This window comes from Muntiacus reevesi, chromosome 6 (genome assembly GCF_963930625.1).
Source record: "Muntiacus reevesi chromosome 6, mMunRee1.1, whole genome shotgun sequence".
In the NCBI taxonomy this organism is placed as follows: domain Eukaryota; kingdom Metazoa; phylum Chordata; class Mammalia; order Artiodactyla; family Cervidae; genus Muntiacus; species Muntiacus reevesi.
The window spans coordinates 87850609-87916134 of NC_089254.1; the positions used below are offsets into that span (position 1 = coordinate 87850609).

At 58.3% G+C, this 65526-nt stretch overlaps 5 protein-coding genes and 1 pseudogene across 7 annotated transcripts in view; 4 read left to right on the forward strand and 2 right to left on the reverse strand.

Moving 5' to 3' along the window:
- Positions 1–489: 489 nt before the first annotated feature.
- On the forward strand, positions 490–28516 carry FLNC (filamin C). 3 transcript variants are annotated; one of them, XM_065938722.1, is made up of 49 exons: positions 490–1141; positions 5691–5939; positions 7464–7561; positions 7677–7827; positions 7919–8037; positions 8212–8289; positions 8501–8663; positions 8808–9008; positions 9399–9464; positions 10404–10541; positions 10896–11022; positions 11173–11309; positions 11544–11737; positions 11831–11944; positions 12600–12743; positions 12957–13080; positions 13233–13393; positions 13611–13701; positions 13798–13967; positions 14194–14311; positions 14406–14668; positions 15274–15871; positions 16490–16663; positions 16775–16937; positions 17178–17338; positions 18109–18276; positions 18354–18477; positions 19021–19177; positions 19253–19442; positions 19539–19562; positions 19672–19919; positions 20365–20445; positions 20758–20857; positions 21154–21294; positions 21552–21680; positions 21767–21940; positions 22494–22655; positions 22751–22954; positions 23402–23554; positions 23643–23765; positions 23892–24134; positions 24307–24576; positions 24676–24813; positions 25078–25193; positions 25896–26028; positions 26117–26293; positions 26438–26656; positions 27288–27497; positions 27612–28516. In XM_065938722.1, the coding sequence occupies exons 1-49, from the start codon at positions 787–789 to the stop codon at positions 27797–27799; spliced, it is 8229 nt and encodes a 2742-aa protein (XP_065794794.1). In that variant the 5' UTR covers positions 490–786; the 3' UTR covers positions 27800–28516. The 3 variants fall into 3 exon arrangements, with proteins under 3 accessions (XP_065794794.1, XP_065794795.1, XP_065794796.1); XM_065938723.1 differs by lacking the exon at positions 9399–9464 and having other exon boundaries at positions 491–1141; XM_065938724.1 differs by lacking the exons at positions 9399–9464; positions 20365–20445 and having other exon boundaries at positions 492–1141.
- A 2934-nt stretch (positions 28517–31450) lies between these two features.
- ATP6V1F (ATPase H+ transporting V1 subunit F) lies at positions 31451–34243 on the forward strand. The gene is made up of 2 exons (XM_065939217.1): positions 31451–31716; positions 33773–34243. Exons 1-2 carry the CDS (start codon positions 31559–31561, stop codon positions 33972–33974), a joined length of 360 nt encoding a protein of 119 aa, XP_065795289.1. The 5' UTR covers positions 31451–31558; the 3' UTR covers positions 33975–34243.
- Positions 34244–34410: 167 nt separating this feature from the next.
- SPMIP1 (sperm microtubule inner protein 1) lies at positions 34411–36866 on the forward strand. The gene is made up of 2 exons (XM_065939216.1): positions 34411–35196; positions 36742–36866. The coding sequence occupies exons 1-2, from the start codon at positions 34776–34778 to the stop codon at positions 36849–36851; spliced, it is 531 nt and encodes a 176-aa protein (XP_065795288.1). The 5' UTR covers positions 34411–34775; the 3' UTR covers positions 36852–36866.
- Positions 36867–37042: 176 nt separating this feature from the next.
- Positions 37043–38538, reverse strand: LOC136170747 (collagen alpha-1(I) chain-like). Its single transcript, XM_065939214.1, has 3 exons — positions 37550–38538; positions 37238–37329; positions 37043–37152 (listed from the first exon to the last, which is right to left on the reverse strand). The coding sequence occupies exons 1-3, from the start codon at positions 38536–38538 to the stop codon at positions 37058–37060; spliced, it is 1176 nt and encodes a 391-aa protein (XP_065795286.1). The 3' UTR covers positions 37043–37057.
- Positions 38539–43714: 5176 nt separating this feature from the next.
- On the forward strand, positions 43715–44117 carry LOC136170338 (2-iminobutanoate/2-iminopropanoate deaminase pseudogene; annotated as a pseudogene).
- A 2820-nt stretch (positions 44118–46937) lies between these two features.
- The window catches only part of KCP (kielin cysteine rich BMP regulator), a 28944-nt gene continuing 10355 nt past the window's right edge, over positions 46938–65526 (reverse strand). Inside the window, exons 11-40 of the mRNA XM_065939218.1 lie at positions 63729–63822; positions 63534–63613; positions 63364–63457; positions 62979–63064; positions 62823–62904; positions 62416–62568; positions 62222–62325; positions 62051–62144; positions 60888–61061; positions 60686–60768; positions 60434–60527; positions 60157–60345; positions 59645–59815; positions 58747–58923; positions 58016–58101; positions 57324–57417; positions 55139–55312; positions 54787–54869; positions 54086–54206; positions 51643–51722; positions 51347–51446; positions 50774–50862; positions 50367–50469; positions 50129–50271; positions 49701–49873; positions 49505–49616; positions 49310–49411; positions 48201–48365; positions 47492–47798; positions 46938–47347 (exon numbers count right to left, since the gene is read on the reverse strand). Coding sequence (XP_065795290.1) covers positions 47079–47347; positions 47492–47798; positions 48201–48365; positions 49310–49411; positions 49505–49616; positions 49701–49873; positions 50129–50271; positions 50367–50469; positions 50774–50862; positions 51347–51446; positions 51643–51722; positions 54086–54206; positions 54787–54869; positions 55139–55312; positions 57324–57417; positions 58016–58101; positions 58747–58923; positions 59645–59815; positions 60157–60345; positions 60434–60527; positions 60686–60768; positions 60888–61061; positions 62051–62144; positions 62222–62325; positions 62416–62568; positions 62823–62904; positions 62979–63064; positions 63364–63457; positions 63534–63613; positions 63729–63822 — 3876 coding nt within the window. The 3' untranslated portion in view covers positions 46938–47078. The remainder of the gene's footprint in view (positions 47348–47491; positions 47799–48200; positions 48366–49309; positions 49412–49504; positions 49617–49700; positions 49874–50128; positions 50272–50366; positions 50470–50773; positions 50863–51346; positions 51447–51642; positions 51723–54085; positions 54207–54786; positions 54870–55138; positions 55313–57323; positions 57418–58015; positions 58102–58746; positions 58924–59644; positions 59816–60156; positions 60346–60433; positions 60528–60685; positions 60769–60887; positions 61062–62050; positions 62145–62221; positions 62326–62415; positions 62569–62822; positions 62905–62978; positions 63065–63363; positions 63458–63533; positions 63614–63728; positions 63823–65526) is intronic.

Genomic DNA, 65526 nt, shown 5'->3' on the forward strand with positions numbered 1-65526 from the left:
TCTCAGTCTATCTACACACAAGCACACACACTTCCCCTGCCGGTCCGCAGGTGGACAATACCCTGGGCTAGCAGCCAGGTCTCCCCGGCCCTGTCAACAGCCCTGCCACCAGCCAGTCCAGAAAATTCTGTCAACACCCGATCAGAGTATTTTGCCGAACCATTGGCCTCAGTTTCCCTTTGCATCTCTTTAGTCCTGCAGGGTGTGGGGGGGCATATATTTCATCTCTGACTAGCGATGCTTAATTTGGGGGTGTTGGGAGCCGTCACTCCCCCTAATTTTCCAGCTCCACTATTCATCTGTCCAGCTTGGCGGCCTCGGGCCAGAGCCTCCTTCCCCCGGGGTGAGGGCAGCAGACCCGGGACCCCAGTCAGGATGGAGGGCCGCGTGGGGGAGGGGAGGGAGGGAGGGAGGGAGAGAGGCGGGGCCGGCGGGCTCGGCGCGGCCCCCACCCGCGGGCCGGGCGGCATTCCTGGGAGGCCGGCGCTCTGACGTGGACCCGGGGGCCGCGGGCTCGGCGGGGGGGACGCGGCCCGGGGGCTTCTTAAACCCCCCGCCTCAGCCCGGCCCGCACTTTCCAGAGCACCGCTCCGCCCCCGGAGGGAGAGAGAGACACACAGACAGAGCGCGGCCGAGGAGCCGAGGAGGCCCGCCCGAGTCCCGCCAGCCAGGGGCGCGAGAGAAGTTCAGAGCCGCGGAGCGCACAGCCGCGGGTCCCGTCCCGGACAGCGCCCCCCCTAGCCCGAGCCCCGCCGGCCCCCAACCCCCGCCCCAGCCCGCGCCACCATGATGAACAACAGCGGCTACTCCGAGGCCCCGGGCTTCGGCCTGGGCGACGAGGTGGACGACATGCCGTCCACGGAGAAGGACCTGGCCGAGGACGCGCCGTGGAAGAAGATCCAGCAGAACACGTTCACGCGCTGGTGCAACGAGCACCTCAAGTGCGTGGGCAAGCGCCTCACCGACCTGCAGCGCGACCTCAGCGACGGGCTGCGCCTCATCGCGCTGCTCGAGGTGCTCAGCCAGAAGCGCATGTACCGCAAGTTCCACCCGCGCCCCAACTTCCGCCAGATGAAGCTGGAGAACGTGTCCGTGGCCCTCGAGTTCCTCGAGCGCGAGCACATCAAGCTGGTGTCCATCGGTCAGTGCGGGCGGCGAGGGGGCAGTGCCCCGACGAGGGGCTGGCCCACGGGGACAGGGCGCTCGGGGCTGGGTGGGCGCGCGGGGAGCCGAGGCAGGGCCGAGGGTGGGGTGCCCGGCACCGGGAAAGGATCCTGACCCGGTTCTCCAGGAGCCCACCCACGCCGCCCCGAGGGGGCCCTGCCTTCACTCCCGGCTCTGGTCTGCCGGCATCCCGAGGGGGCCTCCCGGGGAGGCATCCAGCCCCGGCCGTTTCTGAGCCCTCCAGCTTCAGGTCCCTTCGCACGCTCTTGGCCAACCTGCTTCTACCCCCTCGTCTCCTTTCTTGCCACCCGCACCCCCAGCCCAGGCTTGAGAAGACGGGGCCAATGCTCATTGCCGATTCCTGGGGGCGCCCCCCCTCCCCGCCCCCAGAGAAAGCAAATGGTTTCCCAGCCTCCCAGCACGTCCACCGGGGAGGAGAGGCTGAAGGCAGGTCCCCATCGCTGCCCGGTCCCAGGGATCCCAAGGAGAGCGGGAGAGCGAGTGGCCGGGCGGGCACGGGGCCCGGGCCCCCCGCCGGCATGTGCTCGGCAGCTGGGTTCAGGCCCAGGAGCCAGAGCCGGCAGGGCCCGGCCTCGGAAACCTAAAAAGGCTCTGAGCGAGCGCAGGCAGCCTTAACCCCTGCCTGTCCTACATCGACTTCAGCAGGCCAGGGAGGGGGCTCCCTCCCATCTACTCCCGGCCCCAGCCCACCCCCTAAGCCCCGATTGGCTACAGCTAATGATCTGGGCTGAGGGGAGGGAGGCAAGGCCTGGAAAAGGGAGGAAGTCATTGAGTGTAACCAGATTTGGAAGGTGTGTCAGTGCTGGGTGGGGGTGGGGAGGCACTCCAGGCTGGGGAGCTGGGGGAGCCAAGGATGGGTTCTGAGAGCCTGGGAGTTGGCTGTTCCCTCTCAGCTCTGCAGTCACACCTTCAGGCTGGGGGTCTGGGCAAGACCCCTACCCCCATGGTGAGCTCTTAAATGTCCTGCTGTGATTTTCAGGAAAGAGCCCCTTAATGGAGTGCACCCCAGGGCCCCAGAAGGGGACTTTCACAGGGGGCCCAATACCCACCCCCAGGCTGCCCCAGAGATTTCTTCAGATAATTGAAGGTCTGTCTATCCTCAGCCTCCCTCAGGGCATCTCTGGGCCTCCTGAATTAGTAGCTGAGGTCAGTCTGGGGCCCTTTGGCCCTGTCCAGTCCCCTCTATGCCTTACCCCCTCCTGCCCAATACTGTCCCCCCCCACCCCACCCGCTCTGGCCTGGAAATAGCCCTGCCTCCGTGACACAGCAGATGTCTCTGAGCTTTCCAGAGGACAAGGCTGAGGACAGGGGGTGGGGGAGGGGGCCACCCTGGTGTGTGTCGTGGGACTAAGGGCTGCCCGAGAGTGTGTGGCTGGTGGGGGTGGCAGGGGTCAGCGAGGTGTCAGCCCTGGGCCCTTCCACCCCCCTGGCAGCTGTGATCAGACCGCCTGGACTGACTGTCCCAGGTGGGATCCCGAGGGGAGAGCCTGGGGCCTCACCAAGACTTCATAGGAAATGGCTCGACCTCCTCCTCCCCTCCCCACTGCGGGGGCGCTCGGCCCCTCTGCTGGCCTCATCCTTCCTGAGCGCACACCTCTCCCCTCCCCCACGGTGATGCCTCTGGCTCCAGCCCCCTTGGCTCAACTGTGTTTGGAGAGGCCGGCTCAGAATAGAGGGGGAAGGAGGGAAAGCTGGCTTGGGGGCGGGAAGGAACCCTTCTTTCCCGTTCCTGTGGGGAACTGTTCCCCATTTGGGCCAAGTGGCTGACTCCCGAGGCCGATGAGATAAGCTGTCAGCAATTCAGCTGCTGGGCCCGAGGCGGAGGCTGGAGGGGAGGGGGCACAGACAGCAGCGGCTACCCATCCATCGGGAAGGAGGTGTCAGGGGTTCCCCTTTCTGCTTCCTCTGGTTCCCTGGGTCCCACTTAGTGGTGGGAAGGGGCTGGGATGGGGGCTTCTCTGGGTACCATCTCAGGACTGAATGTGAGCCTCTAGGCACCCCATGTCCCTTTCCAGGAGTGGAGTGGGAGCTGGGCGTTGAGCAGTCCCTCTGAAGGAGGGCAGGGTACACAGCCTGGGTTGAAGGGGCGATGTGCCCTCCTTACCCGTACACCGCCCCCTCCACCCCTCCGAACAAAGAGGCCTAGAGGCCGCTCTGTCCCGCAGCTGTTCCCCAGTTGCTATTCCTTCTCCTGGAGCCAACCGCCAAGGGAGGGGCTGCAGGGGGCAGCAGCTGTCCCAGCCCCTCCCTCACTGGTCCTCTCCTCTCCCCCCACTCCACGCAAGGCCTGGGGTGTCCTCAGGGGCTGGCTCTGGAGCTCCTCCCACCTCTTTGGTGGTATCCCCAGTGGGGTGCAACGAAGGAAGAGGCCTGGCTTGAGCAGAGCTCCCCTCCTCTGCCTGGCCTCCAAGGGGGAGGAGGGTGAGGAAGGTCATTGCTCCCAGAGTGGGACTCCGGACCCACCCCTCTCCTGCCACTTGCTGTCTGGCCCAGGGCCAGTTGCTGGGGAGGAACCTCTCCCTGCAGCAAATATGAATGACCCCCCTCATTCCCCCCACCCCTTCCCAATCCTGGCGATCCTGGCGGCCTCAGGGCCTCCCTTCCTAGGATCTGGCTTCAGTTTGCAAGAAGCACTTCTGGGTGTGTGAGCACCAGCTTGGAGGCTGTCAGGGTTGTGAGAGGCCGTGAGGCCCTGGTGTCAAGGCTGTGTGAAAATGTCCTGGGCCTGTGTGTGTTTGAGAGAGACTGCACCAAAGCACCGGGAGGCTGGGAGTGAGTGTGTCATGGAATCTGCAAGCTGCCAAACCATTGTGCTGCAGCAGAGCCAGGGGGAGAGGGGGCGGGCCTGGGGAGCTGCTGGGGAAGGAAGGATGAATCAGTGAAAGGGTGGGGGAGCCAAGGGGACCAGAGCCCAAGACCAGAGGGACAGAGAGACTGAGATTCCCCTCCAGGGGGCAGGTTGGAGAAGTGCTGGGGACAGGGTGTGTGTGGGGGGCATTCTGGAAAAGATATGTAAGGATCTTTACTCTCTAAAGGCTGTCTCCCAAGATCTGGGGGGGGCGGGCAGGAAAAGATATGTAAGGGGGCACCTCCAACCCCACCCTTTCCCATCTCTCGGGTAACACCAGTAAACAAGGCTGAGTCTTTCACCTCCTCCCAACCTCCTGAAAGCAGTGCTCAGGGAAGCTGGTGGATTTCAGGCCTGCCTGTCCTTCACAAGTAAGCTGGTTTCCAATGACCTATACTCTAGGCCACCTCCGGCTCCTGGATCTTTCTCTCTGGCTGTTACAGGGGAACTAGGCCTACCCCCTCCCCCCCAAATCTTGGAGTTCTGGTCCATAATATTTATCAAGGGAGAGGATGGGTCTAGAGTCTCAGCTCCTGAGACTTGAGTCCACATGGGTAACACTTCCCCAGCTCTTGTGAAATCTCACTGTCCCTACCATTAAGAGAACGTGTACTGTCCCCAACCCCTCCTCCCAGAACTTTGTTCCAAAAGCCTTTTATAGTATTCAAAGCAGAATTTGGCTGGAACCAGGTTGGTCCCACTCCTCTCCAACTTCACTTTTTAAAATGTTCATTCCACCAGTATTTATTGAGATTTTACTAAGTTCTAGGCTCTGAATATATGGAGAGAAAAATATAGTATGTAGAGTGAAAGAAGGCAGACAAAAAGATACATACTCTATGATTCTATTCGTATAAAATTCTGGAAAATGCGAACTAATGTATAGTGACCAAGAGCAGATTGGTTGTTGTCTCGAAGGATAGACTAGAAGGGGCAGGAGTGATGGTTCCCAAAAGAAAGGAAACTTTGAGGAAGGGTGGATGTGTTTACTCTCTTGATTCATGGTTATGCACATATCATCAAAGGTAGGGCTTCCATAGTGGCTCAGATGGTAAAGAATCTGCCTGCAGTTCAGGAGAACCAGGTTCAATCCCTGAGTTGGGAAGATATCCTGGAAAAGGGAATGGCAACCCACTCCAGTATTCTTGCCTGGAGAATCCAGGGACAAGGAGCCTGGTGGGCTACAGTCCATGGGGTCGCAAAGAGTTGGACAAGGCTGAGCGACTAACGCTTTCACTTTTCACATATTGTCAAAACGTATCCAGTTGTACTTTCTAATATGTACAGTTTGTTGTACATCAAGCAAACAAGAAAGGAAACAAAACAAAACAGTGTCTACCCCTAGAGATTTACAATCTTGCATAACTGTATAGATGCTTGTAGCCTGATAGGAGGCCCACGCAAGTGCTGTTAAAGAGTTGAAAGTACCTGCCCAAGTGACATATTGGGATGCAGCCTTGTTCTGAGGGGGGTGGGCCCATCAAGGGCTGGGCCTCATGGGATGCAGAATGTGGTAGGCAGAGAAGTGGTAGGTTCCAGGAGGAATCGTCCAGACCCAACACTCAAGCAGCAGCCTCAGAAGCTGGGCCAGGAGAGGGAGGGCGCTGCATCAGAAGTGGGGCTCTCATGAGCCCTGCTTGTCCCCTCCTCCTTGCAGACAGCAAGGCCATCGTGGATGGGAACCTGAAGCTGATCCTGGGGCTCATCTGGACCCTGATCCTGCACTACTCCATCTCCATGCCCATGTGGGAGGACGAGGACGACGAGGATGCCCGCAAGCAGACACCCAAGCAGCGTCTACTCGGCTGGATCCAGAACAAGGTGCCCCAGCTGCCCATCACCAACTTCAACCGCGACTGGCAGGATGGCAAAGCTCTGGGCGCCCTGGTGGACAACTGTGCCCCTGGTGAGTGGACCCGTGGAACACCATGGCTCCCCAAGCCAGGAAGGGGTGCTGGGTGAGCTGGTGATGCCGAGGCTTGTGTTTGTCAGAATGTGTGTCCCAGGGCTGGGGGAATCAGGGCCTCCTGCTGCAGCTGAGAATCACTGCTGGAGTTAGACCCTTTCCGATGAGTTGCCAGATCCTGCAGTGGCAAGGACATTGAGGTCCAGAGAAGGCCAGTGACTTTTCTGAGGCCACACAGCTTATTTGTGGCAGAACTGAATCAGAGGTCATTCAGGACCTGGAACTCTCTGCTCCATGAACTTTCTATTTTGCTACATAGGAGTCATTTCTACTCAGCCAGCAGAAAGAAAACGTGGTGGGACTTGTAGAGAGAAGGCAAGGACTTTAGGCCTGGAGAAGGCTGTTCTTTGCAAGCCCCTGGGATAGCTTTGAGAAGGGGTTGAGGCCCAGGATGATGTGGTCTGAGGCTGGTGTGATGCTGCCCCAGCGTCAGGAGACCCAGGCCTGGTCTGGGCAGGTGGGGGCCACCAAGGGCCCGTAAGACTTAGATGTCACAGACGAGAATGGTACCCCACGTACAGCTCCCTTTCTGACCCTCATCTCCTGAGACAATCTGTCGTCTCCCCACCTCTTGGAGCCCTGTCCCCCTGGGGGAATCCTCCCTCAGCCTGGGGTCAGCTGGGGAGCAAGGGGTGGGAGGCGGGGGCACCAGCCGCCTGGGAAGCATTCCCAGCTGCTGAGCCATTGCCCATGGCTGGCTCGGCTGCCAGCAGTGAGCTCAGCTGTTCTGGCCAGTCATGGATTCCAGCCTTTGAGCTGGTCCCCTCCCCGCCAGGGAGCATCACCCTCCTCCTCCAGCTCTGGGTTGGACCAATCACCCCCTAACCCCTGCACCCCTTCCCAGGAGTGACCTGCGGCTACCTCAGCAGTCCTCCCATCAGAAGGGCTGGGTTCTGGGTGGCCAGAGAGAACTCGGCCTCTCAAATAAGCCCTTCAGTGCCTCCATTTCCCCGAGGCGGAAGTTAGGAAGCAGAGAGAGTCTTATGCTCCGAGGCTGATATGGGAAAAGTACATGGACACCTAGGGCTTCAGGGCAGCTGTGAGGAGACCTCCCAGGAGATGGGTCATAGGCACTCGTGGGACAGGGACTGCCCACCCCTGAGGCAGCTGGGATGAGGTGGGAGGTCCGCGAGGGGTGCGCTCCCCTGGGGTTTGGTGTTCAGGGTTGGCGCTGGGGCCTGGGCAGGCCAGAGGCCGCCTGGCAGGACTGGTGCCAGGCTGCGTCAGCTGGGGCAGAAAGGCCTCATTGTTGGTGCTCGGGAGGGCTGTGGTGCGTCTAAACAGTGATGGGCATCCCAGCTGACAGGCTGTAAGGTCAGCAGGAACCTGGCTGGTCAGGGGCCTGGGTCTGTGTGGGAAGGGAGTGTAAACCCATGGCCTTGGGAGGGTGTTGGTGGAGCAGGTGCTCTGTGTCCTGGCTGACCGCTTCCCCCTCATCATCACTTCCCTCCACCATCTCTCCAGGCCTTTGCCCTGACTGGGAGGCCTGGGACCCCAACCAGCCTGTGGAGAACGCCCGGGAGGCCATGCAGCAGGCGGACGACTGGCTCGGGGTGCCCCAGGTAGGCGGAGAGCAAAGGGACCCGGAGAGGGCCAGCCGTGGGGTTGGGTCTGTGAAGCTCCCTGGGCAAGATGCTGGGGATGGAGGACACTTTCTGACTCCTTCCTCCCTGGCAGGTGATTGCCCCCGAGGAGATCGTGGACCCCAACGTGGATGAACATTCGGTCATGACCTACCTGTCCCAGTTCCCCAAGGCCAAACTCAAACCTGGCGCCCCTGTTCGCTCCAAGCAACTGAACCCCAAGAAGGCCATCGCCTACGGGCCTGGTATGTGTTGAGCCCTGACGGTCTTTGCTGGGCAGCTGGACGCGGGCTGGGATGGTTCTCCCTAAACTCTGGCTCTGCCTTCCGCCCTCAGGGATCGAGCCCCAGGGTAACACTGTGCTGCAGCCTGCCCATTTCACCGTGCAGACAGTGGATGCTGGCGTGGGCGAGGTTCTGGTGTACATCGAGGATCCTGAGGGCCACACCGAGGAGGTATGGGGGGACCACTGGGGATCAGACAAGAGCACAGACCAACAGCGGAATGGGCTGGAGGTGGCTGCTGGGGCCACTTTCCAATGCTGGAGAAGGGGGAGGCCTCACCATGGGGGTTGCAGGAAGTGTGGGGTCAGGAGGAGCTCTGACGGCCAATCATTTCCCTTCCCATAGGCCAAGGTGGTTCCCAACAATGACAAGAACCGCACCTATGCTGTCTCCTACGTGCCCAAGGTTGCCGGCTTGCACAAGGTATCCATCCCTGTAGACCCTCCCATGTCTTCCCCACTCCATTCACATCCTTGCATCTGGCTGAATGGACCCCTCTCTCAGCTCGCACCCTGCCCCACCCCCATGCGCCGGCCCCACCTGCCTCCCACCCCGCTTGGCTCTGCCCCGCCCCTCAACCGCCCTCCCAGAGCTGCTCTCCTCTAGACGTTCACCTTTGGCCTTTGACCTCCAGGTGACCGTGCTCTTTGCTGGTCAGAACATCGAACGCAGCCCCTTTGAGGTGAACGTGGGCATGGCCCTGGGAGATGCTAACAAGGTGTCAGCCCGTGGTCCTGGCCTGGAACCCGTGGGCAATGTGGCCAACAAACCCACGTACTTTGACATCTACACTGCAGGTGGGGATGGGCCCTTCCACCAGACACCCCATGACTGTTCATGGTGGGGGAACCTGGGGGCCGGGGGCAGGTCCTGGCCAGAGGGCCATGGTCTCAGGGTGAGGGAGGCCGAGCAGGAGGGACTGACAGCCGTTGTCATGACAGGGGCCGGCACTGGGGACGTTGCCGTGGTAATCGTGGACCCGCAGGGCCGGCGGGACACCGTGGAGGTGGCCCTGGAGGACAAGGGCGACAGCACGTTCCGCTGCACATACAGGCCTGTGATGGAGGGACCCCACACCGTTCACGTGGCCTTTGCTGGAGCCCCCATCACCCGCAGTCCTTTCCCCGTCCACGTGGCAGAAGGTAAAGGCCCTTCACCCACCCCCACGAGCCCCCTCGCCAAAGACCAGGATGCAGAGTGTTGCTACCAAGTCTGAGGACTTACGGGAAATGAAGCACTACAACCAGGGCGGTGAGGGTGGGTGGGGATGGGGTCAGGGGGAGCCTTCTGAAGGCTTAAAGTGGGCAGAAGGAAGAGCCCAGGGGTGGGGCTCCCAAGAGCTCCTCTGTCCAGCCCCTGCCCCCGAGGACGGTCAGGAGGCCACCGTGAAGGATACCAGACAGGCGCCACAGTGGAAGGGTTGAGGGGGAAGCGAGCGGACCTTGTGGGTGGAAGGGTATGTTTACGGGCGCACCTGCACACCAGGGTCTCAGGCAGTGACTCCCCCACCCGGTTCTCTCTCCGCCACTCAGAGCCCCGGCCGCCGCCGCCCGCCCCCTCCGTGCCCATCGTCCACCAGGCCAAGAGAGTGGTGCCACGTTAGTACACGCCAGCAGAGGCGGGCCGGGCATGGCCACGGCTGACTGGCCTCACCTGTGCTGTGTGGCATGGCCCAAGCGGGGTGGACTCGCCGCCCCCTTCCGTGGCATTCTGTGACAGGCCCCAGGTTCCACGCCTTTGCCTCTGTTCTGTGGCAGCTCTAGTCTCTCGGGACTTGCCTGGTGATTTCTGTGAGAAGGGTCTGGGTTCCGTGCCGTCGCCTGTTCTGTGGCAGTCCCCGGACGCTGTGCTGTCTGTCTGTGTTCCGGGGCAGGCCTGGGTGGATGATACACCGCCGCCTGTTTGGCACCCCGTGGGTTCCGTGCCATTTTATGTGTCCCGTGGCGGGCTGAGATCTCTGTCCTATGGTCTGTGTTCAGCAGTAAAGTTGTTGCCACCGGCAGCGTCTTGCAGCAGGCTGACCTTCATGCATTGCCTGTGACCTGTGGCAGGCTTCTCGTCACACGACCGTCCCTCGTTCCATGGTGTGGCTGAGTGTTTTGTGGCATGACTCGGTTCCTGAAGCTGCTGTGGTGGCTCCAAGCAGGCTCAGAGGGCTCTAGGTGGATGGCTGTGGGGTGGAGGAAAGGACCCTCCGGTCTGTCTGAGCTCTGGGCTCCGCCCGGCCTTTGTCCCACCCGACCCTGACTCGAAGGAGCCCCGAGGGAAGGGTTTCTTGTAACTAGCCTGGGGACAGGGTCTGGGGGCGCTGTGGTCGCTCCCTGCCCAGCATGGCTCTCAGTTGTGTCTGGGGCGCCAGGGAGCACAGGGGAGGGCTGCATGAGGCCACGGCCTGTGTCTGGGGGAAGGGGACGGGGGTGGGGGCGGTCGTCGGTCAGGAGGACTGCGCACAGTGAGGTGGGGATGAGTGGTAAGGGCTGAGGCTCTGTCTAGGGCCCCTCAGCCCCCCCCAACCTCATCTCTCCTCTTCCTCCCAGCCTGTAACCCCAATGCCTGCCGCGCCTCTGGGCGGGGTCTGCAGCCCAAGGGTGTGCGTGTCAAAGAAGTGGCTGACTTCAAGGTGTTCACCAAGGGTGCTGGCAGTGGGGAGCTCAAGGTCACAGTCAAGGGACCTAGTGAGTACCAGGGCCCAGGGCTGTGGTGGGGGGTCGGGGAGCTGGGAGGAAAGGCAACCAGTGCTTCTGACCCCCTGAGGGCAAGGACAGCACCATGCACTCCCCTGGGGGGAGGGCCTCCAAAAAGACACTGACCAGAAACATTGAGGGACCTCAGGTGAACCGCCCCGCCTGGCTCAGTCTCCCAGGCTGCAAGCTGGGAAGGCTGCACGAGGCTGTTTGCTCCACGGTGCCTGCTCGCAGCGCTGTCCTCAGCCAGGGAATGTCCCACAGCCCAGTCCCCACGGTCCTTGAGGGGACTGAGGTGCGGAGACACACAGATCATTGATCCCTCCACTTCCCACATCTCCTCAGAAGGCACAGAGGAACCAGTGAAGGTGCGGGAGGCCGGGGATGGCGTGTTCGAGTGTGAATACTACCCCGTGGTGCCTGGGAAGTACGTGGTGACCATCACATGGGGCGGCTACGCCATTCCCCGCAGGTGAGCAGCACGCAGGCCTGAGCCTTCCAGCCTGGGCCCTCACAGGGTGGGCGGAGGGAGGCAGGCTGCCTGGGGCTCCGAGTGAAGGGCAGAGGGGTACCTCTGATGGGGGTACCTCGGGGCGCTGACACCAGCTCCCTCTTTGCCCAGCCCCTTTGAGGTGCAGGTGAGCCCAGAGGCAGGCATGCAGAAGGTCCGGGCCTGGGGTCCCGGTTTGGAAACTGGCCAGGTGGGCAAGTCAGCCGACTTTGTGGTGGAGGCCATTGGCACAGAGGTGGGGACACTGGGTAAGTGGCCGAGGTGGTAGCTGGTGGGAATTCTGGGGAGTGGTGTGATGGAGGGACACTGGGGAGTGACGGGGTGGGGGGGCGGCAGGAGGCAGGAATTTGGGCCAGTGTTGAGATGAGACAGGCACTGGAACGGCGGTGGCTGGGGTGGTGATGCTGAGAGAGTGATGGGGGACCTGCCTGGTTGTCCAAGTCGCTTCTGGTACCCCCTGACCCTCCCCACCTCTCACCCAGGCTTCTCCATTGAGGGGCCTTCACAGGCCAAGATTGAGTGTGATGACAAGGGAGACGGCTCCTGCGATGTGCGGTACTGGCCCACAGAGCCCGGGGAGTATGCAGTGCACGTGATCTGTGACGACGAGGACATTCGGGACTCGCCCTTCATCGCCCACATCCAACCAGCTCCACCCGACTGCTTCCCGGACAAGGTGTGTCCCCAGCTCCCACACCCCGGCCTGCAACAGGGTGAACAGACCCTCCTCCGGTCCCCAACCCAGCCCTCCACTCTTGCCCCTGCACAGGTGAAGGCCTTTGGGCCCGGCCTGGAGCCCACTGGCTGCATCGTGGACAAGCCAGCGGAGTTCACCATCGATGCCCGGGCTGCTGGCAAGGGAGACCTGAAGCTCTATGCCCAGGTAGGGTGTTGCCCCATCTTTCTGCCCCTTACTGCCACAGGGGGGACCCTGGTAGGGTAGGGTAGGTTAGAGAAAAGGGCCTCAAGGCATCACAGGACTGATTCTCATGAATCTATTTGAACTATGGGAAATCTAAAGTTTTGTGTTTTCTTATTAATGATAATCTTAAAAAACATTTTACCAAACATATATTTTTATGCTAATTGTTTGCAATTTAAAGATGGTTGGGTTAAGATACTGGTTTCCAGGTGACTTTCTCAAAATGGTGAGACCATTTGACCCCTAGAGGTTAATGAATATGTCCTTTGGTCCAGGAGGCTGTTTCTTTCTTGAAAGTTTGTTTATTCAGTTTTAAGAACATTGGTTTAGCTGAGCCTTTTCCACTAACAACACACTTCAGAGACCTAGGCTCAGAGACCAGGCAACACAGATGACCTCAAACCTGGTTCCTCAGCTCTTCAGGGTGTGGCCTGGCCTCCAGAACTCGTGGCACTAGGCTCACGTGGTTGGAGGTCTGTGATCTGTTTGTGGGGAGGGGCTTTGATGGTGGGCAAGCAGCCCAGCAGCGGGCGCGGGCGCGGGCGCTCTGAGACGGCCGGGACGCTCTGAGATGGCCGGGGTGCTCTAAGAACCTTGCTTTGGGTGATGCCCACAGGATGCCGACGGCTGCCCCATCGACATCAAGGTCATCCCCAACGGCGACGGCACCTTCCGCTGCTCCTACGTGCCCACCAAGCCCATTAAGCACACCATCATCGTTTCCTGGGGAGGCGTCAACGTCCCCAAGAGCCCCTTCCGGGTGTGTCCTCCAAGCCCTGCCCCGTGCCCCCTGTCAGCAACCCCAGAGGGAGGGTGGAGCCCCAAGCGGGGAATGTTGGCTGTCCCTGGGCCCTGTCCCTGCTCCCCACCTCATGGCCCCTGTGAAGAGGCTAAGACCGGGCCTAGACATGCTGGGGAAGGGACAGACCCTGAGGGAGGGGGCCCCACGCTGACCGTTGACTCCTCCCCACAGGTAAACGTGGGAGAAGGCAGCCACCCTGAGCGGGTGAAGGTGTATGGCCCCGGCGTGGAGAAGACAGGCCTCAAGGCTAATGAGCCCACCTACTTCACAGTGGACTGCAGCGAGGCGGGGCAAGGTGCGTCCAGGAGCAGGGAGTGGGGGCGGGGCCGGAGGGAGTCCGGGCAGGAGGCGCTGCTGCCCTCCACCTGTTCCCCGGAGTGGGACCGGTCACATGCAGGAGGTTGTGGAGCCCCCTCAACTCGTGGCCTCGTGCCTGCCTCCCTTCAGGTGACGTGAGCATTGGCATCAAGTGCGCCCCCGGCGTGGTGGGCCCCGCAGAGGCTGACATCGACTTTGACATCATCAAGAATGACAACGACACCTTCACAGTCAAGTACACACCTCCGGGGGCAGGCCGCTACACCATCATGGTGCTGTTTGCCAACCAGGTACCCTGTGCTTGGGTTCTGGTTATCAACCCTAACCTCACCCCCTTACCCCATCCCAACCAGCAGCTTGAGAGGCTGTCATATGGGGACAATTCTGCTGCCCCTGACTGAGCACTTCCTGTGTGTGGACAACGTGCCTCAGAGGAAGCAAAAGGGACAAGGGACTCTTTTCAGACACTGCCAGTGTCCACCCTGACCAAGCCTTCTCTCCCTCCAGGAGATCCCCGCCAGTCCCTTCCATATCAAAGTGGACCCATCCCACGATGCCAGCAAGGTCAAGGCAGAGGGCCCTGGGCTGAACCGCACAGGTAGCTGGCTGGGCTGGGCTGGGCTGGGCTGGGCTGGGCTGGGCTGGGCTGGGTGGCTGCCAGTCCCTCACCACCATCTCGGGATGGGCACTCCAGGTGTGGAAGTTGGGAAGCCCACTCACTTCACGGTGCTGACCAAGGGAGCCGGCAAGGCCAAGCTGGACGTGCACTTTGCCGGAGCCGCCAAGGGAGAAGCCGTGCGAGACTTTGAGATCATCGACAACCATGACTACTCCTACACTGTCAAGTACACGGCCGTGCAGCAGGTGTGTCCGCCCCCTGCCCTGGCCCTCCTGTCCTGGCTGACTGGGGGCGTGGGGCTCCTTCTTCCAGTCTCACAGGGCCCGTTGGGGGTCTGGGCCCCTTTCCTGCCTCCCCATCCTCTCTTACCGTGGGTCTCTGAGCCTCTGGTCCATGTCGGCCGAGGGCCGATGGCGGGCTGGGTCTGACCTCCTCAGCCCCTCAGTTCTGACCTCCTGCTGTATCCGTTAGGGCAACATGGCGGTGACAGTGACCTATGGTGGAGACCCTGTCCCCAAGAGCCCCTTCGTGGTGAACGTGGCACCGCCGCTGGACCTCAGCAAAGTCAAGGTTCAAGGCCTCAACAGCAGTAAGTGGGGCGGGAGCTGCCCCTGCAGTGAGGAGGGTTGAGGGGGGTGGTGGGTTGGAATCTCTGCTCACCGCATCCTTCCCTCTCCACACAGAGGTGGCTGTGGGGCAGGAGCAGGCATTTTCTGTGAACACACGAGGGGCTGGTGGTCAGGGCCACCTGGACGTGCGGATGACCTCGCCCTCCCGAAGACCCATCCCCTGCAAGCTGGAGCCCGGCGGTGGAGCTGAGACCCAGGCAGTGCGCTACATGCCCCCTGAGGAGGGGCCCTACAAGGTGGACATCACCTATGATGGTCACCCGGTGCCTGGCAGCCCCTTCACCGTGGAGGGCGTCCTGCCCCCTGACCCCTCCAAGGTGAGGAAGTAGGGGCGGGTGGGAGCTGGGGGCTTGTAGGGAAGGTGGGTAGTTCACAGGGGCCGAGGCCAGAGGCCTCATGTCCTGGGGTGAGCACAGCCAAGGACCCAGCCCCGAGGCAGTGCCCCACTGCAGGACTTGCCTTTAGACAGCTTAGTTTTTGTTTTTTTGTATTTTTATTGAAGTATAGTTGATTTACAATGTTGTACTAATTACTGCTGTAGCAATGTGATTCAGTTATACATGCATACAAATATATACATTTAAAAAAATACTCTTTTCCATTATAGTTTATCACAGGATATTGAATATAGTTCTCTGTGCCATACGGTTGGACCTTGTTGTTTATCCATTCCATATATAAAAACTCATATCAAGACAGCTTAGTCATTAAGAGCCTGGCCTTGGACCTGACCTGGGCTTCAACCCCAGGTCCGTCAGCTGGGACACATTTTTTAATCTCCCTGCGTTTCCTCACGTGGAATTGTGATGAGGACTCAGCCTGTGGGAGCTGCTACGGTTGAAAGTGCTTAGCTGATTTGGGAGCCATGAAGGTTGGGCGTGGGACCATTCGAGGTAACCCACACACCTGCTCCTTCTTTCAGGTCTGTGCTTACGGCCCTGGTCTCAAGGGCGGGCTGGTAGGTACGCCAGCGCCCTTCTCCATCGACACCAAGGGAGCGGGCACCGGTGGCCTGGGGCTGACCGTGGAGGGCCCCTGCGAGGCCAAGATCGAGTGCCAGGACAATGGGGATGGCTCCTGTGCCGTCAGCTACCTGCCCACAGAGCCGGGCGAGTACACCATCAACATCCTGTTTGCCGAAGCGCACATCCCCGGCTCGCCCTTCAAGGCTACCATCCGGCCCGTGTTCGACCCGAGCAAGGTGCGGGCCAGCGGGCCAGGCCTGGAGCGTGGCAAGGTTGGGGAGGCGGCCACCTTCACTGTGGACTGCTCGGAGGCGGGCGAGGCCGAGCTGACCATTGAGATCCTGTCGGACGCCGGCGTCAAGGCCGAGGTGCTGATCCACAACAACGCGGACGGCACCTACCATATCACCTACAGCCCCGCCTTCCCCGGCACCTACACCATTACCATCAAGTATGGCGGGCACCCCGTACCCAAGTTCCCCACCCGCGTCCACGTGCAGCCCGCGGTCGACACCAGTGGGGTCAAGGTCTCAGGGCCCGGCGTGGAGCCGCACGGTGAGTGAGAGAAACCTGGATCTGGTCACGTCACCAGTCAGGGGGAGAGGGAAGTGGGGCTGAGGGCTTGGGGGGCAGCACTGGCATCTCAGGGGCTCAGATTACCTCTGAGAAAGTGTCAAAGCCAAGGGCAGGGCGTGGAGCTTTGCCTTGGTCTGCGTGGCAAGATCGCTTCTGCCTGTGGCCATTTTCCTTGGGAGATCCTCAACTTTCATCAGCTGATCTGAAAATCAAAGAATCTTGCGCTCGATGGTACAGAGGGAAGGCTTTGGAGTAGAGGGTGACGCGAGTCAGAGATGGTTCAGCTCAGTTCAGTGACTGAGTTACCATCTGCTGGGGGCCAGACCGTGGACCAGGCAGGGTGGGGCATGCAGAGGGTTGGAAGAGCCAGTCCCGCGCTCCAGGGGCCCACAGCCGGGTGGGGAGACTCGGGTGAGCAGAATGTCACTATCTGCTGAAGGGAGGGAAGGCAAGGGCTGTGGCAGGCAGGGCCTGGGCTGGGGGGTTGGTCCAGGCTGAGGAGTAGCAGGTGGAGAGGAGGAGCCGCCTCGGAGCTGGGGAGGGAGGGCAGGGGTGGGCAGCTGTGTGAGGGCTGAGCGCTTGTCTCCTGGGACCTAGGTGTCCTGCGTGAAGTGACCACCGAGTTCACTGTGGACGCGAGATCCCTGACAGCCACGGGTGGGAACCACGTGACGGCTCGCGTGCTCAACCCCTCGGGCGCTAAGACAGACACCTACGTGACCGACAATGGAGACGGCACCTACCGCGTGCAGTACACGGCCTACGAAGAGGGTAAGGGGCTGGGCTGGGCCAGGACGGCGGGTCTGGCCCCAGCGCTTTCAGAGGGGGGCAGGTGGTAGGGGCCATGCGCGCCCTGACCTGCGCCGTGTGGCTGACTTCCAGGAGTGCACTTGGTGGAGGTACTGTACGACGACGTGGCCGTGCCCAAGAGCCCCTTCCGCGTGGGCGTGACTGAGGGCTGTGACCCCACCCGTGTCCGGGCCTTTGGGCCGGGGCTGGAGGGGGGCTTGGTCAACAAGGCTAACCGCTTCACTGTGGAGACCAGGTACGCCCACCCCTTTCCTAACCTTGGCCCTGATGCTGTGGCCTCCCTGAGCCCAGCCACCTGCCCTCCCCTTTCATCCTCCTGCGTGGGCCTCATCCCCACCCATCCCCTGTCAAGGTTGCAAACCTCCCTGCTATAGCCGCTGGTCCCTTCTCAACTGGCCCCGCACCCCCCTTCATCTGCTCCTCCATCCCCACTCACTGGTCATTGCGGTGCTGATACAGGGGTGTCATCTTGTAGGGGAGCCGGCACTGGGGGCCTAGGCCTAGCCATCGAGGGCCCGTCAGAAGCCAAGATGTCGTGCAAGGACAACAAGGACGGGAGCTGCACCGTGGAGTACATCCCCTTCACCCCCGGAGACTACGACGTCAACATCACCTTCGGGGGCCGGCCCATCCCAGGTGTGCACTGGTGGGGAGCAGGGGGCCTGCTCAGCGGGAGGGAAACTGGAAGGAAGTAGGATGAGGAGGAAAGCCCCAAACCAGCAGCAGGGACAAGGAGCAGGCAGGCACGGATGCCAAGGTTAGGGCAGGGGCAGGGCGGTGGGTACAGTTCATTCCCAGAGGCCCAGCACTGGTGCCTCGGCCCTTTTGCCTGGAGCACCAGATCTCGTGGGTCCCATCACTCACAGTCCAAGCCAGTGTCGCTGCCTCAGCCAGGACAACCTCTCACACCCTTTCTCTCTGTCTGCAAAGCCAGGAACTGCCCCCTGCCCTCCAGCAGGGGTTGAGGGTGGTTGGTGTCTTCAATTATCACATTACCTGGGCTTGCTGAAATGGGACTCTCCCCGCCCCACTTATCTAGTTTCATGCTGGAAAAAATTCATTTTCTTTTACAAATACTTCTTTTAGCAATTTATTAATTTAGGAAGGCCTGTTTTTAGGCGTGTGGCCTAAATAAGTGAATTCACCCAGGCTCAGCCTGTAGCCAAGTTTTTGTTTTGTTTTTAACTTTTACTTTTATTAATTTTTATTGGAGTATAGGTGCTTTCTGCAGCCGATTTTATTTCTCCTTGTTACATTTTCTTAGCAAGTTTCTAAGTGTTTGCACATTTGGTCTGGTCTCTCAGGGGCATCTCAAAAGCAGGGGAGGCCTCATCTTCTTGGGTCCTCGGAGTCGGGGGGACCCTTTGGGGCAGGTGGGCCGGGGCTGACGTCCCTCTTCCTCGCAGGGAGTCCATTCCGGGTGCCAGTGAAGGACGTGGTGGACCCCGGAAAGGTGAAGTGCTCGGGCCCAGGGCTGGGAGCTGGCGTCAGGGCCCGGGTACCCCAGACCTTCACAGTGGACTGCAGCCAAGCTGGCCGGGCGCCCCTGCAGGTGGCCGTGCTGGGCCCCACAGGTACGGAGTGTCTGGGGCCGGGTGGAAGGAGACGGAAAGGGTGCCAGGAGGCTTTGCTGACTGTTCCCTTTGCCCAGGTGTGGCCGAGCCTGTGGAGGTGCGTGACAATGGGGATGGCACCCACACCGTCCACTACACCCCAGCCACGGACGGGCCCTACACAGTAGCCGTCAAGTACGCCGACCAGGAGGTGCCACGCAGGTGAGGCCCAGCCTGGGGCTTCTGTGCTCTGCTGGGCTCTGGGGAGCTCCCACGAGGGCCACAGCTGCAGGGCCACTCCAGGGCCCTGGAAACACTCCCCTACTTGTCTACGCCTCATCTGTTCTCTTGCCCCGTTCCACTCTTCCTCGGGGCCCCCTGCCCATCTTCTTCTCCACCCTGGAGGTGGCGCAGCCCCAGGAGCTCTCCTCTGGCTGGGCTGTCCCGCCAGTTAGCTACAAAATCAGCACCTTGGGAAAAGGCACCGTGTCGCTACAAACAGGTGCGACAGGGCAGCCTCCCGCAGCCTCCTCTTTAAACCATCTGCAGCATCTTCCCAGAGAATGGAGAAGAAATGCCCAGGCTTTGTCAGGGGCATACCTGTGTGACCCTCCCCTAAGACCCAAGCTCTGACCTGGTCCCTGCTTCCTGCCAGGACTCCTCTCCCCTGCTCGTGAATGTAGGGAGGACTCCAGGCCCAAAATGAGATGGGATTCCTTCTCCCCCTGAATCTCAGCCAACTGTCTATCCTTTCTGCCTCTCAAGCCCCTTCAAGATCAAGGTGCTTCCAGCCCACGATGCCAGCAAGGTGCGGGCCAGTGGCCCTGGCCTCAACGCCTCTGGCATCCCGGCCAGCCTGCCCGTGGAGTTCACCATCGATGCCCGGGACGCTGGGGAGGGCTTGCTCACTGTCCAAATCCTGGTGAGTCCACGTGCCGCCCACCTCTCAGGTCAGGGTCTAGACACAGGCAGGCCTTGACCGCTGCTTCTCCCCCAGGATCCTGAGGGTAAGCCCAAGAAGGCCAACATCCGAGACAACGGGGATGGCACGTACACCGTGTCCTACCTCCCGGACATGAGTGGCCGGTACACCATCACCATCAAGTATGGCGGCGATGAGATCCCCTACTCGCCCTTCCGCATCCATGCCCTGCCCACTGGGGATGCCAGCAAGTGCCTGGTCACAGGTGGGCACCCACCCCTGCCCGTCCCCTCCCTACACACCCCATCCATCACCCCTGCTCATCCTTAACACTGCGGCTTACGCTTTTCTCTATTTCCAGTGTCCATTGGAGGCCACGGCCTGGGTGAGTGTCCTTTTTCCTGTGGGCTGAGGTGATGGGGGCAGCTGGGAACTGAGTGGGGGTACTGGGCACAGGTCCCACGGACCCCTGACCAGGCACTCCTGTGTGGCAGGTGCCTGCCTGGGCCCCCGCATCCAGATTGGGGAGGAGACGGTGATCACAGTGGACGCCAAGGCAGCAGGCAAGGGGAAGGTGACATGCACAGTGTCCACCCCGGACGGGGCAGAGCTCGACGTGGACGTGGTCGAGAACCACGACGGTACCTTCGACATCTACTACACGGCACCCGAGCCTGGCAAGTACGTCATCACCATTCGCTTCGGAGGCGAGCACATCCCCAACAGCCCCTTCCACGTGCTGGTAAGTTCAGCGGCTGCAGTAGAGCTGAGGGTGGCAGGGGAGGGGGGGCCAGGCCTTCTCAGTGGGAGCAAGGAACCCCAGAACCTGTCCCCACATCTGATGGATCCTGGGCCCAGAGTGCTCCAGGGTGGAGCCTGTGCTTTCCCGGCAGCCTCCCAACCCAGGAGGCACTCACAGCCCTGCCCCTGGCCCCTCTGGGCATCAGTCGGCTCTCTCTGGTAGAACCTGCCGTGTTCCTTCTGGCCCACGATCCCCGTCCATCTCCTCAGGTGGCCCTGCAGGACAGGGAAGCCCTCGGGAGAGTAAAGCACCCGAGATAGCCATCCTGCCCTAGGGGCGGCCCGGGATATCAGGTCCCCGGGCCATTCTGAGTCAGCTTGTGGTCACCCGAGCTGGCGGGGACTGGCCTGTCACAGCCCGTGCTCTCCCGTGCCTTGCCTCCCAGGCGTGTGAGGCCATGCCCCGCGTGGAGGAGCCCCCTGACGTGCCGCAGCTGCACCGGCCCAGCGCCTACCCCACACACTGGGTACTGCCCCTCCCACCCGGGCCACACTCGCCCCCGCCTCCTCTTCCTTCATCTCTTCTCTTCTTCAGCGGCCAGGGCCGGGGCATGGTTTGGGGGCCATCTTGGGGAGCAGGCGGGAAGTCAGGCGGGGCAGACGGATCCCGGAGCTGGGCACAGCACCTCTTCTCTTGCAGCTGACGCGCCTCTCCTGCCCTCTGGTTTCACCATTAACCATCTCGCTCTTTCCTCACCTTCTCTGTCTTCAGTCACGGCTCAGGCTGAGCTCCCCAGACCTTTCCCAGCCATGTGACTATTCCCTCTCCCCCGCCACAGGCCACAGAGGAGCCGGTGGTGCCTGCGGAACCCATGGAGTCCATGCTGAGACCCTTCAACCTGGTCATCCCCTTCACTGTGCAGAAAGGGGAACTCACAGGTACTGCCCCAGGGCCCTGTGGCAGGAGGGCCCCAAGGGAGGCCATGTGTCCAGGCCCAGCTCCTCCTTAAGAGATGAAAGCTGGGACCCAGAGTGGGGAAGTAAGCTCCCCAGGGTCACACAGTGAGCTGAGCAGAGCTGGGACTCGAGACTCCAGCCTCCTGTCTCCCAGGTCAGGATTCACCCTGAGGCCCCCTGGCTGTCTCCTGGTACCTGGGGGGAGGGAAAGCCCGGGACAGCAGGGGGTGGAGCTGGGAGAAACTGGGGTCCCACACGTACCCATGTCTGCCTGGCAGGGGAGGTGCGGATGCCCTCTGGGAAGACCGCCCGGCCCAACATTACTGACAACAAGGACGGCACCATCACGGTGAGGTACGCGCCCACCGAGAAGGGCCTGCACCAGATGGGGATCAAGTATGACGGCAATCACATTCCCGGTGAGTTGGGGGCTGGGCTGAGGGGAGCCCACAGTGACTTCCTCCTCATTGGCCTTCTGTCACTCATAATTATTGAGCACGTGCTGGGTGCAGACACGTGTGAAGCCCCGGGAAGGCTGGTGTCCTGGTGGGAGACCCCGTCGGCACAGATGCAGGGCCTGGCAGGGAGGCTGTGGGAAGGTGTGGCGGTTCGAGGTGGGCTCAGGCAGCCGCTGTCCTCACTGCTGACCCAGCCCGCTTTCCCCCACCACCCCCAGGGAGCCCCCTGCAGTTCTACGTGGACGCCATCAACAGCCGCCACGTCAGTGCCTACGGACCAGGCCTGAGCCATGGCATGGTCAACAAGCCGGCCACCTTCACCATTGTCACCAAGGATGCCGGGGAAGGTGAGGGGAGCTGCCGGCAGGGGCTGCGGGTGGGCAGCCGGTGCAGGGGTGAGGACCTCTGACCGCGGCCCCTCCTCCCCCCACAGGGGGCCTGTCCCTGGCCGTGGAGGGCCCGTCCAAGGCGGAGATCACCTGCAAGGACAACAAGGATGGCACCTGCACCGTGTCCTACCTCCCCACGGCGCCCGGAGACTACAGCATCATCGTGCGCTTCGACGACAAGCACATCCCAGGGAGCCCCTTCACGGCCAAGATCACAGGTGGGTGGACGCGTGGGCACACACCCCAGCACACGAGGGCTGCGCAAGCCCAGCACATTCAGGTCTCTGGGGTGTTTAGGGTAGGGTGCCCTCGAGGTGGAAGAGGTCATGTTTGGATACGTGTAAGGGGTGCGCTGTTCTCTACAGAAAGTGAGAAACACTCAGCCACCCTTTGAAAACACACTTTCGCAGTCTTTTAAGTCAGGATGTTGATGATGGGTGAGGAAACCAGTAGGCCTGGAGGGGCGACACACAGCAGGTAAGGGTTCTGGGCTGTGTGGTCTAGACTCAGTTTTCTTTTCTGGTTCCACAAAATTACCTGACTTAGAATTTAAATTTATGTAAATTAGGGGTTTAACCCATTCAGGACTGGAGCCCTAATCTTGGGCCCCTAACATGTGCATGGAGACTGTGCTCTCCCCGTCTCTGTGCGCGTGTTTGGGGGGTGAGGGAGGGCGGGCAAAGGATCTGTTGACTCCAGGGGGTCTTCTGATCCCCACGAGGGCAGGGCCTGCCTGGAGTCACCCCGCCTGACACGCCAACTCTCCCCTAGGCGATGACTCGATGAGGACGTCACAGTTGAACGTGGGCACCTCCACGGATGTGTCCCTGAAGATCACCGAGAGTGACCTAAGCCAGCTGACCGCCAGCATCCGTGCCCCCTCGGGCAACGAGGAGCCCTGCCTGCTGAAGCGTCTGCCCAACCGGCACATCGGTGAGCGTGGTGCCATGGGAAGGGCCCCGGGGAGCTGGGAAAGGACCACTGCCAGGCCCAGAGCTCCATTCATGCCTGACCTCCCCCCGCAACAGGCATCTCATTCACCCCCAAAGAAGTTGGGGAGCACGTGGTGAGCGTGCGCAAGAGCGGCAAGCATGTCACCAACAGCCCCTTCAAGATCCTGGTGGGACCGTCTGAGATCGGGGACGCTAGCAAGGTGCGGGTCTGGGGCAAGGGCCTGTCCGAGGGACACACGTTCCAGGTGGCGGAGTTCATCGTGGACACTCGTAATGCAGGTGCTTCTTGCCCCGGAGACCCCTCACTGCAGCTGGTGCCTCCGGTGGGGACCAGTCCTTTCTTTCCCAGCGCCCCTGGGCCATTCCCTCCCCTCCTGAACTTCCTGGCCCAGTCTCTGCTGAGATTCCCATTCTGGGGCCTGTCTGGGAAGAGTAAATGCCCCCCTGTCACTTCTCCTGTGTCTAAGAGAAAGCTCAGCCATCCTGGGTTTGTCTCTCCCTCACTCACCAAAACCCAAGAGGCCTGCCTTAGAGAACTTTCCAGACTACCTATCCCTAACCCTCTGGGTCAGTGCCTGGCTCACCCCTCCTTCTTCTGCTGAGCCACCTTTCTTTAGTGGTTACGATGCCCCTTGGGTGTCTGTTCTGGGTGGAGCGTGCGGTTTGGGGAGGGGAGAGCAGATGGCAGTAGGGACTGAAGGAGACGTGTCCCTTGCCTCCCACTAGGTTATGGGGGCCTGGGGCTGAGTATTGAAGGCCCTAGCAAGGTGGACATCAACTGTGAGGACATGGAGGATGGCACGTGCAAAGTTACCTACTGCCCTACCGAACCCGGCACCTATATCATCAACATCAAGTTCGCCGACAAGCACGTGCCTGGTGAGGCTCTGGGCTGTGGTCGGGATGGGCCAGGAGGCTGGAGACAAGTGGCCTGAGGTGGCTGACCTGCTCTTTCTCGCTCCTATAGGAAGCCCCTTCACGGTGAAGGTCACCGGCGAGGGCCGCATGAAGGAAAGCATCACCCGGCGCAGGCAGGCACCGTCCATCGCCACCATCGGCAGCACCTGCGACCTCAACCTCAAGATCCCAGGTGGGCGCCGGGAAGAGTCTGGTGGGGCAGGGCTGCGGGGAGGGCCCAGAGTCCGTCCCCGGGGCCTCTGTCCTTCTGGCTTACTTCTCACCTCCCTCCCCTCCGCCGGCTCCACGTATCCCACAGGGAACTGGTTTCAGATGGTGTCCGCCCAGGAGCGCCTGACACGCACCTTCACCCGCAGCAGCCACACCTACACCCGCACAGAGCGCACAGAGATCAGCAAGACGCGGGGCGGGGAGACCAAGCGCGAGGTGCGGGTGGAGGAGTCCACCCAGGTTGGCGGAGACCCCTTCCCCGCCGTCTTCGGGGACTTCCTGGGCCGGGAGCGCCTGGGCTCTTTTGGCAGCATCACCCGGCAGCAGGAGGGTGAGCAGGACTGGGCGGGGGGTCTTCACAGGGAGGTGGGCCTTCTGTCCCTCGGGACAGGCCTGGGAGGCTGCTGGTCTGAGCAGAGGAGGGGGTGTTTACTGAGGGAGGGAGGGAAGGCGAGGGCCTGGAGCAGCCCCAGTGTGGCCCTGACACTCCCCACCCCCTGCAGGTGAGGCCAGCTCTCAGGACATGACCGCACAGGTGACCAGCCCATCGGGCAAGACGGAAGCCGCCGAGATTGTGGAGGGGGAGGACAGCGCGTACAGCGTCCGCTTCGTGCCCCAGGAGATGGGGCCCCACACGGTCACGGTCAAGTACCGCGGCCAGCATGTGCCAGGCAGCCCCTTTCAGTTCACCGTGGGGCCACTGGGTGAAGGCGGTGCGCACAAGGTGCGAGCTGGAGGCACAGGGCTGGAGCGAGGGGTGGCTGGCGTGCCAGGTAAGCGGGCAGGCGGCCGGGACGGGGGGTGGGGGCAGGACAGCCAGCAGGGTGGGCGATGGTGCTGAAGACCTGCCCCTGTGCCGTTTCCGTCTCCAGCCGAGTTCAGCATCTGGACTCGAGAAGCAGGTGCCGGGGGCCTATCGATCGCTGTGGAGGGTCCCAGCAAGGCAGAGATCGCATTTGAGGACCGCAAGGACGGCTCGTGTGGGGTCTCCTATGTCGTCCAGGAGCCAGGTGGGCATCTTGTTTGGCCTGCCCGACTTTCCAGGCCAGGCTTCTGCTTGCCCCAGCAAGAGATGGGGCTCCCAAACCAACCCCTCACCTGGCCACTGCAGTTTCTCTGCCCCATTTCCCTCCACCCTACACTCCCAGGAATATGTGTCTCCAGAGCTGACCCCGACCTTGGAGCTCATCCTGGGCTGAGATCAGGGTGGGGACGTTTCCCCCCTATGCTGTCCCCTGTCCTGGAGCTTGCGCTGACTGGTCTTCTCTCCCCAGGTGACTATGAGGTCTCCATCAAGTTCAACGACGAGCACATCCCAGACAGCCCTTTCGTGGTACCCGTGGCCTCCCTCTCAGATGATGCTCGCCGTCTCACTGTCACCAGCCTCCAGGTGTGTGCCCGGGGGTGGGGTGGGGCCCTCCTGCCACCCTGAGAGATGGGCAGGAGTAAAGGATGGCAGGCCCGTGTGACCAGGGACTTAGCAGTGACCTTGGAAGGTCCAAACAGATGGCCCCACTCTCCCAGTGTTTGGACAACAGGGGGCGCTAGCTGTACTAGGTGCCCCTTGGGCTAGTCTTAGCAGCCTCAGGTGCCATCGTATCCCTCCTCCCCCTCCCCCATTCCAGAACTGGGCTCATCTTCAGGACCTGCCCCCACCCCCAGCCTCCCCATCGGCCCCACCTTCTCCATCAAGTGCCCCCAGGGCAGTCCAGCCCACACGCTTCTTTTCCCATCCCAGCTACTGAGTTCTCACAGTCCACACAGTGCTGTCCCAGCACTGGTTTCTCTGCTATCAGGCCCGCTTTATGGTATCTGGGTCTTACCTCCCCACCCAGGACACGGCACATTATCTCTGGTCCCCCACCATGCCCGGCACAGCCAGGAGTCCCCACCGCTTAGCAGGTGGTTGCCAAGGCCAGAGACCCAGCCTCAGCCTCCCACTGCAGCCTTGTTGAGAACCTCCCTGAGCTGGGCCAGGCGGCAGGGGGCAGCTGGGGGTGGGAGGAGGGAGCCTCCAGGCTGGGCAGGAAGGGAGATTGGTGCCAGGCTGCAGACATGAGCCCTCCAGCAGCACCCTCTGTGGTCTCTGCAGGAGACCGGGCTCAAGGTGAACCAGCCGGCGTCCTTTGCGGTGCAGCTGAATGGCGCACGGGGCGTGATCGATGCTAGGGTGCACACGCCCTCAGGTGCCGTGGAGGAGTGCTACGTCTCCGAACTGGACAGTGGTGAGCTGGCCTGTCCCTGCCAGGCTAGGACCTTCTGGAAAGGGGAGGGAAAAGACTAAGGCTTACCCACCAACCTCTGCCCCCACAGACAAGCACACCATCCGTTTCATCCCCCATGAGAATGGTGTCCACTCCATCGACGTCAAGTTCAACGGCGCCCACATCCCTGGCAGTCCCTTCAAGATCCGCGTTGGGGAGCAGAGCCAGGCTGGGGACCCCGGCTTGGTGTCGGCCTATGGTCCTGGGCTCGAGGGGGGCACTACAGGTGAGTGGCTGGGGCCGGGGAGGGGGTGGGACAGTGTGGGTGAGCCACAGGTCCTGGCCGAGGTCTGCTCCGGGAGCCTGGGCCCATCCCAGCTCTGGGCCCCAAGCCCTTCTTGTCCACATCCTTGCTGCCTCTGGTCCCCAGGTGTGTCGTCAGAGTTCATCGTCAACACCCTGAATGCGGGCTCAGGGGCCTTGTCTGTCACCATTGACGGCCCCTCCAAGGTGCAGCTGGACTGTCGGGAGTGTCCTGAGGGTCACGTGGTCACTTACACTCCCATGGCTCCTGGCAACTACCTCATCGCCATCAAGTATGGTGGCCCCCAGCACATCGTGGGCAGCCCCTTCAAGGCTAAAGTCACAGGTGAGTGTCCTGGGTGGGGCGAGGTCCCTCCAGTCCAGCCCATCCTGGGCTGGCTCCAGTGGCCATTCACATCTGGGTCAGCGTTGGCCCCAGACATCAGGGTTTCAGGTTACCAAGAATAAAGTGGGCCTGGCTTTACACAACGTGCCATTCTCTACCTTCTATGTGTGGACTCGTGTACATCATTTTTAAAAAATCAAATCCCTCTCTACTGTCCATCCCTTCCCTGCAGTGGCTCCCCAAGTTTTCACTTAACTCTGCCCTCCTAGCATCCCCCGTTTCTGACTTCCAAGAAGACAGAGCTCAGCAGACATTTACCCGATTTTCCTTTTGGAAGCTGTGTGAAGGATTGGTTGGATACTTGTTCCTTTTTAAAGCAGGGCTCTACCTACCGTGTGACTTCAGGTCCCAGACAAAGCCCAGAAGGGTGGGGGTGGGGTGGACAGAGCCACAGAGGCCCCAGACCTGGAGATAAGCCTGCCCGAGAGCCCTGTGTGAAATGGGCTACTGCTCCTAGGATGCTGCTGCTGAGGAAGGGAACGTGGGCTGTCAGGGCTGCCACACGGGGCCGACCGCCTCGGGAAGAGCAGGCCTCTGACCCAGCTTGTGGCAACCCCACCCTGCCCCTCAGGTCCCCGGCTGTCTGGAGGCCACAGCCTTCACGAAACATCCACGGTTCTGGTGGAGACTGTGACCAAGTCGTCCTCAAGCCGGGGTTCCAGCTACAGCTCCATCCCCAAGTTCTCCTCAGATGCCAGCAAGGTGGTGACACGGGGCCCCGGACTGTCCCAGGCCTTTGTGGGCCAGAAGAACTCCTTCACCGTGGACTGCAGCAAAGCAGGCAGGCAGCGGGCGGAGCGGGGGAGAGGGGGCCATCTCCCAGGGTGGGCAAGTGTGCGCGAACATGGGGCCAAGGGCCGGGGGTGAGCCTGTCCCTCGCTGCCTCTCTCTCCAGGCACCAATATGATGATGGTGGGCGTGCACGGGCCCAAGACCCCCTGTGAGGAGGTGTATGTGAAGCACATGGGGAACCGGGTGTACAACGTCACCTACACCGTCAAGGAGAAAGGGGACTACATCCTCATCGTCAAGTGGGGCGACGAAAGTGTCCCCGGAAGCCCCTTCAAAGTCAATGTGCCCTGAATCCCAGAAGTGCCTCCCCCAGCCTCGGCCCCCACCTCTGGCCAAACACACTCACAGACACACACACACACACACACACATAAATGGGCCACACCCAGATGCACGCTCGCAGAATCAGACACCACAAACACCTGCCCTAGGGTGTGGACAGAGCGGCACTGCCCCCTCCCCGCCAGGCCCTCTGGCTGGAGGGCCTTGTCTGTTTCAGGGCAGTGTCCCTCACCTCAAATGTGACATGAGAGTGAACTGGGGGTTGGGGGGCCAGGGAAGCCCTGTGTTTTCTGGTGGGGCTGAGGCCAGTGGGGGAGCACGTGTTTGGGGGTGTCTGCATGTGTGAGAGAGGTCACCCTCAAATCGCACTGCCAGCCGGGCCTCCTAGCCACTGAGGACTGCATCCAGCCCCTCTGGTGGCCACAATCCCAGAGTGTTACGACTTGGAAAACGAAGCACAGTCTGAGGAGAAAGTGTACCTAGCGGCAGCTGCACACATGTCCTGGCTCCGGGCGATTGAGACCCCAGTCAGGCTTCCTGGGGGACGATTTCTCTCTCTTTCTTTTTTAATAATTGCACAGCTCTGCCCCATGGGGGGGCCTTTTTTACACACTGCGAGGCCCAGCTTTCTGGGGGGCTTTTGCACATGTCATGCGGCTCAGCTGGGAGCTGTGTAGGCAGAAAACTCCAAATAAAGTGCGGCCTGTCGCAGGGGCGTGGTTGTTCCTTGTGTGTGTGCTCTCCTTGGTTGGCCAGCTCTGGCTGTTGACCCTGAACCAGGCCTTGGGAGGCAGAGGCTGGCTGCGTGTCCCCTGGAGGACCGAGTCAGGTCCAGGGGAAGGGCCTGGGGCAGAGAGGCACCCTTCTGGGCCACCTATTTGGGGAGGTCTGGAATGTTGACAGAATGCTCCAAAGAAAGGGGGGCATGTCAGGGATGTGGGCTTGGTCCTCAGATTCCTGGAGAGCTGGGGATGGGAGAGGGAGGCAGACACTGTGTTATAGAAGATTGCCCCGGGGACCACCAGGAGGCCAGTTTCTGTTCAGCTGGATCTCAAGGATGTTCTCAAAATCAGGACCTTAAAAAACAGTCACCCTTGGCTCATGCAGGAATACTCCTCAACCAGCAGGCAGGCAGAACCATAAACGAATCCAGGGACCTGTCACTCCAGCTAGGTCCTGGGTCAAAGCGGGGTCTCCTCCGTCCCTCCAGCCCGACCTTGCTTAGGGCCTCCCTCCTGAACTGGTCCCTCCTTCCTGATCCACCAGCAGCTCCCTCCCAGCTCACCACACTGCAGCCAGAGAAGGGTGGTCACATTACAGGAACTGTGTCCCTCTCTGGTCCAAGGCCCTTCTGTGACTCCCTTCTCTCCAGACTGGTCTACGTGTCCTAACAAGGCCCCCAAAGCCCATAGGTTCAGACACCAGCCTCCCTACCCATTCATTGAAACCTCTTGCCAAGCTGGCGGTGTGCCCTTTCTCACCACACCCTCCACCTCCTACCCTCTTCACAACTTCTAGATTCCCAGACCCACGTGCTGCAGTTTGGGCCTCTGCCCTGGAACATCCTTGCCTCTCCACCCTCCTCACCTTCCTGGCCAACAGGAAGCTTTCCTGAACCCCTCCCTATCCTTCCAGACCTGCCCCCCAGCCCTCGTGCTGCCCTGGGGCACATCTCTGACTGCATTTATTACCACTACCCTCATCTGTAACAGTGAATCTGAGGGTGGGCCTGCCCCACCAGTCTGCACTCCCTGACCTAGGAGGTCCAATACAGACAGGTGTGACCAATGAGTAAATGAGCAACTGAGTGGCCAGAGCAGGGCAAGGCAGCTTCACTCAACTGATCCCCCTGCTCTAGACTCATTCCAGACATTCGGCATGTAGTGGTGGGTTAACCAAAGAAAACCCAACACACGTGGCCTGGCTCCAAATATGCCCGTCCCCCACCTCTTCACTCAAAGGATGTCTGCCTCCTGGCTCCTCTCGTCTTTCTCTTCCCCCTCAAGACCCCTCCAGGGCCTCTCTTTCTGTAAGTCCATCCCTCTCCCTGTGATATTTTTACTCTCCCCTCAGTCCCGAGAGAGTTCCTTGAGGACAGACACTGTATTTTATAAATCTCGTGTCCTCAGCCTCTCCATGGCCACAGTTGATAAAGGTTGGTTGAATGGTGTGTGTGATGAATGGGGTGCTCTCACAGCTCCCTCACCTGTGGCGAGATCCCTTCTCAAGTTCCCAGCCATTCATGGCCATTAAGGGCCAGCTCTGTGCCAGGCACCGAGTCAGGTGCTTCTACACACATCCTTCCTCACTCTCTGCCTCCCCTCCCACCTTGCCCCAAGATGGGAGCGTTTTTCCTGCCAGGTTGCCGGCCTCCTCCTCAACTTCTGCTGCCCTTTACCTGTGAGGTGATGTGTTTATGAATATCCAGTGCTGCTCACCTCAGGGGTAGCATGGTCCCAGGTGCTGAGCATGTAGAGACTCTGCCTCACTCAATCCTAACAGCTCTGTGAGATGGGCACATAATTACCTAAAGAGATCAAGGTCCTGGGAATTTTGGTGATGAGTCCCAAATCATACCTCTAAGTGGCAGAGCTGAGATTCATACCACTTATGTTCAAATCATGAGCCTATCACACACGTAACCACCAGATCAGACCATCCGGACAGCTCAAGTGCTCTCAATCCGCAGATCAAATGCCAGATACCAGGACATCTGTTTGTTAGAAGGGAGGGAGAGCGAGGGGACCTTTCTCCTTCAACATGTTCATCTCAGAGTTCACTCTCTCAGGAATGTGACTCCCGTCCATCTAGCTGCACAGGCCAGAAACCTGGAAGTCATCTTGTCTATCTCCCCAAACATGTCTCATACCAGTTCTGTCCACTTTGTCTCTAAATATCTCTTGGCTCCACCAGACTCTCACATTCCCCATTCCCACTCCCTGGGATCTGCCCACCATCATTCTCTTCCCACAATGGTTTCTTCTCCTTCAGTCCTGCCTCCTCACACAGCACAGGTCTCAACCTATCGCTAGTACATAAATTTTGCCATATCATTCTCTTGCTTAAAATCCTTCAGTGGCTTCAGAATAACTGTCCTCAGGATAACTTCCAAATTCTTTTTCTTTCCTTGAAGGCACTAGGTTGTCTCTAGTCCCTAAGTCTTCACACGTGCTGTTTCTCTCCCCAACAACACCCTCTTGTCCTCATCTCTACCAGCCTCATCCAGCTAGCGACCTTCTTCGCGCGCCCCCTCTCTGGCTTGGGTTAGTTACACTGATGGGCGCTTCCACGTACGTTTCACATTTTATCAATTGACACACTACTCACTAAAGAGTATCACCATTAACTTATCTATCCTTTTATTAATTGAGCAAATATGCACTAGTTGTTAACTATATGCATACATACATACACAACAGAGATTCGGACCTTACCCCGGAGAACAGAAACCGTCTCTCCTTAGGCGTCCAGACGTCTAACAGCAGTTGCCTCACCTCAGTCCAAGGAAGCAGCGAACTTACCTGCGAGTCGACTGTGCCGCGCGGACTTCTGGGAATCGTAGTCCCCTATTCTGGCCTCCCATTATGGCGCAGGCGTATTCTGAGTCAGGCGCTTCTGCTCTTAATGCGCATGTCCCAGGAGGCGGAGTGGTACAACTGCGCATGTCCAAAGCGTTGGGGGGTTGAGGTGCGGGCCAAAGGGTGCGCCGCGAAGGCAGGGCTTCGGTGACACCCGGCGGTCGCTGAGGATCTCGGCTTGTCTGTGAGGATGGCGGGGAGGGGTAAGCTAATTGCCGTGATCGGAGACGAGGACACTGTGACTGGCTTCCTGCTGGGCGGCATAGGGGAGCTTAACAAGAACCGCCACCCTAATTTTCTGGTGGTGGAGAAGGACACTACCATCAATGAGATCGAAGACACTTTCCGGTAAGGTAGCCCGCGAGGCCTGAACGGGACCCTCTGCTGCCTGGTGGGAGCGCGGGGAGGGGAGGAGGCTGGGGGCGGGGGTCGGCACTGGGCGTCCAAACTTTGGCTGAAGCGTCAGACCCCGTCCTCGAGGGTGGGGGGCGGGGGTCGGTCCACCGACTGAGAGGAGGCCACTGCGGCCCAAGTTCCCTTTTGGGGCTCGGTGGGACCAGGGCTAGATCGGGTCCACAAAGGCCCCTCTCACATGACCGTGTGTCAGGAAAGAAGGGGAACAGCTCATGACCGCCGGCACCGCCCTTTGGTTCAACCTGGCCGGCCAGAGCTGTTTCCAGAGTGCCCAGGCCTGGAGACGGCCACTCTCAGCTCCCAGTTCACCGGTAGAGCAGGACCCGTTCATTGCAAGCTCTCGACTCCTGTGAGTTGACCCCTAAAGGAACCACTCACTCAGTGAACACCTGGGCAGTAGGCTCGGACTTTCATGTGTTTTCATCTCCCTTAGAAGCTCACAGTCATCATGTAAGGTAGGGGTTATTCCCATTTACAGGTAAAAAAGCTAAAGTTCAGAGAGGTTAAAGGCACACACTAAAGTCCTACACTTCGGAAAAAGATGGAGCAAAGATTTGAACCCAGTCTCACCTTTTCTGCCTTTCTTAAGCCAGGGCCACACTCTACTCCTTCAGTTCTTGGTCTGCTTTGGAATTTCCTATTGTCCTGAGCTCAGCGGACAGAATATCAGGACTATCCTACCTTCTACTGATACCTTGCGCTTCAAATCTTCATTTCCTGTCCCGGGTTAGAAGCAGGAGCTTCAAGCTGTGGGTGCAGCCATGTCCTTTAATCCAGGAGGTGACTTGGTGACTAGAGTTGAGAGCGCCAACCCCCCCTGTCCTTTCCCACACCCCTTCTCTGGAGCCCCTATGCCAAGTGCTAGGAACAAACCTCTCCCGCCTGTTTTCCCCTAAACAGCCTAGCCCTGAGCTGCCGGCTAAGACTGGTTCCTATTGCCTGGGATATGATTGGCCCTGACCCAGGAGGCTGATCTCTAAGCAGTCTGGTAAAGTGACTCAAGTTGTCATGAGAGAAGGACAGATTTTACTTCAAGATCTTTTCAAGTTTACAACCAAAAGGGACCTCTGAAATTATCAAATCTAACCTGCCTTAGTGTCTGGTAAAGAGTAGCTACTCTGTAAATAGTTTTTATTTTTTAATAGTAAATAGTTTTTAATGAGTAAATAATGAATGTGTGGGTGATCACAAGAAAGTAAGAGCCCAATGCCAGGTTCCTTCTGTGTGGAAAGTATGATTCCTTCGTTACTGATTTTCCTCTTCCTATGCTGTGTTCCTGGCTCAGACCAAACTTCCCCTCTGACCCACCCCCTGCCCTCATCAGCATAGACCATGAGTGGTCTGAACAGTGCCTTTCCCCCTGAAAAATTTTTATGGGGACTTCCCTGGCGGTCCAGTGGTTAAGACTCTATGCTTCCACAGCAGGGGGCACGGATTCCATCCCTGGTTGGGATACTAAGATCCCACGTGCCACGTGGTGTGGTCTTGTGTGTGTGTGTGTTTAGAAATTTAACCTGTTTCCTTTTGAAAAGTTAACATGTTCATGTGGTTTACAAATTAATATTTAAAAGATCTACACATTGAGAAGTCACAGTCTCAACCCCTGACCTCTTCTACTTCATTACTTCCTTCCTTCATCACGTATTTTTTTCCTTATCTTTCTGCTTTTTTCTTTATGCAGATACAAAGAGACTGGCACATATAGTCTCGTCCTCTCTCATTCTTACCTGAGGGCAGCATAAGGAACGCACCAGCACACACCCTCATCTTCATTAGCAGATCCTTTGGGAGTCTTCTAGGTGGTGGGGGTGGGGTAGAAGCCATGCCCTTATCTTTTGAATGAAATTGACTCTAAACAGAGTGGAGAGTTTAGAGTAGCACCCTTTTCTCTTGTCCACTGCGCTCTCTGGATTAAGCCCATTCCATCTGTGGCCCAGTCCACCAACTCAGAGTGGGCCGCCCTGGACTCCCTTCTCATCTCTCCTTCCAGGCAGTTTCTAAATCGGGATGACATCGGCATCATCCTTATTAACCAGTACATCGCAGAGATGGTGCGGCATGCCCTTGACGCCCACCAGCGCTCCATTCCGGCCGTACTGGAGATCCCGTCCAAGGAGCACCCGTATGATGCTGCCAAGGACTCCATCCTGCGCAGGGCCAGGGGCATGTTCACGGCCGAAGACCTGCGCTAGAGGACTCCCCTCCGCCTTGCGGCCTCTCCCCAGGCTTGCCATCAGCCCTTCTTTAAGGTCTTAGCCTCTGATTTCCAATTCCCTGCCCCTTCCCATTCCACTGAGAGGCACCAGAGGTGGAGTGCTTCCAAGGTTGCTGGGGCTCTGCCATTAAAATTAAGGCTGGTTGGGGTACAGGAAACCTGAGTGTCTTCTCTCCACTACCTCTTCCCTGTGCTGTTACACAGTGTCATTGTTGATGTTAAATTAAAATAATGTTCTTGCTTCTCTCCAGTCTGAGACTGGGTGCTAGGAAGGACATGTGTGGAAGGAGGCTCTTGTGGGGGTGATTTGATTGGCAGGGCTGGAAAAGGTTTTGCCAAAGACCCAGGCCTAGAAGGGTTGAACCCGGAAGATTGTGCCAGCCTGGTCTTCTGAATTAAAGGTAACCAGCTCTGGCAGGGAGGAATGGAAGCAGGCTTGTGTCCAGACCCCTGATGCCCCTGCTTGAGTCTGTATTGGCTGGGAGGGGTCAGGACCTCAAGGGATGGAAGCAGGAACCACAGCAGACCTGGAAGCCAGAGATACTCAGCTTGAGTCTGGCAGAGGTTTGGGGCTCAAGGCTCTCAGCCAGCGGGCCCTGGCCTGAGGCCGCCTCAGCACGCAAGGCGGGTGAAGTATGCTGAGGGCATGGCCTGTGTGAGGTGGGGCGCGGTTGCCGAGTGACTGTCCCTGGGCAGCCACCTGCTGTCAGAGGGACTCTGCTTGCCGTGCTCACCCCTTGGCGGCAGGCACCCCGCTCCTGCTCCTTCCTGTGCCTCCATGTCTCGGCAACTCAACATGGACACGGTGCGGCAGAACTTCTGGAAGGAGGAATACCTGAGGGAGAAGATGTTGCGCTGCGAGTGGCACCACAAGTACGGGTCCCTGGTGAAGGCCAAGCAGAAGGCCAAGGCTGCAGCCCGCCTGCCCCTCAAGCTGCCCACCCTGCCCCCCAAAGCCCCACTCTCACCCCCACCCGCCCCCAAAGCAGTTCCTTCCAGGGCCTCCAGCCCCGCCCTGGAGGCTCCTATTCAGTCAGAAATGTACCCAGTCCCGCCTGCCACCCGCGCCCTGCTGTACGAAGGCATCTCCCACGACTTCCAGGGCCGCTACCACTACCTCAGCACCCGAAAACTGGACGTGCCAGAGAAACGCTACCTCTTTCCCATCACCACCAACTTCACATATGGCTGGCAGCTGGGTGAGCCCCAACCTCCCGGAAATTATCCACCTCACAGACACAGAGAACTTGCCACGAGCCAGGCAGCGCTCTTGGCACTAGACACACGAGACACATGGACACTCCTTTTGGGGGCATCCATCCTAGTGGAGAAACAAAGAACAAGAGAGGGCCAAGTTCCAGAGTGAAATGGCGTGATGGGCGAGGAGGCAGGGGCGTGCGTGGCTTTAGGATGTCAGGAAAGGCCTCTCTCAGGACCTAAAGGCCGAGTGAGCTCACTGACAAGGGAGAGGAGTTTGGGTTTTATTCTAAGTTTGAGGGGAAGCCACAGTGAGTTTTAAGCAGGTGAATGATACTGATTTACTTTAAAAAAATCACCCTGACTGTTCTGTAGGTAGTGGCCTTTTCAGGAGTAAGGACAAACTCTGACAGATGGTTGAGTTATCCTGGCAAGAAAGACGGTGGCTTGGGCTAGAGTGATTAGCAGTTGAGCTGAGATCTATTCCGGATGTGTTTTGGAGGAAGACACAATGGAACTTACTGGTGGTTTGAATGACAGAGGAGAGAATGCAGTGGCAACACGCAGGGGTTTGACTGAAGCAGCTATAGCAGGGGAGGCTGGGGGTAGGGAGAGTGCTGGGGGGTGTGAAGTTCAGCGTTGGCTATGTTGTGCTGGAGCTGTCAGTGATTTGGCCCTTTGGAGCTTGGTCCGAGCTGAAGACACAGTTTTGGGAGTCATCAGAATATCGGTGCTCTTTAAAGCCTTGAGAGTGGGTGGGCTCACCCAGGTTGCTCCAGAGGCTGGATCACGCAGGGAGAAGGTGCAGGGGTGGGGGGGACACAGTAATATGTAGGGACATGGTATTGGCAAGAAGGCTCTCCATCTAGATTGACTCGTGGTCGTCAACTGGGTGGGAGAGGAGCGAAGGCAATGGTGTAGTTTGAGCTTAAGAGTCAAGGTGTGGACAGAGAATATGCCAGGGAGTGTCATGGGTTTGCTGCCTTATGAGAGTTCCTTTGCTGTCTGTGGTCATGAATTTCAAGTGAGACTACTCAGTCAGGTGTTTTCTCCAGTTCCTGCACGGAAAAGGTGGATGATTGAGGATAAACACAGTTGAAATTTGGCCTTAACAAAAAAATCCCCCCAGGGCCCAAGGGGGATTTACCCCAGAGCCCTAAAGGGAGAGGAAAGGGAACAATTTCCTAATGAAAGCAGGAGGTAGAAAGAAGCTCTGTCTGCCCCCAGAGAAGTCCAGCTCTGTCTGTCCCTGTAGCAAGCACGGATGGGAGTCCCACAACCCACCTCTGTGGAGGATTCTGAGGCTGGGGGAGGTGTTGGCACACAGCTGACTGGCACTTGGCCATCACTGCTAATCCGGGTGGGCAGCCAGCCAGCTCACTGTTTCCCTGTAACTCCCGCTTCTCAGAAGCATTTCATTTTATTTCTGCACACTTACAAAGTGAATACAACACAGGCAGACTCCTAGGGCTATACAGGCAGAGCTCCTGTGCTCCGTGGGTTCTTTTCCCAGGAACCCACTCCTGGCCTCTGACATCTTTTCCCAGGCCCGCCAGTGAAGCAAGAACTGGTCTTCTGCAAGATGTGCCGCATTGAATCTTTCTTCCGCAAGAATGGGGCCTTCGCGCTCCTAGATCCCCGGGATTTGGCCCTCTGACCTTGAGCAGAGCCGAGAGCTTAGGGGAGGGAAGAAGAAATAACACACCTCCTGGTGGGGCGAAGTTGCATGTGTGTCTGTGTCTGTGGCTCTCCCAGGCGCGGAGGCTGCGTTCTGGGCCTTTCTGAAACTCCCTCCGAACTGCCGGTTGCCCTCCTCCCTTTCCCTTAAACCCCCATCTCTTTAAACATCTCCTTGAGGATTCATCAGGGACTTAGAGGGGCCTCGGAAGGGTGGGCGATGCTCGTCAGGTTCCACAGCGCTGGGGGCCCACAGTAGCTGCTGGAAGTTCTGGGTGTTCCTGGGGAAAAGAGTGGCCTTTCATCCCAGATGTCAGGAAAAAGTGACCGGCACCACCCCACAAGACTCCCCTTCCGTCCCCTCACCTGGCCCCGAGGGCTCGCAGCCGCCCGGCCCTTTCCCGATGCGTTTGCTCCAGCTGTTCCCGCAGGGCGCGTCGACGCCCTGCCGCGTCCTCCTGGGGAGGGATGGAACCCTGAGCGCCCGCCCGTGCCTCCCGGCCTCCGGGCTCGAAGCGGCCAGCAGAGGGCAGCAGCCGGGTCGGCCCGCTCCGCAGGTGTTACGCCAAGTGCGGGATACAATCCAGTCAAAGCGATCCAGGTCGCTCCCAGCTCGGCCACCGGCCCCCGCCCCGGCAGGGTCGTTGTGGCTCCACCGCATTCTCCTGGGGGTCTTACCTGTGGTGGGAGCTGAGCTGGGCTCGGTGGGGGTCCCAGGGGGTACACCCGGCAGTGGCGGTTCCTGGCGATGCGGAGGCGCTCCAGGACCTGCGGGAGGCGACTGTCAGCGGCCCTGTGGCCGCCCCTCGGGGCCCCGCCCGCCCAGCCCGGCCGCGCACCCGGAGCCGCTGCTGCTCGCGGTCCCGCTGCCGGCGGCGTCTGGCCTCGCGGTTCAGCTCCAACAGCCGCTGCAGAGCCGACGCCTGCTGCGCGGCGTTCATGCCCGCCGACGCCCGGTCTCTGCTCGGGGGCTCGGACCACGCGGTCTTCGAGGTTCTGGGGGCCTCCGCAGCACCCCTCGGTCTCCCGGGGGCGCCCGGAAGCCCCGTGGAGCCGCCCAGCTCCTGCTCCGCGGGTCCAGGGCTTCCTCCTGGGCCCTGAAGCGAGGGCGGATCGCGCAGCGGGCCCAGGTGCCCTGGGAGAGCAGCGGGGCGCTCCCGCTGCCCGGAGCCCCCAGTGCATGGGGCCTCCAGCATCACCGCTCCTGGGCCTGGGAGCAGTGGCCGGGTCAGGGGCCCAGCGAGCTGAAGGGGAGCCCGCCACGCTTCCCGGAGGGGCCCCTGCCCTCCCAGGGCCGGTGCGCTGTCTCCTCTCAGGCCAGGGGTCTTAACCTGCATCAGCTGGGTGGTCCTGCCCCGGGGCCCCGGGCCCGTCCTTCCCCCAGGCTGCCGCATCCGTTCCCCCAGGGACCTGCAGATGTCCACCGGGGAGCCGCCTTTCTCCCGGGGCCCCTCTCCCTGAGCCGCCTCCCAGGCTGGTGGGATACAGGCTCTGCCCTCGGAAGATCGGAGGATCTTCTCTCCCGAACCCCGAGGGGAGTCTACACTCGGCTCCGGGAGGGCCTCCTTTCTCCCGCACTTGAGGCGACTCTCGCTTTGACCTTGAGGTGCCCCTTTGTGCTCAGCCTGGAGGCCCTCCCATCTTTGACCTTGAGAGACCTCTTCCATCAGAGCCTGAGTGGCCTCCCCACTCGGACTCTGGTTTGTCTCTCTCTTACTCTGACCCTGAGGGTCCCCCTCTCTCTGACTGTGAGGAATCTCAGTCCTTAGCAGTTTCTTCTGTTCTGCTCTCTCCTGGCCCAGCCCCTCCAGGGGATCTTGGGGTTCTGGCAGGCCCGGGGAGGGGAGGCCTGGGGGCCCTGGGGCTCCCTGAGCCAGCTTCTTCTCCTGTAGGCTCCCGGGTGTTAGTTGATGGGGCCTCTGGGGTGTGGGCTCTGCGTGGCCCCCCTCTTGCCTCTGGGCCAGGTCCTAGGAAGGAAGAACACTTTGTCCCAGGTTTGTGAGGGAATCCTCCCTCCAGGGCCACTTCCCCCAGGGGAACCTGGAGCCCCTGGCCCCGGTCGGCCTTACTCCCATTAGGCCCCGGCCTGACTCCTGCATTTGTAAAGCCCATGTTGTGCTGCGCTGGGCTTAGTCACTCAGTCATGCCTGACTCTGCAGCCTCGTGGACGATAGCCTGGGAAGCCCCAGACCCAGGTATGTAGTTTAAAAGGTGCTTCAGCGATGGCCCCTTCTTCCACCTGGCTGCGGGCTTCTCACCCCAGCAGTCTCCTCCCAGGCAGACCCCACCTCTGCTATCCCCAATCTGAGAGGGGTCTTGCCCAGGAAACTTCCACCCTTTCACCTCGAACTCTGAGATTCCTGGTTCTCCAGGGCTATTGCTGGTGGTGAGGTTCAGCTCTTGGAAGCAACCTGAGGGAGAAAGACAGATGTCTGCTCATGTCCCAGCCCCTCACACACACACCCCTGAACTGGAACCAGGAAGCCCAGGGAGTCCCCAGCAGGTGAGGGGACTGAATTGAGTGGTGGTGGTAGGGTACCCTGAGGACTGGTGTTGGAACTTCAAGGCCTTCCCAGCTCACCAATCCACCTTTATTTACACAGCCTGCTATGTGTCTGCTTGTCAGGTTGGCCTGCCAACAGCTGACCCCATCTTCCTCATCCTCCCAGCCAAGGACCACCTCGGAGGAACCTATACACCGTCTTCCTCAAAACTGCCAGAGGCAGCCCAGGAGCAGGAAGGGACTGTCTGCCAGGGTCACCAGTCCCTCTTAAGGACACCCCTACTTTGTTCTTGTGTGCCTATCCAGCCCCACAATAGGCGCCTGACTTTTCTATTGTTAAGGAGAATCCTCTTTAGCTGTTTCTTGGTTTCTGGACAGCAAAATCAAATGAAATTCAAGAAGTGGAATTTTAGGCCAGAGACTAGTCTAAAAACTGCAAGTCTTTATAATTAACAAAAGGAATCTAAAAAAAGAGATGAAATGTCGCTGCTCCTTTGCAGCTGTGGAGGAAGGAGCATCGTTTTGCATTCATAAAACCACTTAAAAGAACCTGATTTCATAAGGTCTTAAATTGAGAACTCTCATAAGAAATGCCATCTTTATGCAACATGGATGTGTGAATATTCATAACAGTAACCAAATGGGAATGTTCTCTGTGAAAACAAATCTGTCTTTGGAAGAGTTTTGAACAAAGACATCTGGTAAGAGTCCCAAGCCTTCAGAAATTATTGCCATGAACTGTGAAAATAACCTCCAACCCCGTCCCTCTGTAATTCTGATCTGTTGTCTTACTGGATCATTTATTTTACTGGTTATAATACTGTAATAGATATCTTCTGCCGATGTAGTCCCAAGAGATAATATACTTGTAAAGTTTCTGTCGATCAGAAAATAATCATTTGTACTTTCCTCCTCTCGCCTGTACACGATGTCACAATTGAAAAGCCTGTGACTTTGCCAGGCTTATTATTTAACCAATCATTTGAGAGCCTGTTTCATTTAAATGAACAGACCCAGGGTTCATAGCATTCATCCTGATGAATTCTAATCACCTGTTTATTGTCACACTCTCTCACTAGGCTGTGATCTCCTCGGAGATGAGAACAAGTGACTGGCCAAGTCACTTTTGTGCCCTGTATCTCCCCAGTGCCTGGCATGAGGGTGGCAGCTCGGAGCTGCCATTCCATTCCGTCCCTGCTGGAGGCAGGGAGGACAGACAGCCATTCCCAGCACTCTCTCCTCTGAGCCCCAGCTTAGCTTCAGAATCCTCCTGGACACAGTGCCTGAGATGGCTGGCACCAATCAGGTGTAGTTGACATAGAAAAGAAAACCTGGGGCTTCCCAGGTGGCTCAGTGGTAAAGAATCCGCCTGCCAAGGCAGGAGACGCGGGTTCGATCCCTGATCCGGGAAGATCCCACAGGCGGTGGAGCGACTAAGCCTGTGCTCTAGAGCCTGGGAGCAGCAAGTATGGAGCCCAAGTGCCACAACCACTGAAGCCTGTACTCTGAACCGAGAAGCCTCTGCGATGAGAAGCCTGAACCACAGCTAGAGAGTAACCTCTGCTTGCTACAACTAGAGAAAAGCCTGTGCAGCAATGAAGACCCAGCACAGCCAAACATACACACATAAATAAAATTATTTTTTATAAAAGAAAACCTACTTTTTGTCCCTGGTTGCCCTGGCACCCCCACAAAAAGGTATGAGAGGAAGATAGGTGAGGATGAACCAGAATCCCAGGACTTGTGGTGATGGCTTCCCGGCTTGTCCCAACCTAAGCTCACAGCATCTGTTTCACTGAATTCAACAGGGGCTTCTGTTCTCCTGGCTGCCAACCCCTCCTGTCAAAGTACCAGATGTGGGCCCCGCCGCAGGCAAGCCAGGGCTCTCCTGCCTTGGGTCTGCATCCAGGCTGGCTTCCCTCAGATCCAGGGCTGATGGCGGGTCCACTGCCCGATCCCTGCAGGAATGCAAGGACTGCCTCAGGCATACCTCTTGCTTCTGGTTCTGCTGCCAGGGGGTTAGGGGGTGTAGGACTCCCCACCCACAGCAGGCTGCAGGAGTCTTCCCACCCCATCACCCAAACTCAGTCCATAGCAGCCTCCTCTCACCCACCACTGGATGCTAGGAGCTGGAACTTGAGGTTGTCCTTTTCAGGGACTGTGGGGCAACCATGTGGGTTCAACTGAGTAAAAGCCCCAGGAGGAGTTAGGGGCATGAGGAGGGGTCGCTGGGCAGGGCTCTGGAGAGCCACAGGGCAAAGGGTTCTGGGTTTGGTCACATGTGGCAGCATGGAGTGGACGGAATTCCATGGAGACTTACCCCTCCAGGAGCTGATGGTTCTGGCTTAGGGAGTCCTCAGTCTGGGGCGGTGGGCACAGCCTGGAATTCTGGAAGGATTGAGGGGTGCCCCAGCCCACACGGCATCATCCCCCAGTGTGGTAGGCAACCTCTAAAACAGCTCCCAGGGATCCATCTCCTGACTTCTGTGCCCTTGTGTGACCCCTCTCCTTTCCCTCCAAGTCAAGGAGCTTAGAGACAGATCCCTCCTATCCACTCCAGTCTTCAGATGAGACTGCAGCCCTGGCCAAAAATGTTGGCTGGACACTTCCTCAGTAGTTATGACTAACACCCACTCCTGCTACAGCTACTAACCTGCCCAAAGGGCCTCAGGCAGCAGGGTGCTGAGCCAGAACTGGGAGGCACATCTCAGTTCCAGTCACCACAGCACCATCCTTCCCAGGGTGGCAGGCCAGGGGGAGAGCCACCAGCTCTGGAGGGAGGGACCTGGGGCTGGGGCTACTCAGGGTCCCATCTCAGGGGCACCCTGAGCGTCAGCGCCTCTGTCTTCTGGGCCCCATCAGACCTGCTTTCCTCTCTCACTGTAGCCATGGCTAAAGGCATGGTGTTACCATGCAGTTGATTGGACTAGAACAGTTCATTACGGGACAGTAACAGGTCGCAATGGTCCTGTATGTCCAGCAGGGTGCTAAACCCTCTACACAGATGAGTTCATGGGCCTCCCAGCAGCCCTCTGAAAAGAGTTCTTACCTTCCCCGTCCTGTAGCCGAGGAAGGAAACAGGCTTCCAGTCCACAGGGAGCATCAGAGCGGAGATGTTAACTGAGATCTGTCTCCAAAGCCCATGTTCCTCCCACTTCTAGGCCACTGCGAGTGCCCCACTGTCTCACTGACCCCCCAGCTCTCAGCCGAGCCCAAGCTCACCCCACTCGACAGCCGCTCAGAGTTGTCATCTGTCCTGCTCCGGGGCTTGCTGCGCTGGTTCTGTGTGTGCTGGACCTGGGCCCTCAGGTCACAGAACTGGGCCCAGGGAGGCCAGAAGAGGCCCAGGCCCGCCCCGGTCAGCAGCTCCAAATCCCACAGGAGCTGCAGGAAGGTGGGGTGCTGGGATGTGAGGGGGCACTTGCCCCACCCTCTGCCGCACCCCCTGGCCAGTCGGCCCCTACCTGCTCCTGGGCCCGCCGGCTCCGCTCCATCTGCAGCAGCACGGTGGGCAGTTCCAGGACTGACGGGCAGGCTTGGCCCTCTTGCACCTGGGGAGGCAAGGTGGAATCAGACCCCACAGACCCCTGCCCACTCAGAGATGGTGCCCTGTGGCCCTCACCTGCTGCAGGGCAGCCCGGAGCTGGTCTAGGCCTGCAGCGCACCGGAAGAGGTGCTGGTACAGGGCCAAGGCCTGCTCGGGGCTACAAGGGAGCCCTAGGCCCCCCAGGGTGGCTGCCTGCTCCATGGCGTTGGGGGCCTGGGAGGGTGTTCCCCACCCCCTACTCCCTGCGGCTCCTGGAGAAGAGAAGGACCAGGAACTGGGGACAGGGGCGAGAGGGGACAAAGTCTCCTGAGCTCATTAACACAGGGCCCTGACATCTGACCCAGGCCTGGACCTCAGCCAAGTCTCCTAGAGACGCTGGCCTGACTTGGATCCAGGTTTCTTGGCGACGTGGGTGGTAGTGTGGGGTGAGGACTGTGACTTTGACAGAGAGAGGTGTGTGCAGGTGCTCGTTTGCAGCCCCGCGTAAGCATCTGCTTTATGTATACAGCTGACCCTTAAACAACACAGGGATTAGGGGCCCTGACCCTCCCTGCAGTCAAAACTCCACATATAAGTTACAATCTGCCCTCTGTATCCAAGGATTCAAGCTATCGGGGAGGGTGTAGTACTGTAGTATTTACTACTGAAAAAAATTCTGAGTATCAGTGCGTCTGTGTAGTTCAAAGCCATGTTGTTCAAATGTCAACTATATATACGGAGTCCCGAGAGGCACGAGTAAGAGTCATTTCCTGGGTAGTTGCCTCTGAGGGGCAGCAAGGGAAAAGGGCTAGCCATGTCATCTTTGATCAGAAGGGTGATCAGCACAGTGAAAGCCCCCGCGGCCATTGGTCCCACGGGCTGTGTTAGTCAACAGGACCATTTACATTTCAGGATAGCTAGGCATGGACCCTGCAAGTGGAGAGCTTGTGCCAGGAGGGGTGGCCGAAGAGACTAAACAGGCTCCTGCAAACATGGGTGAAATTCTGAAAGCAGCAGGCTGCGGCTTCACGTATGTGGTAAAAACAACTGTTTTGCTTGCTGACATAAATGACTTCAATACTGTCAATGACATCCACAAACAATATTTCCAGCGTAGTTTTCCTGCTTGAGCTGCTTACCAGGTTGCTGCTTTGCCCAAAGGAGACCGTGTTGAGAGCAAAGCAATACTTGTGCAAGGACCTCTCGGAATAGCATGATTCTAAGTGGGCCCAGTGTTATTTAGTCTGGAATTTTAATATTTTTAAACTAATGGCTTAACCTTTGTTGGAAAGTGTGAGAGAGCCATTTCCTAGGCAGGTTGATAAGAAGTCTGGGGGTCCCCAAGGAGAGAGAGGTCTGGAATATTCAACGAGGAAAAAAGGACAAACTTTTTACTTTTTTCCTTTACATTCCTTAAGATTATATAATAATAATGTATCCTGCCTGAGGACAGTCTTTGGATTAAACCCTCTGGCTAATTCTGTTATCTTAAAATGCAAATTATGGGAGTAGGTCTGGTCTTTACAAGGATGTATCCTGCCTGAGGACAGTCTTTGGATTAAACCTTCTGGCCAACTCTGTTATCTTAAAATGTAAATTATGGGAGTAGGTCTGGTGAGTTCTTTACAACCTCCGGACATTCTTTGGATGCATTAGAGAGTATATAACTCCATTGCTAACACTAGCAAGGGGGTATTCTTTCTACCCCCTTCTGATGTCTATGTCAGAAGCTTTCTCTATCTCCTTTATACTTTAATAAAACTGTATTGCACAAAAGCTCTGAGCGATCCAGCCTCGTCTCTGGCCCCGAATTGAATTCTTCTCCTCCGGAGGCCAAGAACCCTGGTGTCTTTGCGTGATTCAGAAACAACCTTTCAAGTGTAAGGTTGAAATATTAGGAAAATACAATGCCATGTACTATAAAATAAGGGGAACTGAACATGAATTGAAGATTAATGATGAATCTAGTTACCAATAGTATAAATTACACTTCTATAACACTTGTATTGCTGGATGTGGGAAAACAGACATGCCTTACTTAACTCAGAAAAATAAAAGTAGAAGGAAATAACATGTAGGAAAGATGAGTTACTATTCCTCATCTTTTTTTGTTGTTGTTGTTCAGGGGAAAGCGCGAACGCAGTCCCCCACTACCACAAATTATGCAGTCGAGTTTCCCACTACTATTCCTCATCTTAATGAGGAAAGATGAGTTACTATTCCTCAGGAAATAAGAATGAGCACATCTAATTCAATTAAACTCTTAATTTAATGATGTGAACTATTTTGTTATGTCAGATCTGTGATTCTGCTTTTACTTGAGTAAAATTAAAGTTTGAATGTGGTAAAGGAGAAGAAACTGGACCAAATTTTACAGAGATAATATTTTTCTAATGGAAGTAAAATAGCATGCAGATTAAAAAAAAAAACCACCCAAAACTGTATATATGAAGCTTGCACTGCATTATAGATGTGATACATACCCAATACTTTGGCCACCTGATGCAAAGACCCAACTCATTGGAAAAGACCCTGATGTTGGGAAAGATTGAAGGCAGGAGAGGGAGACAACAGAGGATGAAACAGTTGGATGGCATCACCAACTCAATGGACATAAGTCTGAGCAAATGCCGGGTCTTGGTGAAGGACAGCGAAGCCTCTTGTGCTGCAGTCCATGGGGTCTCACAGAGTCAGACATGACTTAGCGACAGAACATCATGCCCAAACAGGCAGCAGTTCCCAACAGCTTCCTGTATGCCAGGACACAAGACGCTGCTGTGGACGTGTGATCCTTCCTTGAAGCAACTCTGTGAAGTACCTGGTATCATCTTCATCCCCGTTTCACAGATGAGAAGACCAGGCCCCAGAGAGTAAGCTGCCCTAACTAACACAGGGCATTGTCCCCCTCATCTGGAGACACACAGTCCAAGAAACAGGCTCTGGGAAAATGTGGTCCCAAGTGTGAGCTATAGCGCACTTCCCTAATGCTTGCTCCAAACTGTCCGTGGTCACTCTGTTTATTCCCCACAACACAGGAGATAAAGCAGGTGAGGACACATACGGGATGGTCTGTCATCTTCCCCTGCTGTCAGAAGTATCCTGGCCTGCGTACGTCTTGTAACAGCTCTGTGAAAGGGGCCCCAGCGGAAGCAGGCTGAACAAGCAGGCACAGGGTCTCAGTTCAGCCCAATGCCCTGCCTTCAACCCTGTTGGAATACTGGGGGGCCCCACCAAGAGAACTGAGTCCCCCAACCCCAATTGTTTAGCTAAGGTCCCTAAAATATCAAGATCACATAACTGATAGGTGGCAGAGAGAACTCAGAGTTCTCTTTGAAAACAGACTTTCCTTGTCGAAAAAGGAGATTTTTTTTTTTTCGATTTCAGACTCCAAGTTCTTTTCCCTATAAGGATGTCTTTGAAAGTTACACATGTGTCCCCTGCCCCCATGTCCATCAGGGGTGGGTGTAGCTGCGAACACACACAGAGTACGTGCGTGGGTTTATCTGGGCTTCTGAGGGGTGTGTGTGTGTAGTCTATCATGGGTCTGCATGTCATCACATACATACTGTCTTTCCTCTTCCTCACCCCAGGTGCAGGGTCCCTGTGTCACCAGATCTTAGGGTGGCCCACAGGGTGCCTGAGCACTCAATATCCCCAAAACCATGAGGAAAGGGGATGCAACATGGGGACTGAGCCCCTTCTCTGGGCTCCTCACGATTGCACAAGGATCCACAGAAGCCCCCGCAGAGGGACCACAGGCTGTGCCTATGACATGTAAGCACAGGGCTGGGATGGGACTCCTGGGTCCTCCTCCTGCCCACAGCAGGGTTTCCCAGGCAGCCCAGGGTGTGGCAGGCAGGGCAGCCCAGGGATGCAGGCTCAGAGAGTGTGTAAGGTCCGGGTCTGAGTCCCCACAGCTGCCACCACCCCAATTCTGGGACACTGATCTCTAGACCCCACGTTCCAAACAGCCCCCCTCACCACCACCCCAGCACAGGAAGAAGCACATATACACACAAAGAAACCTTAGGCTGGACCCTAAGTTTACTGTTTCCGATGCAACACAGCTGGGGTCTTTGTGGGAGCCACACCCAGCCTCCCAGCACCCAGGCAGGGTGAGACATGTTCGCCAAGGGGAGACTTCATGTCCGGTGAGTCCTGGTGGGTGTTGTCCTGGCTCAGGTTGGCCCCTGGGGCTCCCAGTTGGGGTTGCGTGGAGTGCTGGGCAGCTGGTCCCCAGTGAGCAGGACTGGGGGGCAGGCCTCGGGGGAGATACAGTGGGCCTCGTGCTCCACCAGGCCCGCCGGGCACTGGCAGCCGGGGATGCAGGGTCGCACACAGTGGGCTGCCAGCTCCCCCAGGGGGATGTGCCGGTTGAAGCAGGTGCGGGGACAGGGTGGGCCACACTCATCAAACATGAAGCCGCGGTCCAGGGGGCAGCCCACCACTGCGGACGGAGTGGAAGGCAGGGTCACCGTCCAGTCTCCAGGCTCCCCCTTAACCCCATGACCCTCCCTGAACCTTCCCTGTCCAGACCTGAGCCCTCCGTGTCACCCCCTCCCCCAGCCTGCCCTGGGCACTGCCCCCTCACCGCAGAGTGTGGGGCCCCGCCAGGCCGGTGTCACCCCTGCACGGCGACAGTGGCTGGCATAGGCTTCCAGAGCATCACAGAGGCAGGCGTCAGCAGAGGAACCGGGCCCGCAAGCACAGAGGTCATACACGCAGGCGGCAAAGAAGGGGTCTGGTGGCACCACAGCATGGCAGCGGCTGAACGGGGCAGACTTCAGCACCGTACACCGGGCGTTGGCCTCACGCCTGGCACGGTACCCTGCTGCCCGGCATGGATCCACCTCACGGCCCTTGGAACAGGGCCGACCAGGTCCTGGGCCTTCTGGGACCTAGGTGGGGAAGGTGGCCCTGATATTACAACATCCACTTGCAGCTGACCTCCGTATGCTATGTTCTTCCAAGTGCTTTGCACCAGATGTTTTGTTTTAGCTTCAAAAACTTCCTTACAAGAACAGCAAAGAAAGCATCAGCTACTTTTCCTTAAAAGTAAGTGTCTTGTTAAGTGTATTGTCCAAGGCTTAGAGTCAGTGAGTGATGAAGCAGGTCTTGGGGATTCAGTTGATGAGATCCCTTCCAACAGGCCCGTCCCACCCAGCACTGTAACAGGCAAGAAGACTCCAAACCTTCCTGAAAGCCCCAGAGCCCAACCCCCCCCTTTCCTTACCAGAGGGCTGCTCTGACACTCAGGCTCAGCTGTGCCTCCCCCAGCCTCTCACTTCTGTGCAACTCACCTGCCAGCTATTCCCAAACGCAGCCTCAGTGGGCCGGAGCAGCTTCTCAGAGTCCTGCAGGTCATCCTGGGCAAAGCCATTGAAGTTGCCACAGAGCCCACACATGTGGCCCCGGTAGGAGCCAGGCACTCTCACCTCCACCTGGGACCGCCCATCCCACAGCACCTGTGCAGAGAGGCGGGGACTGGAGAGCAGGAGAAAACCAGGGGCCTCAGGAAGCCCAGGGCCCATCCCAGTGGTGTGTCAGCATGCCCTCTGCAGGAGGGGAGGAGAAACGACAGGTGGGGTGCCTCATGGAAGGGAGGCTTGCTCTGGCCAAGGCCAGGAAGGCACCTCAGGAGGGCACCTTCTCCCTTCATCATCCCTGAGCTAGGCTTCCCCGTGAAATGCAACCCACTTTCAGAGATGCACTCCCTCACAGGCATTCAGGCCTTACAGAGGACAAACCACAAGTAGAGTCTGGTATCCTAAGTTTTCGTGTGTGTGAAGTCGCTTCAGTCGTGTCTGACTTTGTGCGACCCCCATGGACTGTAGCCCACCAGGCTCCTCTGTCCATGGGATTCTCTAATACTGGAGTGGGTTGCTGTGCCCTCCTCCAGGGGATCTTCCCAACCCAGGGATCAAACCTGCATCTTTTATGTTTCCTGCATTGGCAGGCAGGTTCTTTACCACTATTATCACCTGGGAAGCCCCATCCTAAGTGTGGATAAGCCTTATTTCGTGGACTTACAAATGTGCTTATGGCTGGAGGCAGGGGAGTGAATTACTCTTTGACGTGGGAATTGGAATCTCTGAAACCATCATCTAGGAGAGGATAGTTGACATTGTCTCCCCAACCCACCCTTCCCTGGTTTGACGATGGGAAAGCTGAGGCCCAGAGGATTGGCTTAAGGCAACGGCCCAAGAGCCCCAGCACACCGGTGGCTGGATACCAGGCTCAGAACTCCTTTCATCACACCTGGAGTTCTCTAGCTCTGATTCCTCTTCCCCCTGGAATCCCGCAGAACTCTCTAAGCTCCTTGGCCTCACGGCCTGGCAGGTAGTTGGTGTTCCCCCTCCTACAGGGCTGGCCTGAGGCGCCCCCTGCCCCACACTGGCCCAGGCCGCACCTGGAGGCCCGGCTGGGAGTGCAGCACCACCGTGTGTCCCCGAAGCTCCACGTAGAACAGCGGTTCCTGCAGGAAGGGCAAGGCCACGGGGCGCCCGTCCACCTAGAGGAGAAGGGACGTGGGAGGAGGAGCGAGGTCGGGACAGAGGAGGGGACAGCGCCGACAGACCGGTCCCGGATCCTTGGCTCTACTGACCGTGACCTCCCCGCCCTGCAGCAGCCGCACGGCCACGTCTCCCAGCAGCACAGCCACCTCCTGGGTCCAGGACACGCCGCTCAGGCCCCGGTCATCGTTGGCCACGTGCACGCTGCGGGTGGGAGGCCCGGGTTTAGGGGTCAGCAGGGCCGGGTGTGGGGGGCGGGCAGGGAGAAAGGCAGAGGGAGCGGCGCACCTGAAGTCCCCGCCACGGCAGTCCTTGGCCAGCACGTAGCTGCAGCTGCCCTGGAAGTGCAGCAGGCGGCCGTCGAAGGTGCGGTAATGAGGGTCTCCGAAGGCCATGCAGGAAGCGGGCCGGGGCAGGCAGCGGGGACAGCAGCTGCCGGGACTCAGGGCGGGGGCCTCGTCCTGGCCTCCGCCCCGCACACGATCAGACACGCCGCTCTCCCGGCCGGGCCCCGCGCTGAGCCTCCCCGGAGGACCGAGCATCGCCGGGGAGGCTCCCGGGCTCGCGAGCTCCTGATGGCGGGGGTCAGGACGCCCCCTCGTGGCAGTGTCAGACACTGCACGACCCGGGCGAACCCGGTCTCCTACTTCCCCGATGCTCCAGGTGGGCGGTGCCACGCGCCCACCCATCCCACCGCCCCAGGCCCTGGCACTCACGGGCCCACAGGAGAGCGGCGGGCAGCGCTGGCTGTGGCAGCGCACGGTGCCTGCCACGCAGGAGCAGTTGGTGCAGGCGTCCACGTCCCAGCGCTCCCCGGAGGCCACCCGCCGGCCCTGGTGCGCGCACGACGGGGCGGGGGCTGAGGGGACGGGAAGGGGCGGAGTCAGATGCCCGCCCCTCATGTTGGGTCTCGCTCCGCGCCCCGACCCCCAGCCCCATGGCCCTGGCCCGCACCTTGGCACCTCTCACAGCACCTGCCAGCCTCCCGCACCTTCGCCCAGCCGCGCGGGCAGGTAAGCGCCTGGCACTCCTCCAGGCGGCACTCCACGTGGCCCCGCTGAGGACAGACGGCATTGCTCTAGGGACTTCCGGCAGGGTTTGGAGTCCTGCCTCACACTTTGGCATCAGCGACTGGGCAAGCAACCCCTCTCCCACAAGGGCACCCACTTCATGATCAAGTAGGGGGTGAAATCACCTTCAGCGGCTTGCCCTCACACAGGGGTACCTCTGCCCTCTCACCCAGAGGGGCTGCCTTTTTCTAATTACCTCCAAGACCCCATATTCCCTGGTCCAGTGTCCTGAGGCCCTTCCCTTTATCCGTCTGTAAGGTCCTCCCCCCCACCCTCCCTCCCCCAGCTCACACGGCAGGTGCAGGTGACACAGGCGTTGCTGGGGTCCCTCCAGCTCTCTCCATCCACCACTGTCCGGCCCTCAGCCTCCACCACACATTCTGAGGACAAAGAAATGGGGATGAGGAAGCACTGTCATTCTGGCTGCATGAGCTCACCCTGAAGGCTGGGGGCAGGGCAGTGCCCACCCCATCTAATTAGTACCCTGAGGGTGTTAATTTCTTCAACCAGCAGCACCATGGCCGGCTACTTGGCAGACTTTACGTCAGCGCCCAGGATATCCAGAGCATCCCAGAAACTGAAAGAGCCAGAACTTTCCTCTGGTCTGGCTGCCAGCTCAGCAGTGCAATGCCCTCTGAGAGTGCTGGCCCTCTCTGGCCAGCCCTCAAGAATCCAGGCTCCATTCCCTGCCTCCCTCCACCTCACGGGTCCCTCCACTAATGAACAGCCCTCCATTTCTATAAAAGAACAAAGCCTGCATTCGGAGTGCACACCCCAGGTTGCCCACTTGGCCCATAGAGGCCACGCCTCCTGTCTCCCTCCTGGCTCATGTTCTGAGGATGCAGAACAAAACTGGGCACGAACCCTGGCACACGGGGCAGCAGCTCCCAGGGGGTATGTAGCGTTCCGGCAGGGGACAGCTGAGTTCAGGACAGGCCCGGTGAATGCAGAGCCAAGTCAGGTCCTATGGAAGGGCATGGGAACAGCACAGGTAGAAACCACAGGGAAGGCACAGGGCCTAGGTGGAATGTGACATTCAGGACAAGTGGGCGAATGTTGTTGGGGCGATTGGGAAGCCTGGAGATGCTAAACAGAGGAGTCACAGCTACAGAGGAGGAAGAAGAGGGGGCTGGAGGAATCCTCAAGGCAAGACGGCTCACCTGGCACTGGCAGGTGTAGCAGGGGTCTGGTGGGGTCAACTCAGACCCCCGCAGGTGCTCTGTGCAGTGACTCAGCGCCTCTGTGAAGACAAGAATGCAGTATGGGAGATGTTGGGGGAGCAGGGACAAAAGCCCAGTTGACTGCCTACCCCCTTACTGTGTCCCGGGATTTCTCGGGCCCAGGACATACTTATAGCCCTGACACCTTGACTCCAGGGAAGATAAATGCTTTTTCCTTTTGTTTCAGCCAAGAAAAGTTTGGACTTTTGACAAGGAACTCTGCTAGAATGGGGACCCTGGAAACCGACAAAGTGTGGCTTCCTCAGCCTGAGGTGGCTAAGGACCATGCGGCTGCCTGGCCTGCCCCTCCCACTTCTGTTCATTTTGTCTGGAAGGAAGCACAATGAGCCAGGTACCCCAGTTCCAATCCTGGCTCCAGCACTCAGAGCCGGTGCCATTTTTGGCAAATTAATCAATTTGTCTGAACTTCAATTTCTTCATCTGTAAAATTCCTCATCACTGGGTAACTGTGAGAAGTAAATGTGAAACTGTTTATTAAAAGTAACAAGTACAGTGCGTGGCATACAGTAGGTGCTTACTAAGAATGGAAACAATGATGGACTTTAAATTTTCTTAGGTTCCAAAATCACTGCAGATGGTGACTGCAGCGATTAAATTAAAAGATGCTTGCTCCTCGGAAGACAAGCTATGACCAACCTAGACAGCATATTAAAAAGCAGAGATATTACTTTGCCAACAAAGGTCTGTCTAGTCAAAGTTATGTTTTTTCCAGTAGTCACGTATGGATGTGAGAGTTGGACATAAGGAAGGCTGAGCACCTTAAAGGCTGATGCTTCTGAACTGTGGTATTGGAGAAGCCTCTTGAGAGTCCCTTGGACTGCAAAGAGATCCAACCAGTCCATCCTAAAGGAAATCAGTCCTGAATATTCATTGGAAGGACTGATGCTGAAGCTGAAACTCCAATACTTTGGCCAGCTGATGCGAAGAGCCAACTCATTAATAAAGACCCTGATGCCGGGAAAGATTGAAGGCAGGAGAAGGGGTCGAAAGAGAGCGAGATGGTTGGTTGGCATCACTGACTTAATAGGCATGAGTTTGAGCAAGCTCTGGGAAATGGTGAAGGACAGGGAAGACTGGCGTGCTGCAGTCCACGGGGTCGCAAACAGTCAGACATAACTGAACGACTGAACAACAATAGCAGTAGGTGGCATACAGTAGGTGCCTAATAAGTATTATTATTTTCCTCTCCGCCTGCAGCACATTCTAGCTGGTGTTGGTAAGGATAGCTCTCCCCTCCTCTGTAGCTGGACCCCTCTGGTCCCAAGATCCCTGCCCTCAACAGACCAGCAGCCTGCACACCTGCAACCCTGTAGCTCCACCTGCTGGACAAGAGGCAGCAGGCTTCAGCTCAGCTCAGCTCAGTTCAGACACTCAGTAGTATCCGACTCTTTGCGACCCCATGAACCAGAGCACGCCAGGCCTCCCTGTCCATCACCAACTTCCGGAGTCCACCCAAATCCATGTCCATCGAGTCGGTGATGCCATCCAACCATCTCATCCTCTGTCGTCCCCTGATCCTCCCGCCTTCAATCTTTCCCAGCATCAGGGTCTTTTCCAATAAGTCAGTTCTTCGCATCAGGTGGCCAAAGTATTGGAGCTTCAGCTTCAGCTTCTTCCTTCATTCAGTCCTTACGATGAATATTCAGGATTGATTTCCTTTAAGATTGACTGGTTGGATCTCCTTGCAGTCCAAGGGACTCTCAAGAGGCTTCTCCAACACCTCAGTTCAAAAGCATCAATTCTTCGGCGCTCGGCTTTCTTTATAGTCCAACTCTCACATCCATACATGACCACTGGAAAAACCATAGCCTTGACTAGACGGACCTTTGTTGGCAAAATAATGTCTCTGCTTTTTAATATGCTGTCTAGGTTGGTCATAGCTTATCTTCCAAGGAGCAAGCGTCTTTTAATTTTATCGCTGCAGTCACCATCTGCAGTGATTTTGGAACCCAAGAAAATAAAGTCTGTCACTATTTCCATTGTTTTCCCATCTATATGCCATGAAGTGATGGGACCAGATGCCATGATCTTAGTTTTTTGAATGCTGAGTTTTAAGCCAACTTTTTCACTCTCCTCTTTCACTTTCATCAAGAGGCTCTTTAGTTCTTCTTCGCTTTCTGCCATAAGGGTGGTGTCACCTGTGTATCTGAGGTTATTGATATTTCTCCCGGCAACAATTAGTTTCCCTGGTTTCCCCTTAGGGCCGTACAGGTCTCGCTGGCTAGGGTGTGGGCTTCTAGAACAACCCACTGGACTCAGGAAGGGGCTGGGACTGTGGAGGAGAGCTGGCTGGCCCGTCTGGTGTCACTCTGAGGGGTGGCAGCCCTGCACTCTTGACCGCCCCCCCAGTCCGGGGACTCACCGGCACAGGTGGGGCAGCACTGCTGGGGCCCGGGGGTCAGGAGCTGGCCGGCGGGGCAGCCCACCAGGCGGGGGCACTGCCGCCGCTGACAGCGCAGGCTGGGTGTCCCCTCAGGCTGCAGCTGAGCGAGAGAGCAGAGGGTGGGATCTGGGCCATGGAAACCAAGAGCCGCCCTTTCCACTGTACTCCAGGCACCTCTGTCTGCCTTGTGCAGGTCAGACTCTGGTCTGCAGAGAGACTCAATCTCTCCCCAGACTTGCCCCTCACCCCCCGCCCCAATCCTCAGAGATGACCTATGGGGTGCCTGCTCCTGTGAGCCTTTGTGTGACCTTGGAGCCTTCTGCAAGCTCAGGGCATCTTCCCTACCCAGTCCCACTGCCTAATCTCCCAATCCATGACATCATTTGCCTGCTCAAAACCCTTCCATTGGTTCACGGTTCTTTCAAATAGACTTTCCCTGATAGGGCCCCTGATCACTTTCCAGGTGCCTCCCCCCAGATTTCTACCCACGCCACCCTCCACTGCAGCGGGGTGGGCCTGCCCACTGCCTGCCCCACAACCCCAGACTTCCTGGCCCTGTTGGCTCTTCACCCCCAGCCCCTGCCTCTGTCCCTGGCCACAAGGACACACTCCTGTCCCTGACCCCACAGTGCCTGCTCCCCACAGCGTCCAGGCTGCCCCTCCACGGTGCCCTCCCCTACCTCACAGACGCATACTTCGCAGGGGTCTGCACCAGGCTGGAAGCTCTCTCCTGGCTCATACTTCCGACCCTCATGCTCACAGTCTTGTTGGAGGGTGAAGGTTGGGGGGTGGGGGGATGGGAGGGGTACAGGTGGGGTGGGGTAAGAGTAGAACAAAACCAGGGAACTTTCAGACTGGCCGCCATGCCAGGGGTGGGGTTCTCTGCCCCCTGGACCCCCCCCACCAACATCAGAGACTGGAGTGCGTATAAGAACGGGGGCCACCCAGCCCAGGGCAGTGACAGGGAGATGCTGACTGGCTCTGCCTCCTTGCCACCCCCGCCTCACCCCTCCCCAGGCATCAAGGGCATACCGGAGCACCGAGGGCAGCAGTCACTGGGCCCCTGGTGGGGCTGGGCGCAGGAGGTGGTACACTGGACGCGGGCACAGGTGATGACACCCTCATGACACATGCAGGAGGAGCAGGGGCTGTCGGGGGGCTTCCAGCTACTGCCTTCGGGGTGCTCCTCCCCATGGAGCAGGCAGCCTGTGTCCGCGGTGGGCGGGGATGAGCTCTGAGTCTGGGTTCGGCATATCTGCCCCCGACCCCCTGCCCCACCCTGCATGGTCGGTAGGGCATGTGGGTAACCAGGAGGGGCTTCTTCAGGGCTGGAGTGGGAAGCTGGGACAGAACCCCTGTGTGTGCTGGAGGGGAAAGACCCTGGGTCCGGGTCAGAACACCCAGGTTCTGATCCTGTTCCTGCCTGTTTGCTAGACCCTAAGCCAGGCAGCCTGCACTGTCCGTCCCAGCCCAGCACCAGCAGCAGCACCTGGCCTGCGGCAGGAGGGTAATGCATACATGTGACGCTAGTGGTAAAGAACCCGCTTGCCAGTGCAGGAGACACAAGAGACACGGCTTGGATCCCTGGGTCTGGAAGATGTCTTGGAGGAGGAAATGGCAACCCACTCCAGTATCTTTGCCTGGAAAACCCCATGGACAGAGGAGCCTCACAGGCTACCATCCATGGGGTTGCAAAGAGTTGGACACGACTGAAGCAACGTAGCAGGCATGCACGGATGAATGAAATGTTCCATCACTAACCATGTGGCCAAGGTAACTCCATCTCTCCAAGCCTCAGTTTCCTCACCCATTAAATGGAGATTTCATCTGTCTTGCCTACCTCCCAGGGCAAGGAGATATTCATGGTTCTTATACCATTTGGGGCAGTGTATGGGGTGAGGGTCTTCTTCATAGGCTAAAAAAAGACCCCTATTCTAGAACCAGGTGGCCTAGATACCGATCTTGACTCTGCCACCTATTGGCTAAGTGACCACAGGTAAGTTATGTTAACTCTGTACCTCAGTTTTCTCACCTGTAAAATGGAACTAATTAATCATAATACCTACCTGATGAGATGGTGTGTATAAAGTGCCTAGCTCAGGGTGCGGCACATGGTATATACTTAATAAATGTTAACTATCAAAATTACCATTATGAACCACAGTTTTTGACTGTGTGGATCACAACAAACCGTGGAAAATTCTTAAAGAGATGGGAATACCAGACCACCTGACCTGCCTCCTGAGAAATCTGTATGCAGGTCAAGAAGCAACAGTTAGAACTTGACATGGAACAACAGACTGGTTCCAAATTGGGAAAGGAGTACATCAAGGCTGTATATTGTCACCCTGCTTATTTAACTTATATGCAGAGTACATCATGAGAAATGCTGGACTGGATGAAGCACAAGCTGGAATCAAGATTGCTGGGAGAAATATCAACAACCTCAGATATGCAGATGACCCCACACTTATGGCAGAAAGTGAAGAAGAACTAAAGAGCCTCTTGATGAAAGTGAAAAAGGAGAGTGAAAAAGTTGGCTTAAAACTCAGCATTCAGAAAACTAAGATCATGGCATCTGGTCCCATCACTTCATGGCAAATAGATGGGGAAACAATGGAAACAGTGACAGCCTGGAAATCAATCCTGAATATTCATTGGAAGGACTGATGCTGAAGCTGAAACTCCAATACTTTGGCCACCTTATTGGAAGAACTGACTTATTGGAAAAGACCCCGATGTTGGGAGAGATTGAGGGTGGGAGGAGAAGGGGATGACAGAGGATGAGATGGTTGGACGGCATGACCGACTCGATGGACATGAGTCTGAGTAAACTCTGGGAGTTGGTGATGGACAGGGAAGCCTGGCGTGTTGCAGTGCCTGGGGTCGCAAAGAGTCGGACATGACTGAGCGACTGAACTGAACTGAACTGAACCAATATGAATGGTGTGTGGTTAGGAACAGGATAGCTTTGAGGAGATTCCAGAAAGAGTCTAGAAGGAGAAATGGGCTGGGCAGGCCAGGGGCAGGAACAGGAAGGAAGAGATGAAGGTGGGCATGGTGAGAGCTCAAGGCCTGAGGTGTGGGAAGGCCAGATGGGTGAACAGGGAGGTGGGAAGGCTGGAGGAGAGCTGAGGGGAGGGAGGTGGGGCAGATGGAGGGACACGGGACCCAGCGACGGACACAAGGGGGGCAGCTCCCCATCGACCAGGCGTACCTCTGCAGCGAGGACAACAGCTCCCCTGCTCCGTGACCTGGAGCGTGCAGGACAGGGGCGGGCAGGGCTGCCGCACACAGCTGACCTGGCCGGCCTGCGGGAGAGGCACGCTCAGTGACTTGCTCCCGCCGCCCCCAGCCCCTCGGCCACCTCCCTGCCACACCTCACAGCGACACTGCTCATGGCTGCCTGCAGACCCCTCAAAATCCTCCTGGCCCGGAGAGAGGCAGCCTGTGGGCTACATGGTCCCTGGGTGAGGCTGCAGGGCCGTCCCAGCTCAGGCCTGGCAGAGAGGGAGGGAGGAGGGGCAGAGAGGAGCACGGGGGCAGGCGTGTGCGCTCACTGTGGCAAGTGGGTCAGAAGCAGCGTCCTGCAGAGGGGCGAGGGCAGAGAGCCGGAGGACACGGCTTCCGGCTTCTTTCAGCAGCGCATGGAAACTTCCTGGGGGAGAGAGGCCGCCTGGCCACGTCCCGACTCCCGTGTCATCACACCATCAAACAGGGCTGCACACGGCCCCCCATGGGGGTACCCGTACTGACCCCCGCCCCTGACCCTGGGAGACCTGAACCCAGTCCTGGCCCCAGTGGATGTCACAGGCAGAGTGTAGCCGGGGAGGAGGAACAACCTTTATTCTGGCCAGAAAGGAGGATCAAGGGATGAAGGGTTCCCAAGCCCCGAGAGGGCCACCTCACCTGGCAGGTGCAGAGAGAGCAGGTGGGGTCTTGTGGGTCAGGAAAGGTCTCTCCAGGGGCAGCAGTGACCCCATGATAGAGGCATCCTGGCAGAAACGGGAATGCAATGGAAGGGGCTGCAGTCAGTGGAGCCCTCCACCCACCCACCCACACATGCACACACACACACCGGACCTGGGGTCCTCTACCAAAGCTTAGCTAACAGTCAGAAAGGGAGAGGTGAGTGGCTGGGAAGGGGAGGGATGGGAGGAAAGACTTCGGCCAGACCACGGTGGAGAGACTTGTGTGCGTGAAGCAGGGGGTACTAAGGGTGAGATCATAGACCACAGACCAGGGTGGGAGGAGGATATGAGGGAGGGGCACCTGGAAATGAAGGTGAGAGGTGGGTTGGGCTCGGGAGGGTGGATGAAGGAAGCCAGGAGGGAAGGAAGGTGCTGGGCGTGTTAGGCGACTCAAGGGCCGTGGGAGTCACTGAACAGCTTCGAGCCTCGTGACATGTTTGAGGAAGGCAGGGAGACAACTGAAGGATGCGAAGATCTGGCCACACAGACCTTCTGCCTATTTGGTGAGTTCAACAGGCAGTGTGAGGTGCCAGCAGAGACCCAGAGGAGGCCGAGTATGGGGTGAGAAACCAAAGGAGAATCTCGGGTGTGGGCTTGCCGTGAGGCTGTCTCAGGGGAGGGTGACAGTGACCAGACCCACTGACAGGGGCAGTGGGAGGGCAGGTCTACCCTGGCAGGTCGGGCAGCAGTGCGCAGCTTGGGTGAGCGGGTGGCTGCAATCCAGGGGCTCACAGGGCCGGCGGCCGCAGGTCACGAAGCCTCCGAGGCAGGTACACAGGTTGCAGGGCTCATGGGGATCCGGGAACTCCTGGCCGCTCAGGTAGGACTCCCCCAGATACTCACAGCCTTCAAGAGAGGACAGGGAGGCCAAGGTGGAGGAGTGGAAATCAGACAGAAGACCGGTCATCTGGCTCTAAGCTTGGACCTGGCCTGAGCTCAAGGGCTCAAAGACCTGGGGGCAAAGGGCAGGGCTCAGTGCCGGCAGCAGGGAGCCACAGTGGGGTGGATGAACTGGCCAAAGAACAGACTTTCTCCCCTTTGATCTGCAAAGAAGCCCCCTGTCCAGTCTATAGGGAAAATCCACCTAGAATTTAGCCCAGGACTTTTTTTCTTATAATAATAAATATATTTGACCCACACTAGGGCAATAAATTGGATGGCATCACCGACTCGATGGACATGAGTTTGAGAAAGCTCTGGGAGTTGGTGACGGACAGGCAAGTCTGGTGTGCTGCAGTCCATGGGGTCACAAAGAGTTGGACACGACTGAGTGACTGATCAGAGGGCAGTAAAGGGGCTTCCCTCGTGGCTCAGATGGTAAAGAATCTGCCCGCAATGCAGGAGACCTGGGTTTGACCTCTGGGTTGGGAAGATCCCCTGGAGAAGGAAATGGCAACCCACTCCAGTATTCTTGCCTGGAAAATCCCATGGACAGAGAAGCCTGGCAGGCTACAATCCATGGGGTCACAAAGAGTCGGACATGACTGAAGTGACTTCCCGCGCACGCTGGGCAGTCAAGAAGACTTTGACCCCGCCCTCCCAGCCCGCCCCCAGCCCCTCCCCTCACCGTCACAGGCAGGGCAGCACTCATCCTGGGCAGGGAAGGGGCACTGTGCAGGTACGCAGGCCCTGGGCTCACAGCTGACGCTGCCCTCCCAGCAGAGGCAGACGTGACAGCCGGCAGTGGGCGAAGGGAAGCGCTCCCCGCTGGCGAACTCCTTCCCCTGGTACAGGCAGCCTAGGGGCGCAGGCGAGGGGCTGGGGGCTCGTGGAGTACCAGGCGCCTTACCAGGGCATGCTGCCCTCCCAGCCCTAAAGGCCAAGCCAACCCGGAGACCACCCTCCATCCTGCCGAGTACCAGGCGCATTACCTCCCAGGCCCTGTGGATCAGGTGGGCACTGTTTCCCCACTTTCTTAGTGAGAACCCCGACTTGGGAGGGGCGGGCCAGGAGGAAGTGGGGAGAGGAGGTGGCGCCCTCCTGGAGACAGAGGGATGTGGAGGAAGAGAGGCACCAAGAAGCGGAGTGGAGTTAGAAGAAGGGGGGACAGGGAAGGGAGGGGGACAGCCAGGGCATTACCGTCACAGGAGGGGCAGCAGGGCCCCTGGCGCGGGTGGGTGCAGGGCGCGGGCGGGCAGGGCAGTCGCTGGCAGGTCACCGAGCCATCTAGGCAGAGACAGCGGCGGCACGGGTCGTCGGGCGGGGAGAAGTGCTCCTGGTGGCGGGCGGGGACCAAGCCCCCTGGCCGAGGGCAGCCCGAGGGGGCGGCTGCAGGGGAGACCCTCCATCAGCGGGGCTGGGGACAGGCTGCGGAGGGGATCCACCCCGGAGAGGCGGCGAGGGGCGCAGCTCCTACCTAGGCACTGTGGGCAGCACTCTCCGGGCAGCAGGACCGGCTCTGGGCAGGACAGGGGCGGGCAGCGGCGCGCCAGACACTGCACATTGCCTCCCTGCAGATGGACCAGGCCAGGGCAAGTTAGCCATAGGAGGTGGAGGAGACCCCACGCCTTCCCACCCTGACCTTGGCTGACCTCGGCTGACCCCTCCTGGTCTCCCCAAGCCCCGCCCTCCCTCCCCGGACTCCTCCTCCCATCCACACCAGACTCACCAGACAGTGACACAGCCGGCAGGGGTCAGAGGGGTGGGGGAAGTCGGCCCCGTTGGGGTACTCTTTCCCTCCAAAGGCACAACCTGGAGGAGAGGGCAGCTAGAGGCCCGGGAGAGACCCTTCTCCCTCCAGGGCACGCGGCCTTCCCCAGCCCTGGAGACCAAGCTGTCATGGAGACCACCCCCCATCCTGCTCGCCTCACCATTGCAGTTGTTCTGGCAACAGACCCCAGGCAGCGGGTGAGCACAGGCGGTCCGGGGGCAGACCCGGGGTTGGCAGCGGGCATGGCCTTCCTGGCACTGGCATTCCTGGCACGGGTCTCGGGGGTGTGAGAAGCGCTCACCGTCCACAAACACCTGTTTCTCCAGGACGCAGTCTACACAGTAGGTGGGGGTGGGTAGGGTGGGGGCACAGAGGCAGTGTCAGGAGCAGGCCGACAGCCCCTCCCGCCTTGAGTCCAGAGCCACTGTGGAAGTGCCACTTGGAAGCTGTCCGCATGGAGGGAGAGGAGGAGGAGGGGCTGTGTACACACGCAAGGGTATCTCTCTGAGCACACGCCTATGTGTGTAGTCTCTTTACCTGCAGGCAGATGTGTGTGCCTCTGAGGGTGAAGAGTTGAAGGGCTTGTGCACGTGCCTGCCTGTATTTGTGACTCTCACCCTACACACTCTCCATGTGGGCAGGGATCAGGGCACATCACATCCCAGCTCCCAGCCTAAGGTATAGAAAACTTGAACACTTGTCCTCTGAATCAGTCTTGTACAGGTAGATACACGGGGGGATCCAGGTGTGTGGGCAGTGGAAGAGGAAGAATAAGATGGGAGAGAAGGGTGGGTATAGTAACATGAAGAGACAAACAGATGTCTACTGTGTCTCCCACCCACTCCCCCTGTGAGTTCCAGAGAGTTCCAAGCTATGTCAGACTGAAAACAATTCAGAAGGCCATTGCTGTTTAAAGTTAGGGTTAGGCCCCAGGGGGGACTTCCCTGATAGCTCAGTTGGTAAAGAATCTGCCTGCAATGCAGGAGACCCTGGTTTGATTTCTGGGTTGAGAAGATCCCCTAGAGAAGAGATAGGCTACCCACTCCAGTATTCTTGGGCTTCCCTTGTGACTCAGCTGGTAAAAAATCCGTCTGCAGTACTGGAGACCTGGGTTCAATCCTTGGGTTGGGAAGATCTCCTGGAGAAGGGAAAGGCTACCCACTCCAGTATTCTGGCCTAGGGAATTCCATGGACTGTAGAGTCCATGGAGTAGCAAAGAGTTGGACATGACTGAGCGACTTTCACTTTCACTAAGGGCCCAAGGGGCCATGCAGTGTTAGAGCCAAGGGCCTCCCGAGCCACACAGGAGCAGTAAGTACATACCTGGGCACCTGGGGCAGCACTGGCCGGGTCCACTCTGAGGCCTGGCACAGGTTGTGGGAGGGCAGTTGACCAAGGAGCACGTCACGGTCCCGTCCTGGGAGCAGGTGAGAGGGCAATGGCGGTGGGTCCCGGGAGGGGCTGAGCCGGGCAGCGGCAAGCCTGGGGAGGTACCTCGCAGCGGCAGGTGCGGCAAGGGTCTGCGTCTGTGAAGTTCTGCCCGTTGGCGTACACTTGGCCGTGGTAAGTGCAGCCCTCACAGCTGGGGCAGCAGGCACCTGGGCAGGGCAGGTGGGTCAGAGTCCTACCCATCAAGGTGAACTGGTCAAGGCACGGGGGAGAAAGCTAGCTCGGGGCAGGGCACTCACCCGGGGGCTGGGTGGGGTGCTGGCAGGGGGTTGGGGAGCAGAGCAAAGCCCCACACACAGGCACCCCAGCTTGACAGGAGCAGGTTGTGCAGGGCTGGCCATCAGGCTCCCACTGGACACCCTCAGCAAACTCCTCTCCGTCAAGCACACAGACTACAGCGGTGTGAGGTGGGGAATGGCTGTCACCATGGCAACCCAGGCACCTCCATCCATCCCTGTCCTTCCCAGACCACCCAGGACCCTTCCCAAGACCCGAGCTTCGCCATCCCCACAGCAGCCTCTGAACCCACTCTGGAATGGCTGGTGGACTTAGGGATGTGCCCCCCACCTACTGTGAAGGAACACTCCTGGCCACTGCAAGCAGCACCCTTTCATGGTTGTCCGCCCCCGTCCCCCAGCAGACATACCTGAGCAGAGCCGGGGGCCAGAGTCAGGCAGGGTGCAGGGCGTGCCTGGGCACTCGCGCTCCTCGCAGGAGACCTCGCCAGCCTAGGAGGGAGGCTGGGTGAGAGGCCCTCAGGGGACAAGACAGACCTGGGATGTGAGACAGCAGGACTGCCTACCTGGCAGGCGCAGCGGCCACAGCGGCCACTCTCTTGGAGCTGGAAGGTCTCCTGGTTCTGATACTGGTGCCTCTGGTACTCACAGCCTGGACAGGACGACAGAGGGGCAGGGGGACAGGGCTGGGGGCTGATGGGGAAGCCTCACCACACCCGAGGCCTCCACCCCACATCTGATAGGAGAGTCACATGTGTTCTCCAGGAAGCCCTGCCTGCCAGCCTCCGCCGGCCCCCAGGTGCCCAACATGCCATGAGGCGAGGGGAGAGCTTGTCCCTCACTCGTGGTGACAGAGCTTGTTCAGTGGAGGCAACCACCCCCACCTCCAGACCCAGAGCCTCTTCTGGGGCAGCGGCTAGCCTCCCCCTGGTGACTGGAGCCCTCACTCACTGTCACAGACAGGGCAGCACTCCCCCGGGGTCCTGCCTGGGTGTCTGCAGGGCGTGGGTGGGCAGGGCAGAGGCTCACACTGGACACTCCCGTTCTGCCAACAGGGCCTGGTCAGCATGCGAGAGGCAGGCCCAGATGCCAGGCCCTCCCTGCCAGGCAGCCACACTCACAGCACAACGGCAGTGCGAGCAGGGGTCCCCCGAGCCCACGGGCTCCCCGCTGTGGTAGTCCCGCCCGTTTAGGAAACAGCCTGTTGGGAGGACAGTGCCTCAGACCCTCATCAGGGCCGCATGCCAGTCAGTGTCCTGGTCTTCTCAGGAAGCCCATGATCCGCTTTCTGATCCCCCTACCACCCGCTGACTCACCATCACACACAGGGCAGCAGGTGCCCGGGAGGGGCCGGGCAGGGTATGGGCAGAGACTGGCACATTCTTGCTGGCGGCACTGGATGTGGCCCTCCTGTGGGGGCAGAGAAAGGGGCCATCAGAGCGCAGCCAGGTAGCAGAAACAGCCTTCGAGTTCCAGCTATCCATTTATTAGACGTTGTTATGAGCAAATTGTGTCCCCCTTCATATTCTTATGTTGCAGTCCTAACCCCCTCAGAATGTGATCTTATTTGGAAATAGAGTCGTAGCAGATGTAATCACATAAGATGAGGTGAGACTGGAAGGGGGTGGCCCCTGATCCAGTGACTGGTGTTCTCTTAAAAAGGGGAAATTTGGACACAGACACACACAGGGAGGACAGCATGTGGAGACGAAGGCAGAAGCCACGGGATGCCAAGGATTGCCAGCCAGCCACCAGAGCTGTAGAGGGGCCTGGAACAGTCTCCCTGACAGTTCTCAGTCAGAACCAACCCTGCCAGCACCTCGATCTTGGACTTCTGCCTCCAGAACCATGAGAGGACCAATTTCTGTTGTTTAAGCTATTCTGTTTGTGGCACTCTGTTACCGCAGCCCTAAAAACAAATACAGATGGATAAGCTGGTGTGACTCCGTTTACTCATCTGGGAAAACAGAGGATGATCCTATCTGCAGGAATAGAGACGCAGACATAGAGAATGGACCCACAGCACGGGGCGGGGGAGGGGAGGATGGCATGAGCTGGGAGATGTATACACTACCACGTGTAAAAGCTAGCTGGTGGGAAGCTGCTGCAATAGTGCAGGGAGCTCAGCTCGGTGCTCTGTGATGACCTAGGGGGTGGGGTGGGACTGAGGGGTGGGAAAGAGGCTCAAGAGGGAGGCGATACGTGTATACGTATAACTGATTCTAGTCTAGTCAAAGTTATGGTTTTTCCAGTGGTCATGTATGAATGTGAGAGTTGTACCATAAAGAAAGTTGAGCCCTGAAGAATCAATGCTTTTGAACTGTGGTGTTGGAAAAAACTCTTGAGAGTCCCTTGGACTGCAAGAAGATCCAACCAGTCCATCCTAAAGGAAATCAGTCTTGAATATTCATTGAAACGACTGATGCTGAAGCTGAACCTCCAATACTTTGGCCACCTGATGGGAAGAACTGACTAATTGGAAAAGACCCTGATGCTGGGAAAGATTGAAGGCAGGAGGAGAAGGGGATGACAGAGGATGAGATTTTGGATGGCATGACCGACTCGATGGGCCTGAGTAAGCTCCAGGAGTTGGTGATGGACAGGAAAGCCTGGTGTGCTGTAGTCCATGGGGTCGCAAAGAGTTGGACACGACTGAGTGACTGAACTGATAGCTGATTCACTTTGTTGTATGACAGAAACCAACACAACATTGTAAAGCAATTAGTTCCAACGAGGAACTTTTTAATAATAAAATAAAAAAATTTGTTAAAGAGACAATAATAGTCCTGCCTCATATCCTTGAATGGAGATAAGATAAATGTGTGGTGTGACATCCACCTCTGGAAGCTGACACTTAATAAACTCTTAGCTGCTATGACTCCCCATGGTCTTTCCCAGACAGACCCAGTCCCTGGAGTTCACATCTATACCTGGGCTTGCTACCTCCAGGCCCATAAGTGTCTGGGCAGCCAGTGACTCTCTCACAGGTGGGGTGGTGATGTGGGGTGTCAGTGTGAACAGAGAGGGGAAGCACACGGTAACAAGGGGAGGGTGCACTCTGGCCTTCACAAGTGGAGTCCTTCGCCCTTGGTGAGCCGTCAGGAAGCTCTGTGG

Bases quoted from the DNA above. Each gene is read 5' to 3' on its own strand.
- FLNC (XM_065938722.1), top strand. From the start codon at position 787: ATGATGAACAACAGCGGCTACTCCGAGGCCCCGGGCTTCGGCCTGGGC. The intron at 8,038-8,211 runs GTATGGGGGGAC...CCCTTCCCATAG, and splicing joins CTGAGGGCCACACCGAGGAG to GCCAAGGTGGTTCCCAACAA. The intron at 12,744-12,956 runs GTGTGTCCTCCA...TCCTCCCCACAG, and splicing joins TCCCCAAGAGCCCCTTCCGG to GTAAACGTGGGAGAAGGCAG.
- ATP6V1F (XM_065939217.1), top strand. From the start codon at position 31,559: ATGGCGGGGAGGGGTAAGCTAATTGCCGTGATCGGAGACGAGGACACT. The intron at 31,717-33,772 runs GTAAGGTAGCCC...CTCTCCTTCCAG, and splicing joins GAGATCGAAGACACTTTCCG to GCAGTTTCTAAATCGGGATG.
- SPMIP1 (XM_065939216.1), top strand. From the start codon at position 34,776: ATGTCTCGGCAACTCAACATGGACACGGTGCGGCAGAACTTCTGGAAG. The intron at 35,197-36,741 runs GTGAGCCCCAAC...ATCTTTTCCCAG, and splicing joins CACATATGGCTGGCAGCTGG to GCCCGCCAGTGAAGCAAGAA.
- LOC136170747 (XM_065939214.1), bottom strand. From the start codon at position 38,538: ATGGAAGAGGTCTCTCAAGGTCAAAGATGGGAGGGCCTCCAGGCTGAG. The intron at 37,330-37,549 runs GTAAGACCCCCA...ATCCCTCCCCAG, and splicing joins CAGCTCAGCTCCCACCACAG to GAGGACGCGGCAGGGCGTCG. The intron at 37,153-37,237 runs GTGAGGGGACGG...TCTTTTCCCCAG, and splicing joins CTGCGAGCCCTCGGGGCCAG to GAACACCCAGAACTTCCAGC.